Source organism: Acomys minous (genome assembly GCF_964271855.1).
Source record: "Acomys minous genome assembly, chromosome: 3".
Lineage (NCBI taxonomy): Eukaryota > Metazoa > Chordata > Mammalia > Rodentia > Muridae > Acomys > Acomys minous.
This window is the reverse complement of record NC_140485.1, coordinates 130,896,178-130,967,829: the sequence shown is the minus strand read 5'-3', so window position 1 is coordinate 130,967,829 and position 71,652 is coordinate 130,896,178. Positions and strand designations below refer to the sequence as shown.

Sequence of the window (71,652 nt, the reverse complement as noted above, 5' to 3'; positions counted from 1 at the left end):
CCGCCCAAGCGTGGGGTTGCTAAGTGCGCATTTAACAGTAATCATCACAATGATCATCTGTTCTGAGAAATCTATTTCTTCTTTTTGCTTTTTCAAAGTTTTATGCATCCCAGGCTCTTTGAGGATGATCTAGGATTCCTGACCCTCTGACTTCCACCTTCTCAGACCACAGGTGCTGCCGCGTCTGATTTGTGCAGTACTGGGATGATCCGCAGTGCCTTGGGTCTGGTAGAGGGGCACCCTACCAACTGAATTGTATTCCTCAGGTTCCCACCTCCAACCTCCCCACTGCACCCCTTTTTTGCTTCCTCTTATTACAACCAACCTGGTAGGAATTAAAACATCTGTATATCTCAATCTCACTATCAGACTATTAGGGGAAAAAAATAGGCCCCAAGTAAGTGGAAAGTTCCTTCAGGGGTCTCCTGCTGGGAAAAGGAAAAGTGCCAGTCGGAGGGAAGAGTTCTAACAAGTAGTCAGACCACTGTGCAGGCAATAAAGAGTCATTCATGGCTGGAATAACACATTGACCATTGAAATTTGATCTCACTTCAGGCCCTCCAGGTGTACCTGGGGAGGAAACACTGGATATTTTGTGTCTCTTTCCAATGTGACGGCATTGAAGAAATAGCTCGCTTTCATCGCTCTCCTCACTCTTGCTCTCCTAGCTCTTTCAACTATTAATTTGGATTCCTCCCACGGACACTAGAACTTTTCCTTTATAGGTGTTTTCATGGAAGAAACAGACACAAGTTAAACAAACACGCAACAGTTATGGAGACCTCAGATATTCTAACAGTCAGTTTATGGATGACTCTGTGGACTTAACAACCTTCAGCTTACCCTGAACTCCACACAGTTGTCTCTCAACCTCAGCTCACCCAGGGAGGCGATGCGTCCCTTCCCACACTGTAATCCCTCTTCCCAGGTAGAGCAATGTGGCGCTCAAGTAAATGGCTGACCCTTGGTCTGGTTCCACCTAAAGAGAATAACTCAACCTGAGCCCAAGACTGCCAGCTGTGAGTTTATTTGGATTGTAGTATAGAAATGGTCACCCAACGTTTCACGGTTGCTGCATTGTTATGGGGAACTATTACATCTCCTTGTCTAGGAAGCTGTTTAAAGTAGCAGAATGGCATCTGTCTGGAATTATTAATTACACATGTGTGCTCAAAGCCAGGGAAATAAATAAGACAGGATGTCCACGTTTCTCACAGACGGTGCCCCTGGGGTCTTGCTTGTTGGCTTGACTATATTCATCTTGTCTAACGCAAAGAGGCTCTTCTCCATCACTAACTGGTTCAGTCAGGAACACCATTAAGAAATGGTGACAAAAAGCCATGGATTTGCTGGCCCGGCAGGGGGGCCTTGAAGTAGAGCTGCCCATTTCCACACCCCAGCTGTGTGCAGCCAAGGAAGCCACTTTCCCAGGAGGCCTGCCAAGGATGGTCAAAACTTCACCCCCCCTGAAATGTGCTTTCAGCACTCATTTCTGGCTGGCTGGAAGGAGGGAGGAGCCCTGTTCCCAGACAGCCAGCTTGTTCCTTCTTGAGAAAATACCAGCATGTTACTGTAAAGATAACTTTAGATGGTAGTAGGTAGGAAAAAATTTTTTCCAGAAGGGAAAATGTTCTGGAGGTGATGATACACGCCTACAGCCCTAGCACCTGGAATCTTGAGGCAAGAGGATAGTTTTTAGGTTAAGGGCAGCCTGGACTGTAGGCTTCGACCTTTTCCAAACCTACCTTTATTTGGGGTCCTTTAAGGCTTATTCCTCCCTTACAACCCACCTACCTTAGACAGGACAGAAAAGAGGTTAATGGGAAAAGGAGAAGTAGACCTTTTTGGACTCAGTGCCTGGGAGCGATTCCCCTGGTGTAGTCGGCAGAATTTCAGCAGACCAGCAATTCAACCAAAGTTGCTGCTGGACCCTGGAACAGCAGCCGGAACCAGGAGCCCTGAAGCGTTCTCTGGAGCGGTTCTCTTTAGGAACATCTTGAAGTGGAGCAATGAACAGGCAAACAATACTAAGACCCAAAAAGCCCCCGCCTCCTGTTTTGGCTCATATATATATATATCCTCTCAGAGTCTATACTAAGATGTGTTTCAGCTGGAAAAATCCAAGCCCCCGCATTAGGTGATTCATCTTGTAAACATCACCTGCTCTCTCACAGGTCTGTTCCCCATCCCACACTTGGGTTCAAAACAAAAACATGTTTACATCCACTACACTGGACCACGCAGAAAGACCCTGCCTCAAAACAAACAACAAACAAAAGAGGCAAAGCGGCTTCTTTATTGTAATAAAGGCCAAACAGGCCTTGGGATCCAACAGCCTTGCCTTAACCGATAGCTTCTACACTAGAAACTTCCTTTTCCAAGTGTTTAGCCTCTGTACATATGATCCCAGTCATAATTAAAAACAAAACTTAGATGCTTACTGAACTCCAAATTGGAAGAGGTCAGTCTAGTCTCAAAATGGAGGGCCTTGATCCAAAGGAACAAGAGACCTTGGGAAAGCTGTTTGTTGGTGGTCTGGGACTTGAAACTACAGGTGATAGCTTAAAAGAACATGCTGAGAAATGGGACACACGTACAAGCTATGTAGTAATGACAGACACCCCAAAACAAGGTGTTCTGGGGCTTCGGTGTTGTAACTTACTCTTGTGTTGAAAGATGGAAGCATCAATGTGTGCTAGACCACAGAAGATTGATCGACGTGTGGTGGAACTAAAGAGTCATTTCTGGAGGGGAATCTATAAAGCCTGCTGCTCATTTAGCAGTGAATAAAATGCTTGTGCTATTAAAGAAGATACAAAAGAACATAATTAGAGAGAATACTTTGAAAAGTATGGTGAGATTGAAACCACAGATGTTGTGGAAGATGGCGGAGTGAAAAAAAAAAGGGGGAGGATCTGCTTTTGTAACTTTTGATCATCGCGACACAGTTGATAAGATTGTTGTTTAGAAAAACCTTAGCATAACTATGTAGCGGAAAAGGCCCTTTCTAAACAGGAGATGCGGTCTGCTGGATCACAGAGGGGCTGTGGAGGTGGGTCTGGGTACCTTATAGATTGTGAAGAAAAGAGGTGGTGGAGATAAATGTGGTGGAAGAGGAGGCTATGGCGATAGAGATGGAGGCAGCAGAGGTGGTTATGGGGCGCTGATGGTGGATATAAAGGATTTGGAGATGATGGTGGCAACTATGATGGTGGTCCTGGTTAGGCTTATAGCGGAGGTCATGGTGGTTGTTTTAGTTACAATTTCTTGAGCATCTGAGAGTTCAAAACCTGCCTCCACAGTGACACACTTCCTCCAACAAAGCTACACTTCCTAAATCTGCCACTTCCTCTGGGCCTATGGGGGCCACTTTTGTTCAAACCACCACATTCCACTCCCTGACTCCTATAGGCTTGTAGCTATATCATAATGCAAAATGCATTTAGTCCAACTTCTATAGTCCCCATAGTCTATATCAGTCCAAAGTTTCTTCCGGGACTCATGGAAATATTTTAACTACAACCTCTGTAAAATGTAAAAGCAGACCATATACTTCCAATGTATAATGGCATGGGATATACATTACCCTTCCTAAAGGAAGAAAAGAGAACATCATGAAGAAATACTAGACCAAAGCGGGACCGAAAACCACCTGGGCAAACTCCGAACTCTGCATCTCCATGTCTGATGCCAAAGTCCTCTCAATATCCTCAACTCCTTTGATCAATATCAGTTAAGAAATCATGGTGGCACGCACGCAGACATGGTGTGGGAGAAGGAGCTGAGAGTTCTACATCTACTGCAGGCAGAAGAAGTGAAGGCCACACTAGGCCTAACTTGAGCATCTGAGACCTCAAAGCCCCACCCTGATGATGACACACTTCCTCCCCCAACAAGGCCACACCTCCTAATAGTGCTACATCCCATGGGCCTGTGTGGGCTATTTTTTACTCATCTCAACACAGTGGTGACCAGAATATGGAAATCAATATGGATTTAGTTGTAGAGAAGGATATGCTGGGTACAGTACAGGAGGAAATTTTGGTGAAGGTCACTACAATGGTGGTGGAAAATCCTGGTGGACAACAGCAGTCACATTGTGAACCTACACAGCAGGTGCAGTTTTGGTTGAGGAAGCTGGGGCAGTCACTATGTAGTATGTATCTCTGGTAGAAACGGTGGGTGCGGTGGCAGGTTTTAAAACAGCGTCAAAGAGATACAGGTTTTAGGGTTAAGAGCAAGGAGTCAGGCAAGCTGCGGGCCACTTTGAGACAGTCGTCCCAAGTGCATTAAAGGAGCTGAAGAAAAATCTGCCACAGAGCAGACCATCATCCATAGTCAGGAAAGTTCCTGCAGCTTAAACAGAAAACCTTTCTTATTCAGGGCCATCACAGTCACAGTTAGCAAAATCGTGCAGCTCCTGATTCATGCAATGTACTAACAATTACATTTTCATCCCCGAGGCCTTTTGTTCGGTATAGCTTTGTCTTTTTTTCCTTTTATTACATCAAATATATTGCCGTGTAAATTGTGGCAGTTGTACCAGGAATTTAAAATATAAATAATTTTTAACTTAAAAAAGAGAAAGAGTTGAGTTAAAAATTTCTTAACCTTTTAAGTTCCTGGTATGACTACCACAATTTACACGGCAATATATTTGATATAATAAAAAGGGAAACAAGAGAGGGAAGGGGGCGCCGGGCCGTAGTGGCGCACACCTTATATTCCCAGCACTTGGGAGACAGAGCCAGGCAGATGTCTGTGAGTTCGAGTCCAGCCTTGTCTTCAGAGTGTGTTCCAGGTCAGTCAAAACTACATAAAGAAACTCTGTCTCAAAAAACTGAGAGAGAGAGAGAGAGAGAGAGAGAGAGAGAGAGAGAGAGAGAGAGAGAGACCGCACCCACTTCCCAGACGTGAGAGGAGTCCCAGCCAAGTGCTTAGTGGTTTGCAACACAGTAAGCTGCATAGATGCTGGCCCACAGCAGGTTCAGTTCAGCAGTCTTGGCACATGTGTGATACTCTGAGAAAGTTCTGCCTCTTAGATAGGAAGAGGGAAGAGGGAATTGTATTTATCCTTAGACTAAATTCAGAAGCGCTCATTTACTAAGAACCATGAAGGAGGCCATGCTTCTAGCTTTTGTGGTGCCAGAAGGTACAGGTCAGGCTGTCTGGAGGAAAAAGGGCTTCTGTAATCTTACCCAGCCCCGGTCCCTGCATGCTAGGACACTGGGCTGCTGGGACAATGTTCCCTGACAGTTTGTGCAATAGTGACCTGTAGGAACCAGGCCCGACTGGGCTGCCTGCCTGTCTTGCTGTTTCATGTCCTGTTTCTAGCAGCTTCATGTCTATGTTTATTTTGGTTAGCTAGTCACGTTTCCTGCTCTGAGAACGCGCCCCTCCCCTCCTCGAGACTCTTCCTCCTGTGTGCAATCACCTCTTGAGGGATTTCACCTGGGAGGAGGAGTCCTGTTTTGCTCCCTATAAGAAGGCTCTTTGGAACTCTGGATGGAAAAAGAATAATAAATCGCTGCCATGGTTGTTGCTGCGGCTGCTGCTCTCTTAGCACGAAGGACCCACTGTGTTAGTGTGTGTGTGTTTGTGTGTGTGTGTGTGTGTGTGTGTGTGTGTGTGTGTGTGTGTGTGCATAAGTTAAATCCAGTCCCTTGCCCTTGACTCGGTACCGCGGTGGTGCAGGCGTCACAGTGGCCTGACAGTTCTGTGGTGACCAGCTGCTTCTGATTAGATCTGAGGCTGCTCCACAGGAGGGATTATTCCTGTAGGTTCGCAATGCTCTCAATTTTACAGAGAAGCTTCTTTTTGCAGTAGGTAGAAGGTGGCGCAAAGGCTGGGTGCTGGGGGCGCACGCCTTTCATCCCAGCACTCACGAGGCAGAGGCAGGCAGATTTCTGTGAGTTTGACGCCAGCCTGATCTGTGGAACAGGCTTTAGGATAGTCAGGGATACACAAAGAAACCCTGTCTTGGAAAAATAAAAGGTCAAAATGTTATTTTTGATGGAGGGGGGTGGGGTGGGTGGACAACTTTAACACAACAGGTGGGAGACAGAGGCAGAAAGATCTCTGTGAATGTGAGGCTAGCTTGGTCTACAGAGCAAGTTCTAGGCTAGCCAGGGCTACATAGAGAAACTTTGTTTTTAAAACACACACACACACACACACACACACACACACACACACACACCAAAAAAACAACAAAACAAAACAAAAAAAAACAAGAAAAGATAGTACTGAGACCAAAACTGGTCAAAGTGCTAAGTATAAATAACTCTGGGTGCTCAGCTCTGAATGAAGCCATCTTATCAACCTCCACCACCCTAGGCCCAGGGAACTTCACAGAGGACAGAGCAGCAGGAATGTAAGAGCTAGTGGATGGCGAGGAGATGTGCAAAATAGAGACTTCTGGACTCAGCATGGCTGCTACCGGCATCAACACGCAGCAGCGTTGACAGCCTGCACACGCTCAAACCAGTCAAATTCCAGCATGGGCGGGGAGGGCCCCACAAGATCCCACCCCCAACTGAGAGGCTTACCGGCAGTTGTTGCTGGCTGCAGAGGAAAGAATAACCATTCTCTTTTGGTAATGTGGCCACTCATGGGTAGCTCATGCCCCACTCGGTAGCCATACACCCATGTGCATGTGGGTAGCACGAGTTGGACCAGCAGGTTATTAATAGTAAAGGAAGGAAGGAAGGAAGGAAGGAAGGAAGGAAGTCAGTCAATGAGACTTGAAGGGGGTGGGTACAGGGGCACTAGGGGTTTGGAGGGAGGTAGACACAATGAATATGCATTGTATACATATATGATGCCTATGGGAACATTACACATTTCAAATCACAACACCTTTCCTTGGGCCTTTACTTTCAGCATGTTGATCCTCAAGATGTGTGTGTGTGTGTGTGTGTGTGTGTATGCATGCATACTTATATGTGTATATATGTATACATAAACTAAATATAAATATTTTATATTATATGTCAATTAAATAAAATATATTAACTAATAAAGATGTATAGTTATCTAATAATTAAATAAAATACAAATACATACATATATATGTATATGTGTGTGTGTATATATATATATATATTACATTCCCAACCAGGCGCCCCATGGAAATATCTGCCTTAAATCAGAGTGTAAAGATACAACAACCTAACACTTCTACCACCACCACCACCACCACCCCGGGCCGCTCTGAGATTCTCAGTTAAAGTAACTGTGTCTCTTGACAACCTAAACAGTAAGTAAGCTTTGCCTGATACTTTCGAAGCCTAACTAAACATTAAAAGGAGATGCAGTATGGCAGCATTGATGTTGTTCATGAGGCTCCTTGTTCCCTGACTAGATGAGGTGAGGGGGCTCCGGACACCCGAAGTGACCCCCCGGGGGGGGGGGGCTTCTAGGGCTATGGGTCTACTTTCCACATCATTTTCAACAGGTTCACCATAAAGTGTGTGGGTTGACTGAAATAGAAACCCAGTATTGGGTCACCTCCAAAGAAAATCAATGTAAATTAGAAACTTGAATGTAGCTATTCATCCTCCAGACTTGGGATATGAATGCATCATTAGTTAGAGCCAGAAAAAAAATGGTACTGCCTCAGACATGATGGCAGAGAGAAGCCCTTTCTGATAAGGAGCTACGGCAAGAACGTCGGTCCCAGGTACCAGCCCAGCTAGAGTACTGGGGTGAGACACAAGTGAGGGAAGAACGCATGGATGCAAGGCTGGAGCCAGAAGGCTTGGGCTCTGAGTCACCCTGTTCCTCCTCTGCCAGGCAGCACAGCCTAGGAAAGTTCTTTTAAGATTCCAGATTCCATTTCTACTCTGAGGCTCTCTCTAAAGTAGATTACACATAACACATCTCAGAACCATTGTGGAACTTACTTTGAGCCAATTCAGATGAAAATGTTGTAAAAGCCACAGGAAGAGTTTGTATGAGAAGAAATGAACATTTCCCTAGTACTTGTTTAAGCCTAGAAGACAAGAACTTTTTCACATGTGCTACCCAATGTAATAGACACTATTGCAAAGTATTCAGTAATGAATTGCTTTTGGGATTATTGTATTTTGTTTTAACTTTACTTTTTGGTTTTTTGAGACAGAGTCTCAAGCTGGATCCCAGTTACTATGCAACCCGGAACAATTTTCCTGGTCTTCGTGCCTCTGCCACCCTAGTGCTGGGATTACAGGCATACCCTATCACATCTGGATTTTTTAAGGTTATTGATTGAAGGGTTGCATCCTCCAAAGCTATCTTTCCTTGACTAACCAAATGACTACTTAAACCCAGTATCTGGGAAAGACACCACTGGAACTTTGGGCCTTTCATGGGTTGATCACCTACCCTAGAGCCAGGAGCCCAAAGTCGCATGACTAACTCAACTTTGGGTGATCATGACACAGTTCGTACTAATTGTGAGAGTTCTGGATTCATAACAGACTCTTTGAGAGGCAGAAGCAGGCAGATCTCTGAGAGTTGGAGGCCAGCCGGGTCTACAGAGTGAGTTCGTGGACAGCCAGAGCTACACGGTGAGACCTTGTCTCAAAAATATCAAAACAAAACCAACCAAACAACAACAACTTGACTATCACCAAACTCGCTATAAGTGGGATAAAACCCATAAAAGGCACCACAGAAGGACAAGTGGAGCTCCCATAATACAAATTTTCAAGTTTTATTTCCAAAAAGTAAGATTTGTCAGAAAGAGTCAAAGCAGATTTTACTCTAGTTTGTTTGTTTCCAAGCAAGAAAAAAAATTGGTTTTTTTCTTTTTTCTTTTTTTTTTTTGGAGGGGGGGCGGGGCAACCGTTGTTTTTCTTTAACCCTTTCTATCAACCCAATCAGACTGATAGCTCTGCATTGTCCAACATGCTGACTTCTTAATGCTATGTTTATAAGCGATAGATAGATAGATAGATAGATAGATAGATAGATAGATAGATAGACAGATAGATAAATAAATCAGGTTCCATTACAAAGTTCATTGGCAAGACATTTTCAGAAGCGTATTGCCATCAGAAAGGATGCCGCAGATGGGAACGGAGGACCTAGTTAGCTCTTCCTGTGAGTATAACTCAGGGTGACCATAAACTCATGCATCCAGAGTGCCAAGCACTTGGTCCCTGGAATCGGAGGCTCTCCTCTTCCCACTCTGCCCTCATTCCTATGAAACACAGTAGGATTACAGGCTTTCTCCTCCCCTCACTTGCTCTCCCATTTAGGAATCAAGAGGCAGTTTTATGACTGCTGTGTGCCATGTTCTGTACCCATGGAGCCTCCACCTCCTGCTGCTGCCTCCCCGACAGGCATCTCTTGCACGAACCAGTTGGTGTGGGCTTTTAACAATAAAATTCCAGTGAAATTGTGAACTACAAATAGAGTCGACAATGAAGTCCTAAAGTCTGCCACACTCCTCCTAGAAACAGAGCATCTGAGAATTCAAAACCTGCCCCTACAGTGACACACTTCCTCCAACAAGGCTCCACCTCCTAATACTGCCACCTCCTCTGGGCCTATGGGGGCCACTTTTATTCAAACCACCACACTCCACTCCCTGACTCCTATAGGCTTGTAGCTATATCATAATGCAAAATGCGTTTAGTCCAACTTCAGTAGTCCCCATAGTCTATATCAGTCCAAAGTTTCTTCCGGGACTCATGGAAATATTTTAACTACAACCCCTATAAAATGTAAAAGCAGACCACATACTTTCTGACTTCACCTGCCCTGGCCTTCCTACGCTATGTGAATAGTGACCCTTCCAGCAAGCACAGCATTCTCCCAGGAGTGCTCCCCGATGCCCACAGGCACCCCTACCCTATCTCAGCTGACTCCCTCCCACTAGAGGTTTCCCTCCTCTGAGTCAGGATGTGATTCATACCAGTAAGAGCGTCTCCAGGCACTCTTGTGGTTTCTGTTACGAATGCTCCAGGACGCCTCAGCTCACACATCCTGTGCTCTCTGAAGCATCTTACTTACTGTACCCTCAATAGCACAGATCTCAGCGTATTAGTTAGGGTTCTCTAGAAGAGCAGGCTGAGAGGAGGTTGATTCGTGTGGCTTAGGGGCTGTGGTCCAGCTAATCCAGCAATGGCTGTCTGCCAACAGAAAGTCCAAGAATCTAGTAGTTGTTCAGTCCATGAGGCTGGATGTCTCAGCTGGCCTTCAGTCTACACCCTGCTACAAAGAAGCAGACCCTGAATCCAGTGAACAGATGGCCTTGCTAGCGAGGGTGGCAAGAAACGGACAAAAGAGCAAACGCTGCCTTCTTCCCAGGTCCTTTGCATGGGCCACAACCAGAAGGTGCAGCCAGATTAGAGGTGGATCTTTCTAGATCAGGTGATTTGATTAAGAAAATTCCCTCACAGGCATACCTAGCCACTTGGGTCTTCGTGAAATCCAGGTATAGTCAAATTGACAGCGGATAACGGTATCATTCAGTGATAGTGTGTTGATTTGAACTGAATGGTAGACTAAGATTCCTGGTTTAGCCTACAAGCAGTTAACACTCTGTCAATAATAAAATCAACCCAATTAGAAAGGAGGACAGTAAAACAAATGATGCTCCTCAAAGGAATGGTGCTCTTCCACAGTGGTAACTTAGTCCATTTCACACCTATATAAGAGAATATGGGAAGATAGGCTTTAAAAAAATCCCCTCTGAGACAAAAATCTCACTATATAGCCCTGGATGGCCTGGAACTCACAGAGATCTGCCTGCACTTGCCATCCAAGTACTGGAATTAACAATATGTACTATGACAGCCAGAATTATTTGCTTATTTATTTACTTATCATGTGATAATGTATGTATATGGGGAGGGGGTCATGCTCCCTACCTGAGTGTCATAGGTCAAAGGGCAACTTGCTGGAGTTGAAGATTCTCTCTTCCCACCTAGGGATGAAACTGAAGTCGCCAGTCTTGGTGACACACACCTTTACCCACTGTGCCATCCCAGCAGCCCTAGAAAATGAGTAACTTATTTAAAGGGGAGATTTATTTCCTATAGTTCTATAGGGTAAGAAATCCAAGTTCAAAATGGTCCGTATGGTAGTGGACAGGAAGCTAACATGAATGCTAGGGAGAGCTTGAACTCACAGCCTCAAGCCTTTTCCGATCAGTGTGGATCCATTCATGAGGGCTCCGGGCTGATGTTGTGAATGCCTCTAAGTACCCTACCCACAACAGGCTGCACTGGGAACAGTCTCCTGTATATATGGAGCCGTGTTCACACTACAGCAGATGGTAGTGAAGGCAGGCCCTTTCCTGTCCAAATAAAGGAATAAAGGCAAGGCAGATTCTGCTGTCTCACCCTGTCTGCCACTCTCTGCTTCCCACCTAAGGTGGGTTTCCCAAGGGAAGGAGGTGTCACGTATATCTCAGACAATAAGACCCTTAAGATACACATCATTATCCTAAGCCCAAGCTGCTATTGGAACCACATCCATAAGTGAGGGATTTCCCTGTGCCGGCTAGGTGGGGCACACATCTGATTGGCAGAACCACTCATTCACTGCAGGCACTCACGTGAGATGGCCTTCTACAAGTCTTCAGACGCCGAATGATTAGAATCTCTTATCTGCTGTAGTTGGTGTGGGGTGACTGCTGAACATAACACACATGGCACCACCCACGTGGCACCACCCTTGTGTAATTCCTGGGTAGTAGTAGGAGATGATGCCATCAGCATCAGAGCAATCACTGAGGAGGTAGTGGTATCTTCAGCTGCCCCTGCTCTTAGCAGTGCCCTTGTCAGTTATAACAGTGTGCTGGCTATGTCAACTTGATGCAGGCTGGGGTAATTGGAGAGGAGGGGGGTTCTCAATTGAGAAAACACCTTTGTAAGATGGGGCTCTAGGCAAGCCTGTAGGGCATTTTCTGAACTGGTGTTTAGTGTGGGAAGGCGCAGGCCATTGTATGTGGGGGCCACTCTAAGCTGGTTTCTATAAACCTGGTCTTGGGTTCTATAAGCAAATAAACAAACAAACACAAGCATGTTGGGCAGGCCACTAAGCAGCACCCTGCCATGGCCTCTGCATCAGTTCCTGCCCTGACTTCCTTCTACGATGAACAGTGACATGGAAGCAGAAACCAAACAAACCCTTCCCTCCCCAATTTGCTTTTGCTCACAGAGTCTCATCACAGTATTAGTCACTCTATGAGAAGCAATAATCATAGATATTTGGAATTGTGGGGTTGATCAACTCATGTCCATCACATATAAGAGCGGGCATCATCAATAGAATTACTGGCCATGGAGCCTGGCATGTGGCACTGCCCAGTATGCGCCTGTAAAATGACTGAGCCCACGCTCTAGCCCAGCCCAGCCCTGTGATACAATAGATTCTAATCATATATGGAGTTCAAACCTCAACATGTTGTTTCCCAACCACATCCAGGAGGTACCATGGGTAACCTTTGAACTAGCTCTTCATAATCTCCCAGCTGCAAGAGGTGAACTTGCAACCCAGCCCATTTAGCTGTTGGGAGTCAGCCTCTCCTCCTAGCACAGGGGAAACCATGGCACAGGTTAGTTACATTAACCTCTAGTACACTCTGAGCTTGGTTTTAAAAGAAGTCCACACCTCCAAAGCATTATAGTGACACAACCTTAGCACAGGGTTCCCAAGCTGTGGGTCACAACCCCTTTGGCAAACCTTATATCCAAAAATATTTACATTATAACTCATAGCAGTAGAAGATTTGCAGTTATGAAGTGGCAACAAAAATAATTTTATGTTTGAGGGTCACTACAACATGAGGAACTAATTGTATTCCAGGGTCACAGCATTAGGACAGTTGAGAACCACTGGCCTACAGTGTGCTTAGCTGTCATCAGCTAAGGTCTCAGAGGCCAGTTAAACACTGTTCTCTCCTGGACTGTGGTAGTGGATGAGGAGCTAACCATCCCAATTGACCTTGAAAGCCAAGCCCAGGAGATAGTGTTTATGAGCCTTTCAAAGGGGAGGCTACCCCAGAAGAGAATGCTTCAGGACCCATCAAAATCTTTTCTGAGGTGGGCACAGCTTGCATAGTGCGCTGACTTTGTAAAGGGCACTCAGGGGTCACTCGTGTGAAGTTAGCTATGGGAGGAGTGAAAGAAATCACCAAGAGATGAGCTGGCTTTAGCTCATTGGTTCCTTCTCAAATTGTATTGTCTTCACAAGATGCTGGTCCACCACAAAGCTTCCAAGAGTGAGGCTCAATTATGGCCTCAACAGGACTGACTGGACCAGAGCCAGCTGGGTATGAAGAAATTACCTGCCCCCCCTTTCAATCCCCTTCATTTCAGGGATATTTGGCCGTTGCATAGCTGGGAGGAGGCCAAGGCTCTTAACAGTTTGTTAAGAAGATATAGAGAATCACGAGGCAAGGTGAGCTGGCACTTGAACACTTACTATTTTTAAATGTTGTTGCCCTCTTCACTCACGTATTTGTTCATTCTGCTATTCAAAAATTCCAGGATATCCCAAATCTCTCACCACACAGAGATAAAACACATGGCTGCTTCCCCTGTGGTATTTTCAGACCATCAAAGGGTATTTTCATCAACAATACAAACTCTGAAGGCTAGGAAAGCAATCTCATGTAGCCCACAGAACCACTCAGGAATGGGGCAGGGGGTGGTCTCTAAACTGGACACCCCTTGGGAAAGTTGACTGTCCTAGTTTGCTTCCTATTGCTGTGCACCTATGACCCAAAGCAATTTGGTGAGAAAAGGATTATTCAGTTCTTACACCTTGATCACAGTCCATCATCAAGAGATGTGGGGTAGGGACAGAGGCGGGAACCACCAAGGAGGAAAGCTGCTAAGTGATTTGCTCTTCATGCCTTGCTCAGTTTGCTTCCTTATACAACCCTGGGCCTTCTAGCAAGGGGTGGCATCACCCACAATGAGCTGGGCCCTCTCATACCAATAAATAATTAAGAAAATGCCCTATAGACATGCTCAGAGGAAAAATTCCTTAATTGATATTCCATCTTCCTGTATAAGTCTATAAATACGTCAAGTTGACATAAACTAACCAGCATGGTGACAAAAAAAAATGAGTCATAAGTGTGGGTGGTTGGAGAAGACTGTGTAGACAGACTAAACAAGAGAAAGCTTTAGTTTCTCAGCCATTAACAGGGAGAAGGTGTCCTGACGTCGTCCCAGCACCTTTCCTAAGAACACTGGGGAGCAAATGGTTAGTACAGCCTCTAACACTCATGTCCCACTCAGGTTGCTCACACTGGCAGGCCCAAGTTTCCTGATGGTGTTAGGTGGATTTTGGAATATTCCTTCCTGTTCTTTCCCATTCCCCCCTGGTAACCCAGAGAATGCACCTCTAGCATCCCGTAGTCAGAATAAGGAGGGAACCAGCAGCCAGAGAGGAGAGCAAAGCTCAGCCATTCAAATAGTGTGGTGGTTTGAATAGGTATGGCCCCATAGCCTCAACCTGCCCATAGGGAGTAGCACAAGGTATGGCCTTGTTGGAGGAAGTGTGTCACTGTGGGGGGCGGGCTTTGAGCTCTCAGAAGCTCAAGTCAGTTCACTTCCGGCTGCCAGCAGATCAGGGTGTAGAATGAATGCTCAGCTCTTTCCCCAGCACCATGTCGGCCTGTGTGCCGCCATGCTTCCCGCCATGATGATAATGAACTAAACTTCTGAGCTGTAAGCCAGCCCCAGTTAAATGTTTTCCTTTATAAAAGTTGCTTGGTCCTCCTCAGTCACAGACATAGGGGAGGGGAATAGGGTGAAAGCGGGAGGGAGGGAGGAACAGGAGGATAGAAGGGATGGAATAACAATTAGATGTAATATGATTAAATTAATAAAAAAATTTTTTTCAGTGAAAAAAAAAAGAAGTTGCTTGGTCATGGTGTCTCTCCACAGCCACAGAAGCCCTAACTAAGACAAGCAGCTTGGTAAACCTCAAACCACAGGCTGTGTTGATAAAAAACAGAAAAGTCCGAAAGCTTGAAATTAGATTTGTTTATCGTGTTGCCAGGCTTTCAGTCACCAAAGTGCTTTCAACTGTTGGATTCCAGTCTTGGACTCTACCCTCCTTCCTATCCATCACTTCAAGATTCTTCTCACAGTTGTTACCATGTTTGATCTTTCTAACAGCCTGCGAGGCAAGTGTGGTGGCTTTTCATAGATCCTCCTATTTTCAAATACATCTATCTGGGCTGATGAGATGGCTCAGCAGGTAAGGCAATTGCTCTACAAGCCTAACAAACTGAGTTCGATCCCAGGGACCCACATAAAGAGAGGCATGAACTGACCCCTACAGGCTTGTTCTTGGCCTCCACACACTTGCCATGGCATGCATATGTGTGCGCGTGCGTGCACAAACACACACACACACACACACACACACACACACACAAACCCGCACGCACACATACCTATGCCCAAAACAAGAGGCTAGGGTTTTTTGGATCTTGGTATTGTTTGGCTGTTCATTGCTCCACTTCGAGACACTCCTAGAGAGGACTGCTCCAGAGAATGCTTCGAGGCTCCAGGCTCTACCTGCTGTTCCAGGTTCCAGCACCGACTTTGTTGGAATTGCTGGTCTGCTGAAATCCTGGCACCTATGCCAGGGCAATCACTCCCAGGAACTGAATTTAACAAGGTCTACTTCTCCTGCTCCCACAAACCTCCTTTCTCTCCTATCTAGGGCAGGTAGGTTGGAAGAGAGGTAGAAGCATTTAAAGAACCCCAGATAAAGTAGGTTTGGAAAAGGTCAAGCCTACACTTCCTATTTTACAAGAAAAGTGAAGCTAAAACTGCATTTCTCAGACTCGTTTGCAATCAAACTCCTGAATAAGATTCAGATTCCATCAATCAAATGCAACAGAATTGGAGCAAGGCCAGGCATCTGTTGCCCTGGTTAGCACGCATGGTTATAGAGACATGTGACTACTAAGGAACCTTGGCACCCACACCAGCATGTGGTCACAGCTTTGAGGGTCCCAGTATCCATTAAGTGCAGATTCTCAGAGGCACAGTGTGAGTCCAGACCAGAGCAGCTGTGTCTTCTGGCTGTGGTGACTTCTTAACTATAGCGGTTTCCTACCCCTGTAACTGCTGCAGCAGTGGTTGGGAGGAATTATAAGATGGCAGAAGACACCCAGGTATCATCTGTTAGAGCTCCCAGGAAACAATCTGTGGAAATCTGAAAAACAGTTTCTAGGAGACGAGAATGGTGCCTGAGATTTTCTACTTTAATAAGAAAACAGGTGTGATGGTGGTGGTACAGGCCTTTTTTTGCAAGCACTTAGGAGGAAGAGGCCAGCAGGTCTTTATGAGTTCAAGGTCAGCTTGGTCTACTGAGTGAGTTCCAGGATAGCCAAGGCTGCACAGAGAAATCTTGCCTTGAGAGAAACAAACAAAAAGTGAAATAGGGAACTTGACAAGATAGGAAAAAACTAAACAACCAACCAACAACCAACCAAACAAACAAAAAACAACTAATTCAGAACTACGAGACTGGCTCATCTGAAGTATCACCCTGTCCACACTAAGAGGGAACACTTACTATAGACTGAAGGGAATAGAGAGGCTTCGAGAATCTTTACTCTACATTCAATAACAGACATTCTAAAGACTTGAAAGAAGTGCTGGACCCAAGACAGTAGTAGCATCCGAAGAGGGAGATTGATGCTAGGGAAACCCTCTCTCCTTGGTGCTGCGTGTTTAATATTTTCGCTCAGTAGAAGCCACATGCCAGCCATTACAAACCAGCTCACTGCATCATCAGCTAAGCAACCCAAGAGATGCTCTGCAAGCCACACTCTTGGGAAACTGAGGGCAGGTGTCATAGGACAGATGACACACCGAAACTGGCCACCTGCGTATTGATGGGCTATGAGAAAGAAACTTTGAATTGGGAGTATGCAGCATGCAGAGAGTTGGCCATCTTCTGGTTGGAACCAGAGTCTACAAAGGGACTTTTGCACAGGCTCTAAGAGGGTCTGTGGATGCTGGGAAGCACCCGTCCTGGGGGCTGGACCTGCATTTACAACCAGAATCCTTAAGGAACAACCAGAGATGTGAAAGCCTCTAAGACTCCTCCCATGAAGCCTGGTCCACATCCATGCACTGGACCAGCAGCTGTTATCCAGTCTTGCAAAAGAAGACCTAGGGGGAGAAGTTAAATGTCCACTGCGGAGGAATTCTTGGGCACCAGAGAAACTTCTAGAAGCCAGGCAAGGAACTCCAAGAGGCCTGAGACTGAACGCAGTAATCAGGCTCACCCAAGCTCTCTCCCTCCTTCATGTCTGTTTCTCCTTTAACACACAATGCCTAATTGACAGGCCCTGCTCTGTTCTCAACCTCTGTCATTTTTTTGTCCTCCCTTCTTACCCTTTGCATTTTCACTTTCCTCTTTTAAAAAAACAAAACAAACAAACAAACAAACAACAAAAAACACGGACACTGGCCTGGTTTGCCATCTCTCTGTACCTCAGACTCTTTAGAGATGAGACCAAAATCCTCACATGATCTAACTGTACGTCTTTACCCTTTTCTCCTCAGTCTACGTTTAGCCAATCCCACCCCCAAGTCTTGCCTCACAGGTACTGATCACTATCTCTTTCTTTTCAGCTCATAAACACAGTGAGTCACACACTGATAATGCGTAGGACTGCCAGTGTCTTTATTTCCTAAAATGAGGTCAACTGGACACGATTTGGAGTTCGGGGGGAAGGGAGTCATTTTTTCTTTTCTTCTTCCCACTATGCAGCCCTGGCTATCCTGGGATTTTCTGTGTAGATCAGGCTGGCCTTAAACTCACAAGAGAGCTCCCAACCTCGGCTTCCTATGTGCTGGGATTAGAGGTGTTTACCACCACACCCAAAAAGACAGTTGGGGAATGGTCTACATCAGGTTAGTCTGTGGAAATGTCTGTAAGAGGGTTGTTTTGCCTGCTAATTGATGTTGGAAACCAGTGTGAGCAGCAGCATCCTCTAGTCAGAGTATGCAGAGGTGATGTCACTAGCTGTTTTAACCTCCTGCCACTTTGACTTCCCTGGGATGGATCATAACTGAATTAAACCCCCTCCTCCCCTAAATTGTTTTTTTTTTGTCCAGATATTTTATCAGAATAACAGAAATGAAACTAGAACAAGAGGAGGCCATTTTTAGTTCTCTGTGTTTTCACAGTAGGCATAACCCTGGATAGTGACTGTCATTGCAGACAGTGCTCTGGTGTCAGGGGGAGGACTGGGGTTAGAAGTGAGGAAGAGGGAACTCACACAGTGTGAGGTAAGAATGTTCTGCAAGCCAGAACAGAACGGAAGGCAAGAGCATTCCTTTGAGATTAGGATCAGACAGGCAAGAGCATTAGGATCACCAACACAAAGAAATAAGAAGTATCTTGACCGTCATAAGAATGGGTGCCATTTCTAAAAAAGTAATTTTAAAACATTTACCATTGTGTGTGAGGAAAAAAAATACCTTATAGTACACAAAAATGTAAAAGAAGGGAAAACAAAATACTTAGTTAAATATAGGTCAAGTTAAATAATTATCACATGCCTGTTACTCAGGCAAAGTAATTTCATTTAAAAAGTACATTGTTAGCTTTTTGTCTTGTGCTCTTACACTCTCAAGTAGAAATCCAGTGTGTGTAAAAGGACTATCCAGTACATACCAGGCAAGAGAAGTATACTATTTGTCATTGTTACTTATTTATTAGTTAGGAGGAAGGGACATTTTTGCCAAAATGTTTTAGAAAAAAAAGATTTGAAATAAGCTTATTTCTAGTAGAAATCTCTCCTGGCTCTCTTCCTCTGCTGTTGCTAGGTCACATGGCATCTCCCAGCTAGAGTTGAACAGTCAGTTATGCCTTTTCCAAGCAGAAAAATGTTCCCATGGCAAGTAAACAGCCAGCCATCCCATGAGGTGACTCTGGTAATAAGCGTTTTCACTGCTCACTTGTGCTTTTAAAGGAACAACTCTCCTGACTCGTTGCATGTCTTCCTAAGGTGTCATTCTGCATATTTAGTGTCAAGATCAGCGACTTCCCCCGAAAGGCAAAGTATTACTATAATTCACACAGATTAGGCATATTAAGTATTCAAATCTATTTAAAATTATTCATTAAGCTTCTGCTAGAATCATAAAAATGTCTCATAACATCTGACTAGTTCAGCTGAGAGCAGTTGTTAAGGGGGGCTGTTCTGCGAAACCATTGTCTTTCTTTGGTTGTTGTTTTGTGTTTGTGGGGCCTGAGGTTGAACCCAGGCAATTTACATGCTGGACAAGTGCTTGCCTGCTCAACTGTAGCCTCAGATCAATTATTTTTAAATCCTAAAATTAATATGTATGTTCAATGCATGAAAGAGAGTAAGTGGTTTGTTTATTTACCATAATTACAATCTAGGGTCACATTCACTGACTCCATGAAATTTGTAAAAATACAGAAAGGATAAGGAATGCAAGGGAACTTGATGTGGTCCTGACATTCATTTTGCCTAAAATATAAAGCAGGATCACCATAAACACAGTTTCCCTTCTGTGTACCTAAAAATAGCACAGCTTGGAAATAGGAGTTTTTGCAGCATTCACAGAGATCCATCTGCCTCTGCCTCCCCAGTGCTGGGATTAAGGGAGTGTGCCACCATGCCAAGCTGACATTTAGTATTTCTAACTGTGTCGAAATAGGGCAGTACCTCACTATGTAGGCCGGTCTGGCTTTGAACTCAGGATTCTTCTGCCTTAGTCACCCCTTCCAGGGCTAGGATTATAAAAGTCTACCACCAGGCCGAGCTCTGTGTTTCTAATGATATTCCCTCCAACAATATATCCTTAAATATTGTCTGCATTTAATAATGCCAGTAATTTTGGGTTTTATAAAACATAGGACAAGAAGAGATACGTGGTAGCTGAATTAAAGAAAGAGTCATCGAGGCACACCCACTGCCAACTCTGAAGAGGGTGTGGTTACATTCTCCTCCCACTCGATGACTGGCAGCCAAGCGGAGAGGAAAACAAGGAACCAAGACCAAGACTTAACCATATGTCTTTGTCACTGCTCTGTTGCTGTGAAGAGACACCATGACCTCAGCAGCTCTTATGAAGGAAAGCACTTAACTGGACCTTGCTTACAGCTTCAGAGGTTTAGTCCATTATCACCATGGTGGGAAGCATGGCAGAACAAATACACGGGGTCCTAGAAAAAAGACCCGAGACATTCTCTATCCAAATCCACAGGCAGCAGGAAGAGAGAGCCACCGGGCCTGGCCTGGGCTTCTGAAACCTCAGAGGCCACCCCAGTGACACACTTTCTCCTAATCATTTCAACTAGTGCCTCTCCCTGGGGACTAGGCCTTTAAATCTATGACCCATGGGGGGGTCAATGTTCTTCAAATCACTACACCGCAGCTTTCTGGATTGCAGCCCCAATTTTTTTTTTGTTCGTGTTTGTGAAACCAGGGATTGAACCCAGACACCTGTGCATGCTGGACAAGTGCTCTGCCACTGAACTATAGCTTCAGTCTGTTTCTTTTTAAAGCCTAAACCTAGGTTCTCCCACAGCAAGAGCACAAAGGAGTCTTTCTAAAAAGGAAATAACTTCATATCTAATCAAGTCTTCTCTTGAATAGGAATTTGTATTAGTTCCCATTCACGGTCTTGGCACAGTAAAGCTAGCTGCCCATCCATGTTAAGTTTTTGTCAACTTGATGCAGCTGGAGTTGTCAGGGAGGAGGAACTTCATTTGAGAAAATGTGTCCATCAGATTGGCCTGGAGACAATCTATGGAGCATTTTCTTGATTAACGACTGGTATGGGAGGACCCAGTCTACTTTGGGCAGTGCCAGCCCTGGAATGATGGTCCTGTGTGGTGTAAGATAGCAGGCTAAGCAAGCCATGGGAGGCAAGCCAGGAAGCAGTATTCTTCCGTGGCCTCTGCTTCAGTTCCTGCCTCCGGGTTCCTGCCAGATGCTGAGCAAAGAACTGTGAGTTGTATGAAAGAGTTGAGAAATAAAAGAGAAACACATGGCCAGCGTGGGTGAAGATTTGACCCAGATGATGAACAGTAGCAAGTATATGGGGTTATGGATTGGAGGTAACTTGATAGAAATGATTAGAAGCAGATGGCATGGGATTGGGGCAGGGATTCCATACCTGCCCCACTATGGGAAGTAGTTTAGGGGATTAATATATCTGCCCTGCCCAGGTTAACTAAGGCTATTTTAAAATATAACATGTGCCTATTTCTGGATTGATTGCTAGCAGGTGAAATACTGATGTAATAATAACTATAGGCCTAATAATAAAAATTCTTAAGCCATACTGGTACTTTAACTGCAACAGGTATGTAAAGTTAAGAGCTACTATGACAAACTATTTAGGGTAATCACAACTTATGGCTTTATTACATGCTAGTTCAGTTTTCTAAATTAATCAGTCCATGTAAACAATCCAGATATGCTAAAAGAAAATAGATTATCTCATAAGCGACACTTATCTGCAGATTATGTCAAGACATCCAGTCTTATGTTTGTCAGACGTAGTTTACAACAGACAGCTAAAGACAGACAAGGATTCATCTCAGAAATACTGGCCCTCAAGCTTGTCAGAGATCTGATGAATATGGCATTAAATATATTTAAAGTAATTAAGACAGAGATTCCCACATCCTAGCAGTGGCTTCCTAAGGTCTCCGAGAAGATTTTTTTGGCATGGCAGAGGACTACAATGCTGGATTGTGGTATTCTAACCACTGGGAGAAACTGCCAAGTGCTACACCTGGTGCTAGGCCCAGCATGGACTGTGGACAACAAGCTGGAGATGTGGAGCGTTATTGTCTCATGTTGCTGAAAACAAGGTGAGGTCAGTCTCTCGTGTTCTTCTTCTACAGAGACAGCCTCTTGTCTTCCATGCCTGATGGCCAGACCGCCTCTGCCCACGATATCAGGAATCCACAGGAGCCTGGGTGAGACAAATGTCCAGGTGGCAAACTGGTTAGTCATCTCTGTCATTTTAATTGATATATAGATTCACCTAGGTTACAATTTTTTCTTCTCAGGTCTCTAATCACAATAATGACTGAGCTAATGGTAGCTTGAGAAGTAGAGAACAATTAAATCCATTGTTAGTTCATTAGTCAGTTCATTAGCTAGTTAAAACTACCGGATATTAGATATCTTCCCTTATTTAAAGAGATAGACAAGTTTGCCTGGCAAACAGGATTCATGTTAAAAGGTAAACAGATTTTAATGTAACTTTTTACTAATACTTCATTTAGATAACTGCTCCCAGTAATCATCTGCATGTGTCTTTTAATGAGTAACTGGAGAAGGAAAAAAAAATTTAAAGTTTATATAAGATCTGAGGATATGAAAGTTTAAGTTAGGAGGATCTAAAAATATTAGAAGGACTAAGAAAGTGTTTTATAAGTACTAGAAGATCTAAGAAAATATTTAAAAGTTGGTAATGAAAAGAAATTATTTAAGGGTCTAAGAAAGTATTTAAATGGTAAGTGCAAGTGGTAAAGGTTATAGGGTGTTGAGAAAAGTTTTAAGGTACATAAATACAAGTTGTAGAGCTACAAAAATGACTTAAGGCGTATAAAAATGAGATCAATAAGGTTCTGATAAGCTTGGGTAAGCACTGACTGCTTATTAATCAGTTACAAGCTCAAGATTTTAATTTTCCTTTGGTTGTCTTCCGAATATAGACTTAAGGGTATTTATCACTATGCTAAAAACAAGGCTACTGGAACTGAGAAAAAATTGTTCATGCTTTTACTGAGTCTCAAAGGTATGAGTCTACTGCTGCTGTCTTTTACAATTGTAATAATAATATGCTTCTTTTTGTAGGCTAAAATTCATATAAGCTTCAAGAGAAAGAAAAAGTCATAAAAACTGGATCTACCTACCACAGATCAAATGAACGCCAGATAAGTACACCTACCTGTTTCTGAAAATGGAGATTCTCCCTGGTCTTGGGATTCTTCACCTTCCCCAATTACTAAAAAAATTTTAATTCTGTTCCAACTTTATATTTGTCTCAGCACATTTTTTACCTGGCTAACAGACTCCATCCAGAGATCGACTGTAGACTACAAGCTGCTGAGATCTGGACCTGCTGGAAGCTAGTGTTAACCAGCTCCGCAGATATGACTGCTCCCTGTCTCTTCAACTAGATTGGCTAAACAGATGCTTCTGATAGGTGCCCCATTACCTAGCCTTTGACTGGCTTTTCAGCTTTCCTGGGTATCTGATAACAAATCCTAATGTCAGCTTGAAGAAGCTATAGAAGAAACTACAGCTTCCATTATCCCACCTGACAGGCTGAAGTGCTACATAAAGACAGAAAGACTCTGGCATAAGGGACAAATGGGCCTGTAGTTCTGTTTCTCCAAGTCATGATTTGTACCCCTTATATGACAGACTTTATGTTAGGTCTGTACAAAACCACGTTAATGATGGAAGGTTGGTTCAATCCTTCTCCTTGGTTGACTATCCTAATGTCTACTAACCTTCGGTCCCTGCAGTCTAAACTGCTTAATTACTTTTATTATACGGTACAAATTATGGTGCTAAGGCAAAAATATAAAGCTATAGGAGACTCTCAGATCATGTTAAACAATCTCTAAACCTGCTTCGAGGTTGAACAGTTACAAGAAGAAGAGAGGAATGAAGGAACCAGCCCCCCCTCCTCGAGAACCTCCATTAAGGTCTCCGTAAATTTCCCCTGCTGCAGGCTGTTTCAACTTCCCTTCCCCATCAGTAACTAGAATGTTAAAAACAGTTCCAAGAGAAACCACAGGCTGATAACCAACTGCGGTGAGCACTCCCTTTGCTGTCGGCTGGACTCTTCTAGGACTGCCTCATTTATTGGACTGATGCTTTTGATTAACCTAAATGCCTGGTGTTTCTGATATGGCTTGATATGTCCGTGTATCCTTGATTTAATTTGAAAAACCTTAAGAATGGAGTCTAAAGCTTCCAGGATCCCAAGAAGAATTTCTGTTCAGCCCTCTGGCTCTTTAATGCTAGGATGGTGTCTGAAAGCAGAGGAACTAGTTTAAATGATTCCTATCATTTTAGAGACTCTCCTCCCTTTAGACCAGATTCTGACGATCAGTCTACATCAGCATCTGCATCACCATTTCAGTCTACAAGGTATAGTGAACCTGAGATCACTCAGGGAGCGCAATCAAGATCACAAAACCAGCAACGAGATCAGGTTTCAAAAAGACCTATACTTTCTTATACAAATTGTACATCCACCTCAGCTGGGAGAAATATTGGAAGTGGTTTAAATACAGTATCCTATCCAATTCTTCTCAGAGGCATAGTCAAGGTCCCAGATCTTCATCAATGGTACTTGGTTCATTTGGAACAGACTTAACAGGAGAAAGGAGAAATTTGGAGAGGAGAACAGATCCTCCATTAGCCGTCTTATGAATTATAACCACCCAAGTGGTGATTTCACAACTCTATCATATGGTCAAGAAAGAGTTCATTCTTCCTATTCACAGGAAGACCTGTTATGCCCAAATTTTGAGAGACTCCCCAAACAGACCACCCAAGAGCAGAGTCCAAATGCAATTGCAAGGAAGCCTTTATTGCAGGTTCAAACCTGGGACACACCTCCTATGCACTGACTCAGCAGATGCAGGGAAGTGGCTCCAAATCTCAATTGAAAGGGGTTTTTATAGGTTTTAGACAAAGAAATGGGTTTTACGGTACAGCCAATTGGATGGCATTTGGGCAGAAAAGCTACACGCAGGGAGTTACAAGCCTTGGCCATTTTGTGGTTGGGTAATAGGTGTAGGGGCAAGTTGGCCTATAGAAAAGATTGGTTGAAGCAGTTGTGGGGGCTTTAGGAACTTTGGCCTGGTTTCTCCTAATCGTTTGTTGCTATGTGCCAGACTTACCTGCTGGTCAGCTTGACTAGCAGAGAGTCTATTTGGACTTTCCCAAGGTGAGCTGATTGTGTTGCTAGGGAATATTTTTCTGTTTGGACTAGTTTATGGTTTTCCTGGAATCTGAGTTCAGCCCTCGGCCAGGTTAAATACAAAATGGAGTTTCCTTTTCAAAATGGAGTTTGTCTGGTCCTTACAGACCAAAAGATAACTCAGTGAGCACTTCACGGTTGAATTCATCATCTACCAGCCATCAACTGCAACAAATAGTTCACACTGCATTTTCTTACCTTTCAAGTGGAGATGAAACCATGGTTATAAGCAATTCAGAAAGGGTTGGTTCATCTCAGAAACTGTTTCAACAATCTCCTGACAGTGAAGGTAGCCGTACAACTAGGACATTGCTACCACAGGTAGCTCCTAGCGTGTCATCTACGTTTTTTTTTTTCTCACAAAGATCTAGTCAGAATTCCTTGCATACAAGATTACTGAATTCTGAAAATTATATTTCTCCAAGAACCTTGACTTCCCAGTCTTGCAGAGTAAGGGAACATCATCTTCTGAAGCCGATGAATGATGGCAGGGCATCTGAAATTTCTCAGGAATTTAGATTTCTAAGGCAAAGATGGGGTTTGTCATCTCTTAGCCAAAATCAGAGCTCTGAACCAGAGGCAGAAAATTTTAACCACAAATCAGAAGGTAGAAGAAATACAGGACGTGGCCGTCTTCCACACTTAGAAATAGATGCACGCCTTTGTTCTCTAGAAGGAGGCGAGAGGGAAGAGATGAGTCTTCAAGAATGTCTCCGTCAGATGCACCACCTAGACCTCACGTGTTCAGAAGAGAATCAAACGAAGTAGCTCACCTTGAAGCTGAGAGTGACCCCCTTGGGGCTGCCGCCAATAGACCACAAGCACCCGGAGCATCCCGCAGTGCTTCTGCACCCCGGGCGTCCCGCAGTGCTTCTGCACCCGGAGCATCCCGCAGTGCTTCTGCACCCGGAGCATCCCACAGTGCTTCTGCAGGTGGCCCCGCACCAGATTGGCCTCAGGGTGCAAGAAATACAGGATTCACAGGGATTCTTCCTCGCTCCTTACCCCAGTTTGCAGTCCCGCCAGCACTTGGAAGTAACCTGACCAACAATGTCATGATTACTGTAGATGGGTATTCCTTTAGCCTGGAATTCAGCTGATGGGAAAATTGAGAAAACTAAAAGTGCACCTTCAAGAGACCCAGAAAAGCTGCAGAAAATCAAAGAAAGCCTCCTTTTAGAGGACTCTTGAGGAAGAAGAAGGGGACTCATGTAGAGTCTGTCAGATGGCAGCTGCGTTATCATCTGATTTGCTGATGGAGCCATGCTGTAACCACCTGTGAACTCTGTAAAGAGAAGCTGCAGCTTAACCTGGAGGATTTTGATATTCATGAACTACCTAAAGCTCATGCAAATGCGCAGAGTAGGAGCTTATCAGCTCTGCTCTCTACCTAGTTGTCTTACTGAACTTGTGTGAGCAAAGCTTTTCCAATATGATGGAAAATACAATTGAACCAAGCACTCACGTCCGATTTATGAACCTTGCAAGAACTCTTCAGGCACATAACAGAAGATGGCGAAACTTCAGAGGATGATTCTGAAGAAGGTGGAGACCATAACAGAACATTTGATATTGCATAACTGCATATAAGACAAGTGGATGATCTGTGAACATGTTTATTAAAACTGGTGACTAAGTATGAGTACTTTTGTGGGGGAATGCCTATTAAATAAATTGTCTATATATAAAATGAATATGTATATATTCATGTATAAATGTAAATATATATTCATTCTCAAGTGTTGTTGAATTGAAATTCTTTAGCTGGACTTTTTAACCCTGGCCAGCAAATCTCATGTTTATAATATATAAACAAAATCATTTTTTCTTTTAAGTGAGTAGGAAAGCATTACCCTTGTTTTAAGTATCTAAGCAATGCTCATCAATGTATTACAATAGTCATATTTATGGAAAAATGTTTGTGTATTAGTTTCTTGCCAGTGAAAAAGTCAGACAAAATGTGCTTTTGAAATAAAATGAAAATGGCACCTAATTAGTTTTCCTTTTTAAATGCCTTAAGTTATAGCCACATTTTGATAATCATTTACTTCCAGTGTTTAAAATTTTTTTTAAGAATGGGAAGTTTGAAGAGCATTATTATATTAGGTTTCCAAATTTAATTTGAATTCTAAATTCACTTAGCAATTTTTAAGAAAAAAGTATGTAAAAGATGTAGAAATGATGGATAACTTTTGTATTGATTTGCAAAAATGCAGATTATATTTGATAGACCATGATATGTAGGTATTTCTTTCAGGAGTATTACCACTGTAAATTAAATCAGAATTGCCAGTCAAATGATATTTGGTTAGAAATTATTGAAAGTCTCAAGTTAAGAGAATATTTTTTTAAAGCCCACAGTCAAAGTTTAGAACACTGGTTTTCCATGTATTTTTTAGTGTTGTCACTTCTTTATTAGAAAAATATAAAATAACCTGTTTGGAGCCTGGTCATTTTTAGCCGATTCTTGCTAATTCTGAGCATTTATTTGATGATTGTTAATATTTCTCACTACCCTTGCAAAACAGATGAATTACTTATTCAACGTGAATGAGTTTGCACTATGGTCATGAGTTGTGTAAACTCCCATAATGTTCTCCACTGTCAACACCCTTAGGATATACATTTACACTTTCAGGTGGTTGCAGATGTGTCCAACGTTGTAGCAACAAACAACTTTTGCAAAACCTAAATATAAACCATTTAATTTCTCAGATGTGAATGAACAGTTTGCTTACACTTTGTTTCAATGTAAAATCTTGACTTGAAATAAAGTGATACTGATTGGGAAAAAAAAAAAAAGCCACAGTCCTATCTCAGGTCTTGACTCCCCTCCCAGGCCCTTTTTCTTTTGACCTTCTTCTTCAAGATCTCGTTTAACTAGCTCCAAACTCTGCTCCAGCCTTTTGCTCATTCTGAAATTCTTCTCTGTGCTGAAGTTAAGAATCTCGCTTAACCGGGGCCGAGCTCCCTAAAGGCTGAGGGACTCCTGAGGACCTCGGGTACAGTAGTAACACTGTGTCCACCAGTGGCAAGGGCTTGCCAGTCCAAGCTAATGAGGCTGGTGAGTCAGGCGGGACCCTGGGAAAACAAGAACAGGGCGGAAAGTTGAATTAGCCCTAAAGGAGCACCAGCTGGGAGCAGGGTGGGCCTCTGGGCCCTCTGGGTTTTTCTTCTGGCTGCCAAACTCACCCCAGCCTTCTCCGATGGCCATGACTCAGCCCCAGAGATTATTTTTAGTGAGTGTGGACTGTAGATAGAGCTTTCAGAACTTTAAGCATTTTCGCTGCAATTGTGGTATTTTAAAACCTACCCTACTCAATTCCCACTCGGCTAAAGGTGACTCTTCCCTAGTGGAATGAATAGGAGCGATAGGATTATGCAAAGGTCCCCACCGTAAGTGATTAAAGTAATTAGTCTGGTTCGGTGATATCACTTGTCTCTCTTCTGAAGGTGAATTATGACATTTTGCTAAGGAGCTGCACACCCTGAGGAAGAACACAAAAAAAATTCCATTCATTGCTCCGCCCGGATGGGAGGGGCCACAGGCTATAAGTGACTTCAGTGGGAGGGGCCAGCTTTATTCTTCTCCTCCTGCTTCTGTTAATGAAGGTTCCCCAGGGCAGGTAAGTTCTGGGAAGGAACCTCCGAGGTCCTGGGAGGACCTGGGCACACAGTCGCATCCTCTGTGCGCTGCAGGAGTTGCATAGAAAAGAACCATCGAGGTAGGCAAGAAAGGGGCCAAAGCCCCAGGGACTCTGGAGGGACACACAGACTCCACAAAGAGTTCTAGGAAAAGATAGGGCTAAAGACAGAGAAAGCGGGCACAGCAAAGTGGAAAAAGCTCGAATTCACAGCCACGTTTCTGGAGAAACTGAGGTCAACGCACTAATTACTTAGGCTACCTCTCCTCTCTTGAAAGCGGCAAGCCTGCTGTCCCCTCGGTTTTTGGAATGTGGAGCCAGAAGCGTGCCCTGGACTTCTTGGTATTCTGCTGGGCTGTCCGTGCCCCCACAGGTGAGCTCCTGGGATCTGACTGGGGAATGAGGGACAGAGAGGGGCAGACATAGGCCATAGTGACTAGGAGAGGTGGTCCTCCCAGTGGGACACTCCTTGCCTTCCTCGGCCACCTACCACTTCTTCCGGCTACTTCTGGGTGTCAAGGCCACACCCTTCCAGGACTTGTAGAGGAGTTGAAGAGTAACAGAAATTAGTTACTGCAGAGTGGGAGACAAGGGCTAGAAGAAATGGGAGGTCAAGGTGGCAGATAGAAATCACAGAGTGCTGTGGCGTGATGGGCACACGGTGTTCTCTCTCTAGGAAGCCAGCACAGTCTCCTGTACCCAGGCTTTGTGCCCTCTATAAACTATCTTCCTCAGTCTCCTACAATCCCTGGGCTCTTTGCTTTTGAACTTTACCAGCACATCAGAAGACCCAGGGCCTTGTCATCCATATCCACACGCTGCCCCTTTGTTTGTCAGGTTTGAGGCAGATTTCAGTCTGTCATGTTGAACTGGAAATCGCTGAGGAAACAGCCGTTGGCTGTCAATGTAAACAGTCACACAGGGGTTGGGAGGAATGCTCTACCGCAGCCAGCTTGGCCGATGCTGCTGTGTTTACTTTACTAAACATATGGACCAGTGTCCATTCTGTTCAACTCCTGCCTGGTTTCATATCTGTGGTTATGACAAAATGCCATAGCCCAAAACAACCTGGAGCGCAAGGCTTGACTTGGCGTACCATTCCAGGTTATGCTTCATTATTAAAGATAGTCAAGTAGGAACTTAAATCATCACATTTATAGTCAAGATCAGAGAGAGAGAGAGAGATAAAAGTACCCATGTTGCTCTCTTACTTGCTTAGGTCAGTTTGTCTTATGGAGTTCAGCATTCCCTACTTGGGAATGGTGCTGCCGGGGGGAAGGTGGGGCGGGGGGTGTTTTCACATCCAGTAGCTTCACTTAGACAGCCTTCCACAAACACGGCCACAGGTCAACCCAATAGAAATAATCCCCCTTGAGACTCCCCTCCCAGGTGATTTAAGGTTGTGTCAAGTAGAGTCATGTCACAGAGTTCATGGGATCTGAATTCTTCTTCTCTTGTACCTAGTCTTTCTCTTCCCACAGAACAAGGACTGCTGATACTAACAGTCCTGCTGGGTTTTAGTCTCAGCACTAGGGAGGCAGAGGCAGGTGGATCACTGTGAGTTTGAGGCCAGCCTGGTCTACAAAGCAAGTCCAGGATAGCCAAGGCTACAAAGAGAGACCCTGTCTCAAAATCTGAAACAACATACAAAGATATTTGCAGTCTAAAGTAAGGAATAGTTCGAAACTGCCTGTGAACTGATGATCATCAGTGGGCCTTCCCTCCTGCCGCGCATGTCTGTGTGTGGCCTTTAACGCTGCACTGGGATGACCGGTCCAGCCTTTAAATACAATAGAGGTGTTGAAATACCACGTCCTAATTTTGTGTGTGGAGGGGTGGAGGGTGGAAAAATAATTTGGGAAGACATGCCATGGAGGAAACTGACCCCTTGAGAAAGCTCTACCTGAAATCTCTTTGCACTGTTGGTTGTCTAGAAAGGCAGGGAGACAGGATATAAAAATGCCTGTTGTACATTTTAATTGAGAGTAAACTGTGTTAGTATGAAACGAGACTAAATTTAACTGAGCCTCTCTGTGTATCAATTTCTCTACATAACCACACAGACTAAAAACAGGTACAAGGTAAATTTTCATAGTCACAATTTAATTATATCTTAAATTCCCTTCACTGTCAATTTCACTACTGACATTCTCAACCTGTCATTTGTAACAGAATAATATCAGAAGATTTTTTATGATTAATTAATACCACTGTATTTTTAAAAGTATATTTACTTTTTCTTACGAGGGGTAAAAATTTGGAACAGATTATAAAAATTGTGTTGTCCTGAATAATACTTAGATGTCTATATATAAATGCTTACTTTAAAAAAAAAACTATCAGGATGGTATTGTCCAGCTACGCTCTCATATGTATCTTGAAGATCTTCTTAAATCAGCACTTGCAATCACTTTTCATAAACATCACATTACATGTCATCCTATAACTGTGTCCCAATACGCAGTCTGTCCTGTGTGGTTCTCCTCCTCCCTGGGAGGCTGTTGGCCACCAGCCCACAAAGGTAGGAGGAGCAGAAGGTGAGACTCAGAGCTTGGGAGGCCATGAGCAAGACAGAGAATGACCACTCTGGGAACCACTTCATGGAGATAGTTCAACTTTAATTGAAGAGAACAAAGGCCAGATACCCCTTGAGGAGTGAATGGGGGCCTCCCAGGATGGACTTATGTAATCAGTTGGAACTAGGCACTTTAAGGATGTTTGATATGCATTTGGCAGCATGCTCCTCTCATATGAATGTGAACATAGTACTTAATTATCCTATAGGTGCAAGGAGGGGAGAGCTAGCAAGGGGCTGTGTCAAGGGACATATATCAAATGTGGTTAGGGGCATCTGTGTCTAAAGACAGTCTCTAGATGGAGTCAGGCAAAAAGCCAGAGGCCCTGCTGGGGAGAGGGAGTCCCGCACCTAAGGCGAGCTCAGAATGGCTCTGAGCTCTGTCTTAGTGAGGCTTCTATGCAGTGGGTTCCTTAATCCTTCTCTAGCCATTCTATAACCTAGACACATACATCACACGCACACACACTCACACACCACATGTATGCACATCCACCATATGTATTCACACACAAATTACATATATGCCCACACATATCCCATATATAAACAATCACACATCCCATACATGCACACAAACACACACAATACATACACACACATCTTATATATGCACACATACACCACATATAGGCACACATGCCATACATGCACAGAAACACACACCACATACACACACACACACACACACACACACACACACACACACACACACACACACGGTATGATATGTAATAAAAGATCTGACAACTGCCAGGCAGTGGTATCAAATGCTTTTAATCCCTGCACTCAGGATGCAGAGGAATGTGGATTTCTGAGTTCAAGGACAGCCTGGTCTATATAGTAAGCTCAAGGACAGCCAAGGCCACACTGAGAAAACCTGTCTTGAAGAAACAAAAACAAATACAAATACAAAAAACAAATAAACAACAACAAAAACCGTGAGAGTTTAAACTAGTAATCAGCATTAAAGTAAAGAACCCATACTTACCAGTGGCCATTTATCAAAAATAATTCGAAGTCCTTGGCAAACTGAAGCCAATAAAACTGATGTAGATTGTGAATTCATTAGTATTCAGTAAATACTGATATTATAGAGGACACAAACATCTCCACCTACTTCTGACATAGCACGCTAACGGCAGGATTCCACTTGTTAGAGGAATCAAATGAGTAAACAGGCATTTGGCAAAGAAACTGGAAAAACACAAAATTTTTCCAATAAAACTAAACTATTTGGTGGTGTAAATAAAGGTCATCAACCCTGCCAAAGTCTTGTGAACAGACACCAAGCTTGATCTATTGGCCATGACCTACCTCACACCACAGTGTGAACTTCCTTCCCCACTGTCTCACCCACAAAACGCCTTTTACCTTCTAGTCCACCCAGTGGCAGTCTGTGTTCATGCCTGAAGACTCCTCAGCTAGTCAGGGACTGGAACACCTGACAATGGACCTGGGTGGGGACCTATGGAAGCTTCTGCCCTTGCTCCCAGGCCCCTGTAGTCTACCTCCTGGGTAGGTGCATCAGGTAATGGTGTCCATGAGGCAGGAGCGGGCTCTTTTGTTCTGTAGATTGTAGACACTAAATTTGTTTCAATTTGTCCTCTCTCTCTTTGTCTCTCTCTCTCTCTCTCTCTCTCTCTCTCTCTCTCTCTCTCTCTCTCTCTCTCTCTCTCCATCAAATACTTAATTCTATATTTGGTGTGACAGCAGCAGAAGGCAATAAACTGCTGAATTAGACAGCAGGTTTGTCCTTTAAGCCAGATTAGGGTATAGTCCATGTACCAGTGTTGGTGCCCATCTCCCAGAATGTCTTCAAAATTCCTATGAAGGATGCAGGTTTTCCAGGCAGCAGTGACTTCTATGCTGCCTGTGACTGCTGGGTCAGCTGGAAATGACAGGAGGAGGTCCTGGGTTCAAGGCCTCTTGTTCTCTCCATTGTTGTCCATGGATTCCTTCTGTCCCAAGGAACATAGGGGACACTCCTGAAGCCTGAGGTGCTTGCAGAGGGAGAAGTGGCAGCTGACTTGAGAAGAGACCCCAGGCACTTCCTCTAGATGAGATAAGATTTCCACTACTCTCCTGAGAACAGGAGATGCTCTGTCAGACAAGAGTCTTGTCTCTCCCTGCTAGGGAGCTCTCAGCACACAGTGATTTGCTGTGACCCTGCAGCAATGTGTCACTTCTGGATACTTTGTCTGACTGCGGCCTGTCCACCTAACCACCTAGAGGGAAAGTGCTCACCTCATGAGTCTCCCTGAGGCCTGATGCTCTTTCTGATAGCCCAGGACCTGAGGTCACTCTCTCCCAGGGCCCAGCACCATGCCAGGAGCCACTTTGAAATGTAGTGCATTTTCCCTACCGCAGGAAAGCATGGCAGCAGGCAGGCATGGTGCCTGGAGCAGCGACTTGAAAGTCCACATATTTTGAATTTAGCTTTGTTTGGTTTAGTTTGGTCTGGTTTTGAGACAAGTTCTCACTATATAGTTCCAGTTGTCCTAGTGTCCACTCTGTAGAACAGGCTGGTCTCAGGCTCACAAAGATATGCCTGCCTCTGCCTCTTACGTGTTGGGATTACAGCCATGTGATACCATGCCCAGCTAAGAGCCCACATCTTAAACCTGAACAAAGGTCCAGAGATGAAGAAATGAGAACGGCTTTCAAAGCCACACCCTCAGTGATGTACTTCCTCAAGGGAGGCCACACCTAGTAAACCTATCCAAACAGCTGTGACCAACGAGGGACTAAGTATTCAGGCACCTGAGCCTATGGAGGACCACCTCATTTAAACCACCACAGCAGACATCCACAGTAGCATCTGGCGGTTCACTCCTGAGTGACAGGGCAGGGATGGAGGAGACAGAGAGAAGCACTGCACTTGCTGAGGAGATGAGTGGTCCTTCCTTGTTGGGAACTCGTCTGTGGGTCTGTCTTTGAGGAGTTTACTTTTAAAGGTTTTTTAGATTTCTATTAATGCATATGAGTGTTTGACTGCATGTATGTATGTGCACCACATATGTGCCTAATGACCTTGGAGCCCAAAAAAGGGCATCAGACCCCCTAGAAGTGAAGATACAGGCAATGATGAACCACCATGTGTGGTTGCTGAGAACCAAACCTGGATCTTCTGCAAGAGCCACAAGAGCCTGCACTCACTGTGCCGCCTCTCTCATCCTAATGGTTCAGTTTAAATACTGGGCACAGGAGCCTGGGGCTTTCATGGGACAGAAGCTTTCAGCTTCTTGGTCATCTGTTTTGTCTTTAATTATTATATCCAGCCACATCTGGTTTGACTAAACATCTATCTATATTTAGGATCATCCCTGAGCATCTCACAAGATGACACCCTTCTCTCTGGGCATGCTGAACCTGCTTCTCCACAAAAGTGTTCCAGCATCCCACAGAACTGCATGGACTCTCTACCCTCCCCCGGAAATGTTTGCTGTTCCTTCTACCCCAGTACGTGCATATCTCAGATTTTTCATCACCGCTCTTCTATTACAGGACATAATATCCTAGAGCTTCTGCATCTTGTAGTGTGGGTCATCCTTTGAGCGGTTCCAGGAAGCCACCCTGGAACACTGCATTATGTCCAGGGGACCTGACATTGGCTGTTCTAGTTTCATTCTGTTGCTGGGATAAAACATTCAGGCCAAATGCAACGGAAGGGAGAAACTGATGTATTAGACTTCTACTGCTACGTCATAGTCTGCCACTGCGGGGAGCCAGGACAGGAAGTCAGAGGCAGCCTAATTGCTGTTCCACACAGTATTACATATGACCAAGGACCTTGCTTCACCTGCACCTAAGCAGGAGAGGCTTAGCAGTAACCATGGAGGATGCTACTTGCTGTCTGGCTCACTAGCTCAGGCATAGCTAGATTTCTTATCCAGCCAGAGACCAGCTGCCTAGGGAATGGTAATGCCCACAGTAGGCTAGGTATTCTTACACCATTAACTCTCAAAACAGTCCCTCAATAGAGACTTCCTTCTTAGGTAACTCTAGGCTGTGTGAAACTGACAGTTACCACTAACCAGCAGCAGTTTCAAGTCTATGATCTGAGCGTACAGACCAGTAAAAACTGTCTCTCTCCATGAAACCTGTGTTCCAGCCTAACCCTGCTCCACTATGGCCCAGCATCCTCATACACTGTGGCCCAGCATCCTCACACACTATGGCCCAGCATCCTTCCACACTATGGCCCAGCATCCTCACACACTATGGCCCAGCATCCTCACACACTATGGCCCAGCATCCTCACACACTATGGCCCAGCATCCTCCCACACTATGGCCCAGCATCCTCACACACTATGGCCCAGCATCCTCACACACTATGGCCCAGCATCCTCCCACACTATGGCCCAGCATCCTCACACACTATGGCCCAGCATCCTCACACACTGTGGCCCAGCATCCTCACACACTATGGCCCAGCATTCTCACACACTATGGCCCAGCATCCTCACACACTATGGCCTAGCATCCTCACACACTATGGCCCAGCATCCTCATACACCATCCTGCCTCCACACAGTCTACATGGACAGCTTCTGGAGATTTTACAGAATGGATAGATCCAGAAAAAAAGATCCTGAACTTTTCCTGCCGTAATTGACAGGGCCTACCCCTAGCAAGGGCACGTGATAACAGATGAAAGAATTGTCCTGGTAGAGAGCAAGGGTTGGGCACACCTTGACCTGCACCTTCCAGTAGGAAAGAATGGCTCTCTCTCCCCTAACCTCACTGCATGTTTCCTTCACAGAGGCTGTCTCTCTTTGCTGCAGCTTCACTATTGGCAGGTCAGAACAGCAGAAGAATGAAGTCCAAGATGATGCCACTGATGTTCTGGGGAAGGGAATGAATACCACAAATATCTATGAAGAGTATGGTGACACTCTGAGAGATCTACTTGACCTGTTCAAAGAGCACACTTACACGATGCAGGAGTCTAAAGTAATTAAAGGTAAGTTTCAAATGGCCCCATAGGGCTGGGGATGTAGCATGCATGAGGCCCAAGGTTCAACCCCCCCACTGCTACAAAATGATTAAAAGAACATATCAGATGATCCCTTGAAGGAAAGAACAGGATTTGTGACAAGTTAGGGACATTCAACGTTTTCATGAAGAAAAAAAAAAAAAGAATCAGTGGTTATCCCACATAAGACATCCATTTGCAAGAGCAAAATGTGGTGGGTAGGGCAAGGTCAGAGGAAGGGAAGGGATGGGGGCAGGTAGGCAGACAGGATGTATCCAGGCCAGTGACTAATCTCTTTCCAATGGGCACAGATCCCTTCACTCTGAAGGCCATGATGTATTGCGAGTATACAAAAGATGGACATTTCAGCGCATCCTGGAACATTGCCCTGAATGGATCACAAATGGCCCACTTAGATTCAAACATTGGAAAGTGGACTGGTACCGGTTCTAGATTCAGTGGGATGGAAAACAGGGGTGTAACTGCCTCTTTAATCAAGACCTCAATGGGCGACTGCAGGACCTGGCTTGATGAACTCAAATTGGACTGGGAGAAAAAGCCTGAGCCTACAGGTAACTGGGAAGAGGGTGAGAAAGCTCTCTGCAGATGAAGTGTGTGTGTGTGTGTGTGTGTGTGTGTGTGTGTGTGTGTGTGTGTGTGTGTGTGGTGGGGGGGCAGATTTTATCACCATGAGTCTCCCATTAGTGGCCATTGTCCCTATCAGTCATCTCCTTTCTCCCCATCTCCTATCTTGTTAACTGTGTTTACACTGGTCGCTCCCCGTGGTTCTCTCTGGCTGTCACAGTCTGGGCATCCTTCTATTTCCTGGCCTGTCCTCATTCTAGAATCACTGTCCCCTTTCTTCTCACCAAGCTCCTTCTTCTTCCCTGCCATGACCTCCCATGTCAGCTCCTCTCCTGCCAGCGGGAAAGAGGAGGTCCCATCATCACCCTGCCTCCCCTACCATAGCTCCATAACTGTTTTGGGGACCAGGGCATCCCCACTCCCTTCTTCCTCAGGACCCTTACAAATAGTTGTTCATAGCAGAGCGGGTGGAAATCTGTGTGCTCCTGAGTTACCCAAGGACCCAGAATCTAAGGTGAGATCTCCTCAGATTTGAGGTCTGGTCAAAGACTCAACTTGTGTTTCCACTCCAGCCTGGCAGCCCACTACTGCAGCTGTGACCCAGCCTCAGTCCATGGCATTCATGCCCAACCCGTCTGTCCTGCTGATCTTCGCCTGCTTTCTTCTCGCATGTTTTCTGAGGTGGCCCCTTGGCATGGACAGACACTAAGGACACTGTTGGAAGAGGAATAAAGGACAGATGGACAAGGGATGCTGAAGAGGAGTGAATTCCTGGAGACCTGGTCTTGTCCCTCAGTTACTCTCCACTGGGCTCAGAGAAGCTTCTCTTTGCACTTTTGGAATCTGTATTGGAAGGAAGAATGAGTTCACAAGTGTTCCCTCTGACCTCCACATGGGCACTTTTGCACAAATGTATTAGCACTCACACATACACATGATACACACACACACACACACACACACACACACACACACACACACAGAGTGATAAAAAATAAAAACAATAATAAAATAAGGCTCCAAAAGCAGAGTATAATGTATAAAATTCATGACTGAAAAACTTTTTAATTTTTTTTTTTTTGAAGCAGTGTCTCACTTTGTAGGTGAGGCTGGCCTCAAACTCACAGATTGACCTGCCTCTGTCTCCTGAGTGCTGGGACCAAAGATGAGTGCCACCCTCACCCTCATAGTGTCACTCACAGTTGATCCTCCTGCCTCTGACTCTCCAGCATTAGGCTTAACTGTGTGTGCCACCATGCCATTGAATTTTAAGCTCTAGTTGTGTGCTAGTAAAGTATTAGAGCTTTAAAAATTACTATTTCATCCAAGTTAACTTGATAAACTTAGTGGCCTTGAGCAGACTGGCACTATTAAAGTGCCTGAGGCATCACTACAGGAAACCTGTTACAGCCAGTCACAGGAAATGGAAACCGAGGTGCTAGACTCATGTGTCGTCTGAGTCTATCCCTGGAAGCCCAATTGAGACACAGAGTCCAGAGTCAATGCAAATGCAAAGGTAGTTAATTCTAAGTAGGGTGAGACAAGAGCAGGAAATTCCAGGGGCAGGGTCGAGATGGAGACTAGTGGAGAATTTTTAACTCGCTCCTCTCAGTTTGCTGTTACTTTGTTTCCTCTCATTATCAGTCTACAATTTTTAACTTGGTTGCTGGGCTGACTACTCTGTTGTCATGATGGCTGAGTTCAGGCCACCTGGAGTCTTATATTTCCTTAGCTAATAGAACTCCATTTCCTCAGCTACACTATTTCCTTAGCCAATAATAAAACACTATTTCCTTAGCTAATAATATCACTGCTGAGTTCAGGCCATCTAGAATCTTACAGAGGACTAGTTGTTTAGTAAAAGTCACTGGTAACTATAACAGGGGCCCCCAGACCTTAGGACAGCTGACTCCATGATGGAAGTGCCACTCAGGCTGTAAAACTCAGCACATCTGCAGGACCACCTGCCAAAATGAAAACAAAGGCCTAATCCATCAAGGTCCACAGTGCTGGGAAAATCTCTAAATGCACTAACCTTGCTTTTTGGCTTCTGTAGCTCTGCTTCTGGCTAACTGTCTGTGCTTAACTGAATTATGTCAACCCAGAACATGTTTTTTTGTGCCTAAAACCTCTCCCTGAGAAAGGCCCCGTGCTACACTGGGATCTTGAGGACCCAGAATAGTTATCAGATAATAAAGAGTCTCCATTGGCTTAAACACCATGTGTGGTGGGGGAGGGGGATAGAGGAAAGGAAGAAGGGGAAACTTTGGTCAGGATGTAAATTAATTAAAGAATTCTTTTTAAATGACCATGTAGTCTTCTCTGGTGAATGCTCCAGAACAGGAGTGTCCATCCTCCATTTTCCTCACTACAGCTGCCTGATTGCTGACTTGGTGTCTTTAAAATGTCACCTGTCAGCCCTTAGTGCCACTGTGACTTGATGTGCCAAGGTAGGTTGGTACTCTTTGGGGGCCCCCCTTTCTCTGAGAAGAAGAAGGGGGGAGGGGGGAGGATAGGACTGAGAGGACAGAACAGAGGGGGCTGGGATCAGGCTGTGAAGCAATTAAACAAACGAACAAATGGGGCAAAGCCATCTTCCTATTCAGATATTTTTACACTTTCTTCATGTGATTGCTTTACACACGTTCAGGTTTATGCAAATGTCTGATGGTCTACATTATATGATTCTTATCTGAAAATTTCGGAGTATTCTTTTGTAATTAGTTTTCTTCACAAGCTTTGTTGGCGATGCCTCTATTCTATTTATGACTGAATAGTTGTAGTGCTCTCTTTGTTCTTAGTCAATAGGTATAAAGATCTAGCAAGTTCACGAAACTTTGAAAAGTTTAGTGTAGGGAGGGGAGAATGAGTAGGGAGGGATATTGTAGGGGGGCTGGGCCGCTGGGGCAAGAATTAGAACTACAGGGAGCAGGAAGGGGAGGGCAGGGTGGTGGGGAGGGGATCTGCAGGAGCAAATGAGTTCAGGGTTCCGATGGAGGGGGACCCCAGGAAGGGGGGGTCCGCTTGAGAGGGACACTGGTGGTGTGGCTGAAGCTAAGGGACTCGGGGCAGAAACTTAGGAGTGGAATTGAACATTGCCTGGGCCAGGGACTGGCCTTAAGTTGCACAATTCCCATTCTAGCTGCAGGCTGCAGCGCCACCTACTGGAGATAAAGACTTTTGAGAATTCTATAGTTCACCCTTGAAAACACTCCCCGCCCCTCCCCCCCCAAACAGGGTCTCAATATGTACACCAGGCTGGACTTGAACTCACAGAGATCCTCCAGCATTAGACGTAAAGGTCTGTGCAACCATGCCTGACTCTCATTGGGTTTTAAGCTCTAATGGTGTGCTAGTAAAGTACGGGAGCTTCCAAATTGACTATTTCGCCCTAATTAATTTGTACAACTTAGTGGCGTTAAGCAGACTGGCACTATTAAAGTGTCTGAGGCATCACTACAGGACACCTGCAACAACTAAACACAAGAAAAGGAAACTGAGGAGTAGTTGTTTAGTAGAAGTCACTGGTAACTACAACAGGGCCCCCAGACCTTAGCACAGCTGACTCCATGATGCCATGATGGAAGTGCCACTCAGGCTGTAAAACTCAGCACAACTGCAGGACCACCTGCCAAAATGAAAACAAAGGCCTAATCCATCAAGGTCCATAGTGCTGCAAAAGTCTCTAAATGCACTAGCCTTGCTTTTTGGCTTCTGTGGCTTTGCTTCTGTCTAACTGTCCGTGTTTAACTGAACTATGTCAACCCAGAACATGGTTTTTGGTGCTTAAAACCTTTCCCTGAGAAAGACTCCATGCTACACTGGGATCCTAAGCACCTAGGGTAGTCACCAGCTAATAAACACTCTCTATTGGCTTAAAGCCATGTGGGAACAGTCTTGTCTGGTGGATCTCCCAAAGCCGTAATGCCCACCCTCCTTTTTCCTTACTGGAAGCTGTCTTTTTGCTGAATTGGTGTCTTTAATATATCACATTTCCATTCAGATGCTTTTAAACTTTCTTCATGTTGTTGGAAAAAAGCAAAAGAAATTAGTTCTAAAGTCTGCCATTTTGTTTTCAAACTCCATTTACTTGTAGGGGGGGAAACTAAATTCAAGGTCCCAGGTCCTAGGGGAGCTAGGGACTTCCCAATCGTTGGACAGTTTCTGTTGGGAGGAGACAGTTGTCTCAAGGACAACTTCTCCATCTTGCTGGTGCGGTTAAACTAAGTTCACATTCCCTTGCCAGGAACCAACTCTTATCTTGACTGATAGAAAAACAACAATAACTTGGTGCAGGTGTTTATGATTTTCAGGCTTAAATACTCTGTGATATTCTGGCTGGGTGTTGCAGTTCAGTTCCCTAGTCTATTCTGCAGCCCTGACTGATCAGTAGCAGCCTGATTACAATAAGTTTTATCATTTGCATTGAGCTGGTGTTTGAGTTATGTTGGATTTAAGCAGATCTCATAATAATGTGATTGCTTTACAGATATTCAGATCGAACTAGGGTCATCCTTTCCCACTGATGCCAAATAAGGTACCCAGTTAGGGGAACTGCATCCAAAGGGAGGCATAAGAGTCAGAGATAGCCCCTGTTCCAGTTGCTAGGGGAATCCACATGAAGACCACTGCACATCTGCTACATATGTGCAAAAGGCCTAGTACCAGTCCAGTCATGGTCTTTGATTGGTGGTTCAGTCTCTGTGAGACCCCATGGGTCCAGGTTAATTAACTCTGTAGGTCTTGTTGAGGAGTCCTTGACCCTTCCTGTTCCCTCAATCATTTGCCCAACTCTTCCATAGGACTCCCTCTAGAAGCCTTTCAGAACTAATTTAATTGGGGTTCTTATACTTCTACATCCCTTCCACCAAGCCCCCAACACTAGGTAGGAGAGAAGGAAGGTCAGTGGGGAGAAAGGTCATAGACCTCTTTATTTCTTCTGGCTGTTTAGGGTCATCAGCTTCTTTGGAACAATACCAATCTCAGTTGTCAGAATATCCAGCAGGCCAGGTAACCAGCAGCCTTCCTCTTTCTCCATCCATCTTCTCAAAGTGTAGTTGAAATGTCCTCCTCTCTGTCGCAGCCTTTTCTCCTCTCCCTGGGCTCTAGTATTTATACCCTCTCCAAGTCCTCAGAATCCAGTTAACTACAGCTGTCAAAGACCATGCCCCTCTCCAAGCTGTGGACAAACTCAAGGCAACCCCATACCTCACACTTGGGATTAAAGCAAAAACATATTTACATAACATAACTGAGTTTTTAAAGTTGCCAAAACTTTCCTATGGAGGCCACTCATTTTCAGACCATCACATTTCACCCCCTGACCCCCATAGGCTTGTAGCCATATCATAATGCAAAAATGCATTCAGTCCAACTTCAGAAGCCCCTATTGACTATCACACTCTCAACCCCTTTTAAAGGCCCAAAATTGGGCTAGAGAGATGGCTCAGAGGTTAAGAGCACTGATTGCTCTTCCTGAGGTCCTGAGTTCAATTCCCAGCAACCACATGCTGGCTCACAACCATCTAATGTGATCTAATGCCTTTTTCTGGCTTACAGGTGTACATGCAGATAGAGATTCATATATGATAAATAAATAAATAAATAAATAAATACCCAAAGTTCAAAGTTTCTTTTGAGACTCAAGGCAAGACTCTTAACTGTTACCCCTGTGGGGCTCCAGGACCGTGGCTCCAGAGGAATTGGCATGGGACTAGTGAGATGGAGCATGTTCAAACCCCAGAAATCTTAAAAGTTGAAGTTTAAATCTCATCCTGAGAACAGAAGGTGTGGGGCGAATCTCTCTCCTTGTTTCCTTGCCTACCCCAGTAACAAGTGACAACCCCAAGGTGGCTACAGGTGATGAGTCACATAAGCTGTCATCTCTGATCCTCCCCATGCAAACAGGGCATTGATAGCACCTTAGATCCAACAATCAAACACTTTAACCCCCTTAAGCCCCTCCCACTGCCCGAGGTTTTATGAGTCCCTGATTCACGTGAAATAAACCAGTGAGCATCATCTACTTAGACAGGCTGATAACTCACTTTGGGAACAAAAGGCTCCTCTTCTCCCTGAAGAATTCATCACTGGAATCCTGGGCTTGACTGCAGGGTAGGCAGTTGCTACAAAACCACCACCCTCACTGCTTCTCCTAATCACCAGCGAGTCAGGCCAGATTGCTTCTGCCATCTTTTATGCCCCCATGCTTGCTGCAGTGCTGCTCTGCAGGATGCCATTCCTCACTTCCCCAGTCAGTCGCTGACTCATCCAAGTTAGGCCAGTGCCTGACACAGTCTCCAAGCCCTGAATTCCTCCTGCAGTCACAGGCCCCTGACAACAATGTCGTAATTCAGACAATATGCCATCCGTTGCCTCACCTAACAGGCTGAAATGTTACATCAAAAGGAACTCCCTGGCATAGGGGACAAATGGGTTCCTACAATGCCAACTGACACACCCAAAATGGGCCCTTAGTCCTACTCACCACGGTTATGCTTTATGCTCATTGCACACATGATAAACTTCATTTCATGCTTCATTCAAATTAAGAGCGTATTAACACAGTCAAACACGATATTAAAGATAGTATCCCTTATATAAAGGACAGGAGATATGACATTAAAGATTTGATTCAGGAACATAAGAACAGGGGGGGGATGAAGAGACCATGTTAAAAAGCTGTCAGACTCCATTTGTTAGAAACAACCTAACTCCAGCCCTAAGACCAACTCTGGGAAAATTCCTTAGAAAAGGTCAAGCTGACCACAAGACTGGATATGTTTATGACCAATAGACCTATCCTATGGTCTAATTAATCAGCAAAACTCCCCAACCATAAGCCCAGTTGCCTCCACTTTCAAGGTCAACTAGAACTGTTTGTTAGCAAAATAAATAAGTCAGAGCTGACCACCCTGTCTCACCACCTGCCCCCCTGTATGAACTTGTTGCAGTTTTCACCTTTAAATGTGCAATGCAACTTCCCCTTAAGGATGCGGTTCAGATCCCAAACTGGCTGCTTACCCGAGCTCAGAAAATAACAATTTCATTTTAAGTTTCTTTCTCTGAAGTGAGTTTTCTTGGCTTTCACCCAGAACCCAACAAAGTCCTAGCTAGAGTAATTGCCCAAGAAAAATAAATGATATGGTTCTAGACTGGAAATGAAGGGGTTAAAGAGTCCCTACTTGCATATGGCATGAGAGTATACTTAGAAAACACTGAAGAGTCTAGCAAAGTGAAATTAGGGGTAATAAATCAAGTGTAAAGTTGTAAAATCAGCAAAGAAAAACCATATATATATATAGAGAGAGAGAGAGAGAGAATGCAAAATATGCTCTGAAAATTAAATTAAGAGAACCGCTTCATTGTCAGTAGCATCAAAAAGAATTAAATACTTACAAATAATGAGACAAAGGAGTAAAAGTCTAGGTATGGAAAACTGCCCACAGAACAAAGAAATTGAAGGAGACACATCTGGTGTTCGCTGTTTGGAAGAAATAGTGTTATAATGTTCATACTAATTGTTATCATTTAAAATATATAGAGATGCAACTGATCTGATATGGAGAGATTTGTTGAGGAAAGGGAAGGGGAGAAGAGTTAGGGCCATGAGGGTAGAGAGAGACAGAGACAGAGAGACAGTGGGAGAGAGAGAGAAATGGAGGGAGGGGATGGCATGCCCAGACTCAGAGAGGGGGAGAGAAACCGAGGCAGACAGAATGCAAGAGAGAGAGGTGGCAGGTTCATCCCTTTATATCTGGTGTGCAGCTGAAGCACACCTGGCACACACCTGGCAACTGCAAGTGATGACATCAGGTTGCTAGGCAACCTAGAGGCAGGCTACTGGATTACCTGTGAACAAACACTAATCAAAGTGACTTATAGACTAGAGCTAATCGCTATTAAATTCCTAAAAGTATTCTCCACAGAGCGGAAAACCCAAGTTCATACAGAAATGTCAAAGCCTTCAAGGAGTCTAGGTGTTTCTTAATTTTCAGATTTATGTATTTTACTGTATGTTTATGAGTGTTTTGCTCATATGTCTGTGCACCATGGTGTTGTGGATGGTTGTGAGCCAACAGCTGGACACACAGACAAAATAGTACATAAGCAAGTATATGAAAACAGTTGTGAGCACTTGAGCAAGAATCTCAAAGGGCAGAGAAGGTGAATCACTGTGTCCCCGTAGGAGTGACATCCCTATTTCAGCCTAAGCCCCTGGGAGAGACAGATGATTTGAGGTCCCCGCAGGGAGTTCCCAAGTCACTGTGTGAGGAAAGTGCACTCCATAGGTAGGGGTGGGGTGGGGGGGGTCAAGTCTCAGACTCAATAATTGGTGTCATTAACTGTGTCCCATCCCACACAGGCCAGCCCTGAGCATCTCATTATTTACTTGGAGTAACCAACGAGTTGGGTGACATCACTGAATCTTTACCCGAAGTTAACCTCTGTCCTATATATATGCTCACCTGACACCCCTCCCCCTCCCCCCACACACAGCAGTACCTTCACAAACACACAATACACCTGCAAAAGCATACCCTCCCCCCCCCCAAAAAAGTAACAGCATATTCAGCAATTTGCTCCCAAGGTCATGATGTAACAGTGGTGGACAAATACATGGGCCTGATCTGAGAGGAGTGGGCAAATGTGTGCCAATGATTTTGAAAGTCACCAAAGAGAAACTCCTAAGGGAAAAGAAATTTCTTGGGAAATGGCTCCAGAATGAGTTCAAGGATATTTAGGATTCAGAGCTGGGCAGAGCTGGGGTTCCCTGGTCAGACATGATAGCCAACTTAGAGAGCTGAAACTATGAAAGACCCTGTGTCCTAAAGCAAGGTGGATATAGTTATACGTGGATCCACACACAAAGTTAATCTCTGTCCCGTAAGTACACACACACACATGTACACACACACACACACACACACACACACACACACACACACACACACCTTTACAGACATACAATACAGCTTCAAAAACACTTTTAAAAGGTGGTTCACATTTTCTATCAAGGATCTGGACATTTCTTCTGCAGAGGTCTAAGACAGAAAGAAAAAAGTTCATTCATTTTTATCCCATGTGTATGAGTGTTTTGTCTGTGTGTTTGTGTGTCTGTGCCATGTTTGTGCAGTGCCCATGGAGGCCAGAAGCCCGCATCAGATCCCCTGGAACCACAGTTACAGAAGGTAGCAAGCAGACTGGCATGGTGGCACAGGCCTTTAATCCCAGCACTGTGGAGGCAGAGGCAGCAGATCTCTGAGTTTGAAGCCAGCCTGGTCTATGGAGCTAGTTCCAGAACAGCCAGCGCTACACAGTGAAATCTTGCCTCAAAAACAAACAGACAAACAAAAGAAAAACCTTCCTTAGGAGGAGAGCTGCTATGTGACAGCAGGGAATCCAACCTGGGTCCTCCAAAAGAGCAGATGATTTTTCTCTCAACCACTGAGTCATCCCTTTAGGCCCTGGAAACAGCTTCTATTGAAAGAAGATTTTGATTGCAAAACTTTCAACAGGGACTTAGGTTCCGGTGACACGGAGCCTTCCTTTCCCACTAGATAGTCATTGTCTTCAGTGGGGAGAAAATACAAGGAAGGAAATTGGGGTGGGAAGGGGGCGGGGCTAGGAGCAGTGGGGAAGGGCCAGGGCAGCAAGCAGCTGGAAATCAGAGAACTTGAGCAGCACCAGGAGGTGATGGGGAAAGGGACCAGGAGGGGCAAATGAGTCTTGTGTGGAGAAGGAAAGAGATAGGGGAAGCTAGAAAGCTCAGGCTGGAGCTCTGAGGGAGACCAAGGGCGTGTGTGACGCTAGAGCAGAGGCAGGGGAACCTGCAAGAGCAAAAAATGACTCAGAGGCACCTACTTTGGTGAGGGCAGGGCAGAAGGCCTAGAAGTGAGGCCCAGCATGCTGTGCGCCTGGACACGTCAGCGTCACCGGGGCGGGAATCTGGACTGGGCGGGTACAAATTTCTCTGATTCTGGCGGCAATCCACAGAGGATCCAGCTGACGGCTCTGATTTATTCTCTGTGTTTCCTGACTCTGTTGCCCAAGGACTTTGAAGGCGCAACTGCTGGTGAGTGAGATGAAGGGACCTAGGGGGTGTGGGAGCCCTGAACCACAATGTCCTGGCCACTCAGTCCACAGTTGTCGCCTCTGTGCGCCATGTGAGCCTGAGGGTGTCAGGGACCTTGGTCCTCTAGGGAGGACTACCAGGATCCGGAGGGATTTGTGGAGGAGACGTGTACAAAAAGGTGGATTAGGAACTGGCATGGCTGGAGTATGGAAGTGCCTGAGTTCACAGCCCAGGAGCCTAGAACCTTCGAGAATCTGTGTGCTGGATCCTCTGCTGGGCAGTCCTGAGGACTCCCTGATTCTCTCTGATTCTCGGAATCTCTTGCCCAGTAGGAAACCAGGTCTCAGGAAGGAACCATGACAGAAGGAGCAACCATCAAGCACAGCCCCTGGTATCTGAGGCTTTTAGTTATGCTGAGCTGTCTAGGGAACACCAAGTCGCTGGTTGGTGAGTTCCTGGGGCGGGGGGGGGGGGGGGGGGGGGCGCGAGGGTTGGGGCATGGAGGAATGACTTGGCTCTAAGCCAGGAAGTTCACAGTCCTAGCTTAACAGGAAGCCCCTGGCCTTTCCCTTCCCCTGGACCATCTCAGAGACAGATGCCAGGCTGTCCCCGGCTCTACCAGACCCAGACTTCAGGACATTGAAGAAGTTAGGGGAACTGTTATGGTGGAAGGACAGGGCAAGGCTAAATGAGTGAAAAGCTCATGGAGCAGAAGAGATGACCTGGTGACCCTGGTCCCCTCAGCACCTCTGGGGTCTGTAAGAAGCCTAGAACCCAGCCACCAGGACTGGATGTGCTGGGCAGAATGAAAGACTCCACCCGAAGGCTGTCTCTCATAGCTCGCTGGGCAGAATGAAAGGCTCCACCAGAAGGCTGTCTCTCACAGCTCCCCTGGCATGCTGTGCTCTGAAGACTGCCTTCCCTGGCATTCCTAGTAAGCCCTCCACCATTCTGGGACCACTGTGCCCTTGAGCTTTCTATCTGATCTTCTCATGGAACCTCTCCAGCAGATCACAATGGATGCTTCCTGGGACAAGGCAGCTACAACCACCCACACCCTTACTTTTTTTTTCTCCTTCCCTTCCATCTCCCTCTCCCCCTCTCCCCCTCTCCCCCTCTCTTCCTACCTCCCTCCCCAGCCACCCTCCCTCCTCCTTCCCCCTCCCTCCTCCCTTATCCCCATTCCTCCTTTCCTCCCTCCCCCTTCTCCCACCCCTTCCCACTCCATCTTCCTCCCTTCCCCCTCCCTTCTTACCCCTCCACCCCTCTCCCTCCATCCTATCTCCCCCCTCTCTCTCCTTCCCCTCCCTCCCCCTCCCCCCTTCCCCCTCCCTCTCCTATTTTCCCTTGTTCCCCCTTCCTCCTTCTCCCCCTCTCTCCTCCATTCCCCCATCCCCCTCCCCCTGCCACCCTTCCCTCCCTCCCCACTTCCCTCCTCCCCCTTCCCCCTTTCCCCCTCCTCCCTATCTCTCCTCCCTTCCCCTTCCTCCTCCATCCTTCCTCCCCACCTTCCCCTCCTTCCATCCCTCTCCCTCCCCTCCTCCTTCCCTCCTCTCCCTTGCCCCTCCTCCCAAGCCCCCTTCATTTCCCCCTGCCCCCTCCTCCCCTCTTTACCCTGCCGCCTCCGCCCCTCCTCCCTTCCTCCATCCCCTACCCTTCTCCTTTCCCCTCCCCATCCTCCTGTCCTCCCCTCTTCCCCTTCCCCCTTCCCTCCCTCCTCACCTCCTTCCCTCCCTCTTCTTTTCCCCCTCCTCCCCTTCCTCCTTCCCCCTCCTCTCCTCTCTCCTTTAACTCTCCCCATCCCATTCCCTTCCCCTTTCCTCCTTCCCCCTTCCCCTTCCTCCTTCCCCCTTCCCCTTCCTCTTCCCTCCCTCTCCCCTTCCTCCTCCTTATCCTCTCCCACCTTCTTCCCTCCCCTCCTCCTCCTCCTCCTCCTTCTTCTTCTTTCTCTCTCTCTCTCTCTCTCTCTCTCTCTCTCTCTCTCTCTCTCTCTCTGCCTTCTCTCCTTGGGTTGCTGCTTTGTTGTAAGGTAAGGCTTCACACTCTAGAATGTGAAACAATCTCTTCTCTCCCTTGGTCTACAAGTGCTGGGATTGCAGGTTTGGGTCACCAGGCTCAGCTTCCATGACTTTTCAACCCAGCCCACCCCTCCTTCCCCACTTTCTCATCTACAAAATGCCTTTTGCTGCTCATCTACCAGGTGGCAATCTGTGCTCATGCCTGAAGACACCTCAGCTAAGTCAGGGGCTGGAACACCTGGTTCTCTATGGAGGAACCTGGCAATGGACCTGGGTGGGGACCTATGGAAGCTTCTGTCCCTGCTCCCAGGCCCCTGTAGTCTACCTCCTGGGTAGGTGGATCAGATAATGGTGTCCATGAGGCAGGAGTGGGGTTTTGGTTCTGTAAATTGACAACACTCTTCCCCCCCCACAAAAAAAAGCTGGCAAGCTTCATCTTTTCTCTCTCTGCATCAAATACTCAATTCTGCATTTCCTGAGATAGCAGCAGAAGGCAACAAGCTGATGAATGAGACAGAAGATTTGTGATCTAAGCCAGATTAGAGTTTATTCTATGTGCTAGTGTTGGTGCCCATCTCCCGAGTGTCTTCAAAAGTCTTGTGACAGCTGCATGTTTCCCAACAGCAGTGGGTTTTATGCTGCCTCAACTCTGGGTCATCTAAATATGATAGGAGAAGGGCTTGGGTTCACAGCTTCATGCTCAATCCATTGGTCCAATTGATTCCTTGAATCCTATAGAACATAGGGGACACTCCTGAAGCCTGAGGTGCTCGCTGAGGGAGAAGTGGCAGCTGACTTGAAAACAGACCTCAATCACTTCCTCTAGATGAGATAAGATTCCCACAAGTTTCCAGGAACAGGAGATGCTCTGTCAGACAGATGTCCTTGTCTCCCTGCTAGGCAACTCTCAACACACAGTGACTTGCTGTGACCCTGCAGCAATATATCACTTCTGGATATCTTGTCTGACTGTGGCTTGTCCACCTAACCACCTAGAGGGAAAGTGCTCACCTCATGAGTATCCCTGAGGCCTGATACCCTTTCTGATAGGCCACAAAGTAAGGCTGCTGTTTCCCAGGGCCCACACCCTAAACCTCAAGCAAGATGCAGAGATGCAGATATGAGAATTAGCCCAGGGGTTTTGGTCAAAGCCACATCCTAGTGACATACTTCCTAAGCAAAGTCACACCTCCTAAACCTACCCAAACAGCTGCCACCAACTTAGGACCAACTACTCAAATACCTGAGCCTATGGAGGACCATCTCATTTAAATCACCAAAGCAGACATCCACAGTAGCGTCTGGGTGTTTACTCCTGAGTGACAGGGCAGGGATAAAGGAGACAGAGGGAACCACTGCACTTGCTGAGGAGATGAGTGGTCCTTCCTTGTTGGGACATGGTCTGTGGGTCTGATTTTGAGGCAGTTTGCTTTTAATTTTTTTTAGATATATTTTTATTTTATGTGCTTAAGATCTTGACTGACTTATGTACCTGTAACATCCATATCTATTCTTGGTGTCCTGGGAAACTAAAACAAGACATAGAATCCTCTAAAGCTGGAGTTACAGGCAATGTTGAGCTACCATGTGGTTGCTAGGAATGAACCTCAATTTTCTGCAAGTGCAAGAGGTACTCTTAATGTTGTGCCATCTCTCTGGCCCCAGTGATTCAGTTTTACACAATGAGCACAGGAGCCTTGGGGTGGCCGCTTTCAGACCTCCGTTCATCTGTTTTGCCTTTAGTTATTAAAGTCCAGCCCCATCTGGGTTGGCAACCATCTATCTGCTTTAGGATCTCTGTGTTCTATTCCTCATGGCCCCTTAAACAGTCAGGCCCCAGGCTGTGTCTTCCTTAGTCCTCACTAGACCACGGTCCTTCATGCTATTGCCTGCTGACAATCAGTCCTGATGGGAGTTTTCTGTGCCATGTTTGTTGGGATTCAGGAATACAGTCCCCTAGCACCACCCCAGCCTTGAGCTGTCATCATCCCTGAGCTCCCAACAGTGCTGGTGCCCTTCTCCTTGGCCATACTCAGGATGTGTCCCAACATGGCTGCTCCTGCATCCCACAGAGCAGCAGGGACTCTGCACATTTCCCAGAACTGTTTGCTGTTCCATCCACTCTGGCACATGAGCTTCTCTGGGCTTTCTCATCACCCCTCTTCTACTCCCAGACTTGACCATCCTAGGTTTTCCTTGTCTCAGAGGGTGGGCCATCCTCTGAGTGGTTCCAGGAAGCCACCACAGGCACGCTGCATTACGTCTGGGGACCTAACATTGTGCGGTTCTACTTTCGTTCTGCTGCTGTGATAAAAACACTCAGGCCAAAAGCAACTGAAAGGAGAAAGAAATTGTCTTTGTCAGTGCTCTGCTGCTGTGAAAAGACACCATGACCATGGCACCTCTTCTCAAAGTAAACATTTAATTGAAGCTTGAGGATGGTTCTAGAGGTTTAGTTCATTATCCTCATGGTGGGGAGCAGGGTGGTACACAGGCAGACATGCTAGCTGACAGTTCTACATCTGGATCCAAACCCAGCAAGAAATAAGAGGCTCTGGGCTTGGAGTGGGCTCTTGGAAACCTCAAAGTCCATCCCTGATGATGCAATCCCGCCAATAAGACCACAGCTAGTCCAAATAGGCCACACTCCTAATCCCTCTCAGCTACTGGCATGCCCTAATGATCAAGCATTCAAACATTTGAGCTTATGTGGGCATTCTGATTCAAACAACCACCATGCACTCCCTGCCCCCAGCAGGCTTGTAGAAATGTAAAAATGCATTCAGTCCAACTTCAGAAATCCCCATATTGTATCACAGTCACAACCCCATTTGAGAGTCCAAAGTTCAAAGTCCCTTTTGAGACTCAGGGCATCCTCTTAGCCGGAACCTCCTGTAAAATTAAAATTCAATAGCAGATCACATACTTCCAACATTCTGTGGCACAGAATATGCATTGCCATTCTGAAAGGGAGGGAAGGGAGCACAGTGAGGAAACAGTGCACTGAAGCAAGATGAAAACCTGAAGGAGAGATAAACCTGTTTTTGTTAGGATCCCAAGTGTGGGATGGGGAACGATCTTGTGAGAGAACAGGTGATGTTAATCCACTAGAACACAAACCGCCTTGTGCAGGAGCTTGATTGTTGCCAGCTGAAAAGATTTGTGAACAGACTCTGGGAGGAGATACATAAATGAGCCCCAAACTGGAGGTAGGGCCTTTGGAGACTTGGCATAGTTTTGGCTGTTCATTGCTCCACTTAGAGACGCTCCTAGAGAGAACAGCGTAAGGGAAGGCTTCAGGACTCTGGCTCCTGCTGAGGTTCCAGGTTCTGGTTACTCCAGGTTCCAGCTGAAGAAATCCTCCTGATTACACCAGGAGAATCATTCCTCGGAACTGATATCCTTATGGTTTTGTTATTGTATTCTTTAATCCTCTTTTCCTATTGTTTCAGTTAGTCGGATTATAAGTGACATATGCTCAGTTAAGTTCATATTAAAATATATTTGTTAAGAAAATTGAGCCTACAAAAATCAGCAGCTCAAACCCCAAACTCTGCATCCCCCATATGTGACGTCATAGTGCTCTTCAGCTCCCTAAACCCTGTCAGCTCTGCTGACTGCAGCACACTTCCCTCCCTTTGGCTGGTTCTGTGCCCCACACCCTGTTATCAGCTCTCCTTGGCAGGTTTCCCATGACTCTGGCATCTCCAAAATCATGGAATCTCCAATGAAATCCAGGCTCCACCTTCATAACGTCAAACAAGGGCATCTATGAGCCTCCATGTAGGGACACCCCTGACATACGCCTGACTTCAGCAGCTTTACGTAGCCCAGAGAGAAGACCTGTCTTGTATCCTTGACTCTAAAGCCAGAACTACGTGGACAAAGCTGCCAAGGTTTTCTGCTTGGTGAGGCTGTGACATGCCTGGCTTGTTCAAATACAAATCAAATTTCTCATTTTGATAGTTTCCTTCATTACTTAACCATTTCTTTCATTCTTTCTGACACTAAAAGTACTTGTGAGACATGTACTCTGGTGCCTCATATTTGACCATGTCCCCTGGAGGGGGAGACCTGGTCGCACTCAGAGGAAAGGTAGCAGGTTACCAAGAAGAGACTTGATACACTATGAGCATATAAAGGGGGAGGAAGTCCCCCTCAGGCACAGTCATCGGGGATGGGAGTAAGGGGAAAATGGGAGGAGGGAAGAATGGGAGATTACAAGGGATGGGATAACCATTGAGATGTACCAAGAATAAATTAATTTTAAATAACTGAAAAAAAAAGGAAAATCTTGAAGAAAAAAAAGTACTTGTGAGATAAATCTACCTGGTGACACTATGTGCACTTGAGGAGTCCTACCAACATAAGAGAGTCAAAGATGGCACAAAAATAAGGATCCAGAGCTGGTGGACCTCTTGAATGGATGACCTTTTGCCCTTCAGATGGATTCTGAGTGTTAAAAAACTATGAGTCTATGGACTCTGCTCCCATGTTGGACCTCACCTGCATATTTCTCTCACGGGTCCAGATCTCAGTTGCAACGTCAGTGTCAAGCATCGTACGACAGCTGGGAAGTGCGTGGTGAATGGATACCTTCTCCTTCAGATTGATAATGAAAGTCAAGACACACTTCTGCATCAACTCATGAAGGGGAAAAATGCCACCAAGGCATGCAGAGATTTGCCCTCCAAAATGAAAAACATTTTAGAAGAGTCTTCCAAGATCACTGGTAAGTATGGGACCGAATGTAAAGCTAGAGGCTATCAATAAGAACCAGGAAGAGCTGAGCAAATGTAGGGAGGGGGCTGTGGGTGCAGCTTCATAAAAGGACTGAATATTGACCCAACCTGCTAGGACATGTTGAGCCAAGGAGGAAAGAAGAACACTGGTCACTAAGTGTGCTAAGTGGTCACTAAGATGATGACTATTCTGTGTGCCATTTGCAGGAGAGAACACAATAAATGTCACCATGCATTCTCAATATAATCAAGGAGAACTCATTGATCCCCGTTGGGCCATCGCCATTGATGGGCAGCCTCCTATTTACTTTTATCCAAGTAACAAGACCTGGAGATGGAGTCACCCTGATGCCAGCAGTACCGTGAAGCAGTGGGAGGCTAACAGCGACCTAACACAAGATCTCTCGACACTCTCCAATGGAGATTTCAGAAAGTGTCTCAGGGTATTGCCAACACACTTGACAGAAAAGCCAAGTAAGTAGTTAGGTAGATCACCACAAGGAAACGTCCACAGGTGGGAAGGGCATGGCCGTTCTCTTGAAAAGTCTGGTGACTTCCCTATGTGGATGTCAACATGTAGCAGAAAATTAGATAGACGGAGGGAGTGATTTCATGGTGGTCTTCCTGTCTGTGGAGCCAGTGAAGACCACAAGGTATTATTTTCTCCACCTAACCTCTCAGTCTTTCTCAGTTGCTATTAACCAGTGTCCTAGGCTCTACATGGCCTTCTAATGAGCCCTAAGTCTGTATACATCACTGTCAGCTTCCAGCTTTTTCTTCTTCTGCTATAGCTGCCCTTCCACCAGCTCCAGCATTATTTTGAAGTCTTCACTATCTTTCTTTCACACAACCAAACACCACCAATTGTGCCAACATCCAGAAACTTCTAACCACAGTAAAAATGCTGTTTGATGGTTCAATAGACATTTACTTTCAACTCTGTAAGGACATCTTACACACACACATCCTATTCATCTCTCTACCCAGGATCTGGTAAAATAGTTCTCACACAGGAGTTCCTTGTGCTGCCTAGAGAGGGAGAAGTTGCTGGTGGAGATGTGCTTTTAGCTTTATCTGAATTGTTTATGATTCTTAAAGGTTCAACAATAAAGACCTTGGATGGCACTCAGGTGACATCTGCCACCCAAACTGCATCTGCCACCAGGTATCTAAACACTACTGCTGTAGTGCTCCTGTGTCTAGTAGGAGGAATAATCATCACTGGAGTGCTCATCTAAATTGGTGTTAACAGATGCCGAAGGAAAAAGGTAAGTAGCAGGCTGGGTTCTCACTCATGTTCTTGGGAGGATTAATCTGGTAAGGACATAAAAGAGGGGTGCCAACAGTCTCCCCAAAGCCACTGCCCATTGTAGAGGCTATCTGTCCCCTAGCATGATGCTCCTTCTTAGTTGTGAGCCCACAATCCACAGTGATGTGGAGATGACTGTTGTTGGGCACAGTAGACTAGCAGGGTCAGCATAGCTACAGTCAGAGGAGGATGGGACAGGAAGTCATCCTGAGGTGACAGAGAGTCCAAGGACCAGGGATCCAAACAAGGGACAAGGAAAATTAAATGAGGTATTCCCTCCTCACAACCCAACAGAAGGTTCCCCAAGACTGTGATTTACGCCTGTCTGCTTTCTGAGGATGACAGGATGCAGCTCGATAATTCTCCTTAACGTCACAGGTGCTGCCCATCCCCTGCTGTGTCTGCCTAGACCATGAAAAGCAACAGTGTGAGATCAATCCTTGATTGCAAACAGGCTTTGTTTTCTTTCAGTTTTGTTTGATATGTGTGTGTGCGTTATATACATGTGTGCACTTCCTATGCATCTGTGTACACAATAGAGATGAAATGAAACCTACCATATTCCCTGTGAAACCATGTCTGTCCGAACCAGCTCTAGTTTGGCAGCCCTTAAGCTCCAATGATACCCCTCTTTTTACCTCATGTATGGATGAAATGTCAGGCACACCCAGCCATGCCCAGCTCTTAACTGGGAGGTTGGAAATTGAAATTCAGATCCTCATTCTCATATAGCAAGTGTCTCCCCACCTGATCCATATTCCCAACCACCCAAAATGAATTCTGTTCATAGTCTGGCTACATGCCCAATCCATGCCCAATCCATGACTTCTGCTCAGACACAAGAGTGTCCATAAACTGAAAGAAACAAACTTCCTTATGCCTCACTTGTAGGACCTGCTGCATAGGCTTTACCCATATCCTTGTCTTGTGTCTTCTTAGTGGTTCTGAACAATTGTAAGGGACATGTGTGAACAATCAGGACTCCCCATTGGTTTTGATTTTTTTTTTGTAACCCACTGAGTGCAATTAGTGCTTCCACCATATGCATGTAGATGTGGACCCAGCAGTAGCCACACTCCCAAAGAGAAATGACCCTCAATCCCCAGCAGCCATCAGCTGCCAATTGCTCCTCAGCTAATGTGGGGTCTCCTGACATCTCCCACACTCATAATGAAATTCCTACTGGCCTGACCTTGTGCAGGTAACTACAGCTGCGCTGAGTTCAAAGTATAATGTCCACTTCATGTCCAGGGGACATGTCACAGCACCCCTCCCCCCCCTCTGGCTCTCACATTCTGTCATCTCTCTCTATTGACTTGCTACCTGAGCATGGAGCTGAGCTAATATCCATGTCCCACTCAGGGCTCAGCACAACAGCCACTTTATCTCAGCACTGTGATCAGGCCTGAGTCTTGAATTAGCTGCTGCCGAGTGCAGGAAAGAGGCCCTTCTGACCAAGGTAGAAAGCATCAAAAGGCCGAGGGTGTCAATGTAAATATCTAGAAGCATTTTGACAGTCAGATAGGACAGCAATAGTAGGTTGCCCACTAGGACCTATGTCAGCTGCGCCATGGGTGTTTAGAGGTTTACAGAACCAGGCATGAATCCCCTCTTGTGGATCAGGTCTTAGAGTCAACCAGGAAGAAATAGTCACACCGCCACCCCTTCCCTTCTATAACAGCCATGGTGTTTCTTGTTTAAGGTTTTCATTGCAGATACTAGAATCCTTAGCTACAATGGTCTTAGAATTTATGTTAAAAGTCTGAGGTCGGGGATGGTGCGATGGCTCAGCAGGTCAAATCATTTCCTGGGAAAGACTAACTACCTAGCTTCACTCAGGACATGCAAATACACAATGAACAGAAAGAACTGACTCAAAAGTTGTCCTCTGTACACACACACACACACACACACACACACACACACACACACACACACAATCGCCCACATACAAAATAAAATAAGATACAAATAAAACTACCATGTGACCCAGCTATGCAATTCCAGGGTATACATCTGACAGTCTGTGCATCAACGTTCACATGGAATATTCTTAATTAAAGTCTACACATTTTCTGGCATCATATTAAATGGGCACTCTCCTGTCATGTCAGCACTTGATAGATGGAAGCAGGAAGATTGGGAAATAAAGTCATCTTTGGGAACATAGTGAGTTCGAGGTCAGAGTGGCTTGCCCAGACCCTGCCACAGTACGACAACACGGGAAGAACAATTCCGGCATGCGTTTGTGCACAGACACAAAACTCAGCGAATAACAGTAGCAAATCTTATACCTAGGGCCAAGTCTGCACAGTAGTAGCTCCTGGCTTAGGACAGCCCTTAAGACAAAGTGATCACACTGAGGAGACTATTTGAGGAGTTAGCACTGTGGAACAGACCTGTAGTCCCAGCACTCAGGAGACTGAGGCAGAAGGATCACAAGTTCAAGGTCAGCCTGGGCTGCACAGTCCGATCTTGTCAAAAGAACAACAACAAACAAGCAAACAAGCAAACCAAAATCCACTCATTTAACTTGGTCACTCTATGTAGCCACAATTCAGTGCATGTGGAACTATGATCCCAATGTCACTGTCCTCTGCAGTTGAGGTCACCTGTGTTTATGCAGAGCTCTCGCCTCCATCATTGTTAGCTTCTGTGATACACAATCTAGAGGTCAGAACACAGAATTGGGGTGAATGGTCCTATGTTCTAACTACTTTAATGTGGTCTAACATTTTTCCTGTCAGTTTGGTGTGGTTAAAAATTACATCCAATATCAGTAGACATATTAGATATTAAAGTTATGTGATGGTTTTAGGATAATTTCATTGCATAAAGAAATCTACATCTATCTCCGTGTATATTTGCTCAGACCTCCTATTCCAGTGCGTGGAAAGCTGGGGCAGGAGGACGGCCACAGGGTTGAAGGCTGTTGTGGGTCATTTCCTAAGCTCAAGGCCAGCTCGGGGGATGAAGAGAATCCCTGTCTCAAACCATAAAGGAGCTTGGAGCAGCAGAAGATCTAGAAGGAAACGAGAGGGAAAAGGGCTGAGCCACCTAGTTCTGTGGCCTGTAATGTGGGGGTGTCTGGGAAATGAAGGGGAGTGGGGTGCTGTAGCTGGATGCCCAGGAGCCCACTCTAATCCACACCCCTTTTTATCAGCAGGAGCTCCTGATGATCCTTTGGCTCTGTAGTCTGACCTGCAGTCCTCGTCGTCATTAGCGGTGCTGGGTGACTCTGGAACATCGCCTGTGGCTTCTTTGGCAAAGGATGCAAACGCATTTCTGATGGTATCTCTGAAATCTGTGCTGTGACTTGGGACCAGACCGGTGGGAAAACCCTGAGACCGATGGCACCAGAGCCTCACGCACCAGGGCATCAAAGTGCAGGAGGCTGTTGCCATCAGGGACCACTTCCTGCTTTGTTCCTTCTCCTTTCTCATCCTTCCATGACAGCTTTGTGGGCATCAAGCTGGGCCTGCTCTAAATTACTCCTCACTGTTCAAGACAGTGACTTTCCCCAGGCAACTCCATTTGGCTCCCTTTTGAGTGCACTGCAGGGTTGGATGACAGGACACCCCACTTTGCACACAGACACATACCTGCCCAGGACCATGCATGATACAAAGTTTAATACGTAACTTAATCCTAAAAGTACACCACCTCATCTATACTTATCAAAATAGGTTGGAAGCAGTGAGCACATGTGCGAATCAAAACCATATCAGAGATGCAGGACTGAGGATTTCTCTCACCCTCACCTGGACTCTGAAAAGGTCACCCCAGCCCCTCACTGGTTATGGCCCTCACAAACTTGGCGTCTGGTTGTGTCAGGGAACCTGCAGGCAGAGAACGCCTGCCATCCTAAGGCCTCAGCTCCATCCACACTGCTAGTGCCTCCTCCTTGAATCCCCGCTGGCCGTTCATCTGCTGCTCCATGCCAATGCGCTTCTGCACCTCACGGGCTGGACCCTGTGGTCCTGCACCTCACCCCTGCGGCTGCACGCTGTCCTGTGCTTGTGCAGCCTGCAGCCCTGCAGCTGTGAGCTTCCTTCACAGCTCATCTAAGGCTGCAGTGAGCCTCTCTGTGTGTCCATTGTCCCTCTGTCTCTGCCTCCAGTCTGGTCTCTTTACACTCTAATGACAAGGCCTTCACTCTTTTGAAGCCATACTGTGATCTAAGCGTATATGATATCTATATAGTGTACAATGTGTGATCTGAGAGGTAGTAATTCAGGCTGGACTAAAAGTGCTGTCTAGGCTAGGGGCCAATTCAAAGGTCATTGGACATGCTTGGAAATTACATCGAGTGACTTGGGTGGAGATTATAAATTAATACTCACCTGTGTGAGCGCTAATTTCCTGGCATTGCTCACAAGATTTTACTCATAATTTTAGAAATCTAATGAGTAAACAATCCAGTGGTAAAAAAAATTGGAAATACATAAATTTTTTCAGACAAATGAAATGTCTGGTGCAAGAAATAAAATTCAGAGTCCATACCAAATACTGGCCAGCAGAGACTAAGCCTGCTCCACCGGCCAATGCCTGCCTCGCAGCACAGTGTCATCTCCTACTACTTAGGGTGACATCTGGCCTAGGTCTTAGGTGCAGGGGAGCCTTCCATCCAGCCCTTTTAGGAGTGGGTTAGCAAAAGTAAATAACAAAGCAAAAAAGAAAACAGTGAGCAAACCTCAGATCACACATGTATGATTATTTAAATATAGGACGGATGTAAAATTATACTATACTAAGAATTTCTACTGTAGGAAAGAATCCAAGAAAAGCGTCAGCTTAGGTAAGAAAGGTGAGTGACAGACTACAGAAAAGATAAAGCCTAGACACTGCTGCCTCTGTTGATCCACAGGGCACACAGAGCCCGAGGCTAGGAACAGGTGACAATAACAGTAAAATTCCTGAAAGACACTGTCATGCCACGAACTACAAGGGGTCCATGACCTATAGGCACAGAGATGTTACATTCCACAGAATGAAATGATAAAAATAGTTTAGCGAGGAACAAGGGACAAAGGGCTAGCTCAGTCATATTATGCTTTGGTTGGTTGTTGTTGGTCTTGTCCCCCACAAGCATGAGGACCTGAGCTCTGTCCTCACTGTGTTGACACATGCTCACAATCTCAGTGTCCAGAACAGAGAGAGAGAGAAAGGGGAGGGGGAGTGCATCTCTGGGGCTTCCTCACCATCCAGACTACTAGAATTGGTGAATTCCAGTAGAGACTAGTGCAAAGCACAGTGTGCATAGCACCCCGAGGGATGACATCCAAAGGTATGCTTTAGTCTCCCTGAACAAGCACACACACATGTGTATATACACACACGAAAAAGTCAGGTACTGTGGACCAAAACACAGTTAGTGACTTCTGAAGACACAATACTCCTGTAAGCGAATGGGGTTTCTGATACTAGTTACGAGATATTACCTAGCCTTTACTTTTGGGCCATTTTTATGTTCGTATTCGAATACCTGAGAGGGGGACAGCTCATATCTTCTGGGATAATGAGTCTCTCATTAGTGCTGTTGTTCAACCACTGGCCTGAGGGGCCAGCATTATGTAGGAGTCCCCCCTACTTATATGAACTATCGCGACAAACCGAGGCAGACTCCAAGCCTGATTATTTACAGAGCATAGTTTGCTTTTATTTTCGAGGGAGGGATTCTTTGAATCTGCATTTCTGCCCTCACAGATCAGCAGATCATTCGCGGACAGATGATGTAGATGGCTTCGTTTGGGAAGGGCTCTCTTTATTGCTGAGAATTGGGGTGCTGAGAGCCCTGGCTGGGGTTGCTGAGCTGTCATGGGATGATAGACCATAACACTTAACAGGGGATTGACCTACATTTTGGAGAAGGGGAAGGTGGTTGTTACTTGAGGTTGAAGGCCAGTCTGTGACGTCACTCAGAGGTCAAGAGGTCCTCAGTGCTGACAAATAGGCGCTGGTGCACAAGATAGTGATGGGCCGCTCTGCCACAGTTCTAGCTCCATCTTCATGGCTTCTAATCTAGAAGGTAAAGATCACACTGGAAGACTAAGTGAGACTGGCCAAAGGCACCACAGAATTAAAACAAAAAAAACAAGTTGCGAGCAGGAATAAAGAGTTGTAGGTCACAGCGATTAAAGTGTGACACCGCCCTTTGGAGGTTTCAGGACAGGCAGAAAGTATGACAATAGTGACTGAGGAGGATAAGAAATCCCAGAAATGTAGAAGTTAGCGGTTCCTAACTTGACGCAAGGACCTCAGATTATAGTTACTCATTAGAGTCTGGGGGTGTTTGATGCTATATTGCACCAAACTTTCACGGAAATAATAAACTAAAATATCCAGGTGACTCCCAGGAATGAGATGGTTGAGCCTTTGCGGGAGGGATTTGGAAGACGTCATAGGAGCTGGCCCAGACATCTCCCATGGCCTTGCATCCTGTGGAATAAATTTAGGGTAAACTTACAGCCATGGCTTTATAACTGGACCTTATCCTGACAATGTGGGGTCAGAGTTTGAGCTGTCCTTATGGTTGTATTCAGTGACAGCCTTGATCATCTGTCCAATTATAAACTGAGACACAGGAGTCTCTGCATCTCCTAAGAGGCTAGTGTGGAGGGAAAGCCTCCTGTACATGCTTCAGAGGGCTTGACAGGCTCAGAGCTGGGAATATTCAGGATTTATTAGAATGTAGAGAGCTTTAGGAACTTCTCCCAGCTGAACCAGTTATATGTTTTTGTTGGGTATTTTAGACCATGTAGATAACCAGCAACATCTATTGTTGTTGGCAGTTGTACCTTAAGGGATTACTTTTAGTGATACTGAAGAGTGTCAGGGGCCTATTTTCTTTAGTTTTCCTCCAATGGTCATCATCTGGACAAAGGGCATCTTTCTGTCAGATGACCCAAAGCTCAAGCTCTGGGGTCCCCATGGCCTCTCTGAAGCTGTGAGGTTCTGCTAGTGCTGTCCCATTGTCCTCTACACTGGGACATGGCCACCTGGAGGTGAAGTGAAAATATTACCTGTCAGTCCAGCCCTTGATCCTCAAGGCTTTGGGCCTCCAGTCATGGCTGTTGAAAACTCAGGAAGTTACACTAGACTTGAAAAACAAATAGCGGGTTTAATCTGTTAACATAACTTTCATGAGTGACCAGCTCACAACACATGATACCTATGAATGTGGCTAAATTAAGTTCTGGGACTTCCTTAATATGGTGTGAGTCAGTATTGCAAATATTTTTTGGTAACTGGATTGTATGGTCCTTAAGCATGAATTATGGAAATAACTTTGTGTCACAACATCTAGACACTTCTGATGAGTAAATATTAACAAAACAAATTTTACATCAATTTTGATTCTGGTAATAATCCATTTTTACCAAGTTAAAATCATAACAAACTCAGAAGAAATTACAAGCAATTATCTTGACAAAGCATAAACAAGAAAAGCAAGCCTTTTTTTAAAAACCCAAATCCTTCTTACCCATAAGCACATACTTTCCATCAGAAATGAGTCTCTTTGCCTATACACAGGCATTTCCATTTTTTTCTTAGCTGTTTTCTTCCTTTGCTAAGTTTCTGGTGTAAGTTAGGCTTCTTGTTTTCCTGGGAGGTATAAAACCCTGAACACAGCAAACCTCTCCATATTTTGTCTTTTATAAAACAGGTATAGAGGCTCAGTATTATCAACTTTTGCAATGTCGTTGACTAACGTACCTTTTTTGTGCCTAGTTTCAATATCTTTGTTACACTGTTTGTATAATGCTGATATTTTCTTTATGTTTCACATTTTTAAAGTGACCCAGTGTGTTAGATTTGTTTGTATCTTATGAAATAAATGAAATTTGAACTAAGCTTGCATATTCCCTTGCTTATCAGACAATTTAAGTCAAATCCTTTAAAAGAACATCATCATGGAAACACACCACATAACATCTATCTGAAGGTGGAGAACAAATACATCAAAGCAAAGACACAGACAAACAGCTGGGTCAGGCCACAAAACAACACAAACACTGTTGCATGTGTGACCAGAAGTTCCCCCCAAAAGAAGTGCACCCACAAAACCAATTGACTAAGTAGAGCTTTAGTGATGTGCGGTGATGGTGTGCCATGCCACAGGCACCAATACATACTGTCTTGGGCCATATTTATCCCCCTAGGACCCATTTATTGCCTATTTTCATATGTAACTTTACATTTTTGTGACAATTAAATGTCTTTAGAATGCATGAACAGACCCTGTACGTTTTCCCAACCAGGAACCTCACAGCTCTGAGAGGAAGCCTCCTCAACAGAAACAATGCAGCTCCCAGGGAAGGGTTGCTCCTAAACCCCAGGAACTGAGGAGCCTTGGAACCTAAACCATTTTCATTTCTCCTTCTTCTTCTTCTTCTTCTTCTTCTTCTTCTTCTTCTTCTTCTTCTTCTTCTTCTTCCTCCTCCTCCTCCTCCTCCTCCTCCTCCTCCTCTTCCTCTTCCTCTTCCTCTTCCTCTTCCTCTTCCTCTTCTTCTTCTTCTTCTTCTTCTTCTTCTTCTTCTTCTCTTCTTCTTCTGTAAGACTGAGACCTCCAGAGAGATCTCTAGTCTATACCCGGAGTCCCCAGAGAGAAACAGAGTCCAATGTCGATGCAATACACACAGGAATTTTATTGAATCGATGCACATCAAGGTCTGACAAGCTTTTTCAAGCTGCCGACCCCTGAAAGCAGGTGCAAGTGCTTTTCTTTATCCTTTTTGTAAAAGCAGAATTTAGCAGGCTAGCTAGGAGGGGTAAGTACATTCCAGGGGTAGGGGTAGTGGAATATTTTTAGATACAGCTGGACCCTCAGCATAGGCTGGCTGGCCTTGAGTCAAGCTGGATCCTACAAGAGGCCAAACAGCTACAGAACACACATAATGATTTGATATTGATACCTTGGTTCAATATCAATATTGCTTCCTGGCCCCTCCACTTCTTCCTCCTCCTCCTCCTCCTCCTCCTCCTTCTCTTCCTCCTCCTCCTCCTCTTCCTCCTCCTCCTCCTCTTCCTTCTCTTCCCCTCCTCCTCCTCTTCCTTCTCCTCCTCCTCCTCCTCTTCCTTCTCTTCCCCTCCTCCTCCTCTTCCTTCTCCTCCTCCTCCTCCTCCTCCTCCTCCTCCTCCTCCTCCTCCTCTTCTTCTTCTTCTTCTTCTTCTTCTTCTTCTTCTTCTTCTTCTTCCCTGTTTCTACCAGTGAAAGAATCACAGCAGGAAGTAAATCACTTAGATTTATTGGAGGGATGAATCCCAGAGACATCAGAGAACTGGGCAGACACAGCCTTTACATAGGGTTTCTTAGTGGGTGGAGATTTCTGTCCCACCCAGCAGGACCAGTAATTACAGGGTCGAGAGGGAGCCATACCTGAGGGGTGGAACGAGAAAGAGAGAGCCAAGTAGCATTCCTATCAAGGTCTGTTTATTGAATCAAAAGCAAAAGCTTATATGGGGTGGAGGCAGGGGCTAAGCAGCAGGGGTGGGGGCCCAAGAATGCCTCCAGATGATCCCAGCAGGGGAACATCCTGTGGTTCATCTCAGAACAATTCCTATCTTATCTTAGCTAACTATCTCTCCTCCCCAGCTAACCTGCTAAATAGCATCTGCAGAGGTTGAAAGGAGGAAGTTATGCAGAGGCTGAAAGGAGGAAGTTAGCTTTGGAATGGGGCATCAGTATTTTGTCATTAGACTCTTTTAGCCTTGAATGACCCTGGGTTGGCTCCAGGACAGATTTCTGGGGCAGGGATTTCCAGAGTGTGGATTGGTGGATGTAGGGGAGATAACTATGTGTTTGTTTTAATCCCAAGTGTGGGATGGAAAACAGACTTGTGAGAGAGCAGGTGATGTTTATCCACTTAGAGGTCAAAGCACTTAATGGGGGGAGAGGGGGCGTGGGCCTTGGTTGTTGCCAGCTGAAAAACATCCTGGTACAGACTCTGAGAGGATATATGCCCAAAACAGGGGATGGGGCCTTTTGAGGACTTGGTATTGTTTGACTGTTCATCGTTCCACTTCGAGACAGAGAACCACTCCAGGGAAGGCTTCAAGGCTTTGGGCTCTGGCTGAGGCTCCAGGTTCCAGTTGCTCCAGGTTCCAGCAGCAACCTTGGTGCAATTGCTGGTCTGCTGAAATCCTGCTGACTATGCCAGGAGAATCATTCCTAGGAATTGATACCCAGAAAGTTTCATTCTTGTTTTCCTTAATTTCCTTTCCCTCTTGTTTAGGATAGTCAGGTTGTAAGGGAGGTAGGCTTGTTTAATAAGTTCATAATAAAGCAATTGTTAAGGTAATTGAGCCTGTATGTGGGATTTCAAGCCTGAGTTGGGGGATGATCAGGGATTGGTGGGTTTTCATCCAGACTTCTCATACCAAATTAGCATAACCTGGGATGAGTCCTACAGAGGGGCTGGAGATGGCAGTTACAGAGGTCTGAAGGGCAAGAGATTCTGGAGCTTTCTATGTTAGAAGTCAGGCTAATTTTCTGCCTCGAGGCATGAAAAGTTAACAATGTGTCCAAAAATTTTACAGAGTCCATTGTGAAGGCAGTAGGCTGAGGCTGGAAAGGTTGTCGTCATCATCTCCCATGGTGTTGGCCGCAGGCTTTCTGAGGCAGGAAAGGTGTCTGCTCTTCTGTTTTCATTGAGTGTTCGGATGAAGCAGGAATGGTCACCGTAGACTGCTCTCATGGAGGCTGAGGCAGGATTAGACACTATGAACAGCTCCTCCAGATGCACTGACAGGAGCTGCCACCATTTTCTCTCTGCATCTTCACAACCCCAAGGTGGGAAGCAGGTTTGGCAGTGAGCCACTTAAAATTGTAGTGGACAGCTGCTCAAGGGCTACATTGCTCTTGGGACTGGTGATAGTGTTAGGCACCCTGGAGTGAAGAACGTGGGGGTGGGGTGGGCAGTGGGCTCCCCACAGCTTGGTGAAGGTGTTCTGTAACACTGTTGGGGGGCAGTGGATAACAGCAGGCCACTGAGGTGGCAGCAGCACTGTAGAAATCCCTACATGAATGTGTGTGAGTGTGTGAAAGAGTTTGTGTGAGTGTGTCTTGGCAGCTTCAGAGGCTGTGGTGGCAGTGCCTTCAGCGGAAGTGGCAGCTCAAATCTGGGCAGTGGCCAGGGTGGCCGTAATCTGGCATGGTTGCTGAGGCAGTGGTGACAGCCTAGATCTTGGAGGCAGAAGTGGTGGTGGCCTTTGATCTAGCCACCTCCCCTCCAGAGGCAGAATCCCCACAACCACCTTATGAAAACAATATAATCCCTAACAACAATCTACAAACATTTGTCCATATACCCTCAGGAAAGTAGAGTCTTCAACAACCTTCATCAAGAAAACTTTATAATAGAGACCACTATAGAAAACCACATCCAATCATATGCAGAATTGTGGAGTCCAATCCCAGTGGACATACCAACAAATCACTCCCACACCTAAGGCTCTGAGGACATTGCAGACCAAGGGGTGGGAAGACTGTAAGCCAGAGGATCAGGGACTTTGCTGTGAGTAACATTGGAAGCCACACCAATGACGTCACACCATCCAGACTGCCTAAATGTGAACTGAACAAGGAGGATGCCAATGACCTTACAAACTGCTGCAGTGGGCGGAGCACAGACACAAAGAAGAACAGGCAAATGAGTAAACCTTGGAGCAGGTAATGTGGCCCTTCCCAGGGAAGAGCACATCAATTGTTCGTTCAGTGTCAAATGGTAGTTTACATATGAATGACATTATATAGATTCAAAAAGTTCCTCTTGGGAATATATATGTATATATAAATACATATAAGCATGCAATAACAATTGATGGGGGAAAAGAATATGAATTTGAAAGGGAGCAGGGATGGGTATATGGGAAAGTTTTGAGGGAGGAAAGGCAAGGAGTAAATTGTAATTAAAATACGATCTTAAAAATGAGCAGATTATTGCTCTTTTTAGCTTTCCTGAACACCAAGGGAGATAATAAGGGTTTGTAGAGATAATGCTTAATTTTGAGAGCTTCTCTCATGTCCTGAGTATTATTGGAATGGAAATGCGACTTTTGTCCAACTGTTGGGACTAAGAGAGGCCAGAGCAAGAAATAATGTGTTCTGTGAAGACAGTGGTGCCCTCTCAGACCCTGTGTATTTCGGTAGCTATTTCAACCTCTTATATGGGGCCATGTGAATACTGGGGCACCTACCACCAATCATTCTGATATAAATGCTGCCCATCCTCTTACCCATCCTAACTGGGACTTGACTATGGCTGAAGGTCCCCTCATCACTTCAGACCGGGTGGTTGGGTATATCTGAGAAGACATCATAAGGACAATCTCAAGCCCAGGTGGAAAGGACACTACCTTATACTGTTCACCACCCTGATTGCCCTATGGCTGGATGGAAATGCAACCTGGGTCCACTGTACCCACGTCCAACTCATGCATCCTTGCACTGAAGAAGAGGCCTTCCAGGAACCAAAGCACCCCCAAATGGAAGGCTTCAAAACACCCAGACAACCCCTCAAACTCAATTTGCAATGATGCTAGCAATGGCATTCACCATGTGTACCATTACAGCTAGCCCCCACTAGCTGTTGTGTAATAACTAATCCAGAGACAGGGTACCAGTCATGCCTTGCCCTACATACTGGGCTCCAGGGGACGCCATGGTTTCCTGATCTCACGTTTGATCTTTGTCAGTCAGCCAACAATTCTTTTCCAGATACTCAACAGACACTCAAAAACTCATATCCCAGGTACCGATGGAAACCCTCCTATGTTTGCCCAGGGGAAAGAGAACAAATCAGTGTGGGGGACCTGAAGTTTATTACTGTGCTTCATGAGGGTGTGAGACCACAGTAGTGACTTCAAAGACCATTCAGGGTGCCAAATGATTAAAAAAAAAAAAAAGACTTCATCAAACTCGATAGTAGGGATGACTCCTCCAGGGTAACCATCCAGTTTACAGACATGGCGAAGGAGGCCTTCAGATGGGAAATGGGAAAAATCTTGGGGCCTCTGTTTACATGTCATTGGGCAATAGCATCAGGTCCAATATTCAGTCCTTCCCTGGCACAGCCACTATAGGCCCTAATTTGGTTCTAATCCAGAGTCAGGTCCTGAGAAGGCCATCCATATTATCAAAACCTGAGGGCACACATCCAACTCAATTATCTACCAATCCCTCCCTGGATCTTACTACCTTAAGCTTCAGAGACAGGCCTGTAAAGGATCCCTTATGGAATTTGATGACACAAACTTTTAAAACTTTAACTGCTACCCAGCCCGATGTAACAGAGTCATGCTGATTTTGTCATGATGTTAAACCCCCTTACTAGGAATGAGTTGCTCTGCTAGGCAATTGTACTGAGAGTGCCTCTGCTGCTGCCTGCTGATGGAGACAAGAAAATGCCCACTTAACCCTGCACTCAGTAACTGGGCAAGGCATCTGTGTGTGTTTAGTCCTCCCTGAATATGGTACTTATGCAACAGAATAGATCAAGTTGGTGTGAATCAATATGCTATTCCCCGTGATAATGCTTGGTGGCCTACGAGAGTTATCCCTCTGTGCACAGGCAAATCCTTAGCCACTCAAAGGACTTTTCTGGGCTAGCACAGCTCATTACATGGAGGATTTACCATTCTAATGAGAACCTACTTGGCCAACTAGATCTGATTCGGCTGAAAAGAGAGTTGCAACTGTTATAACATTGCCTCTATTGTTGGCCTTGTAGGCTGCCAGTGCAAGCACAGGGGCATCTCCCCTTGTTTTACAACATCAAAAGTATAATAGTCTCAGAGCAGCCATTGCCTCAGATAAGAAAACATAGAAAAATCTCTCACTCTTTTACAAAAATCCTTGCCTTCCATTGCAGAAGTTATTCTTGAGAACAGGATAGGGCTGGCTCTCTTGTTTTTTACAGCAGAGTGGACTCTATGCAGCTCTCAAGGAAGAAAGATCCTTCTACTTAGACCATTCCGGCCCAATTAAAGGCCCCATGGCTAAAGTTAGGGAGGGACTGGCAAAACGAAAAAGGGAATGAGAACTGGCCAAGGTATGGTTTGAGTCATCATTAAATTCCTCTCCATGGTTGACTACTTCGTTATCCAAGCTTTTGGGTCCTTTGGTCACTCTGCTCCTCCTCACCTTTGAGACCTGTATTCTAAATGAAAGACTAGGTATCATCCAACTAATGGTTAATGAAGTCCATTATCAAGCCCCTATAAAACGTGTACCTCAACAGTTATAAAATGCAAAGAACATAGAAAGCCAGGATTGAGCTTCTCTAGTCACTAGAAGAGGGGGAAATGTGAGGACCAAACAAACTCCATTTTGAAAAAGAGACTCCATTTTGAGTTAAACCTGAGCAAGGGCAGAACGCAGATTCCAGGTGTTAGAATCTGGTTGGGAGAGACTATTCCGAGAAGCCCCCAAATGAGCGACACAGAGACTGGGTAGAAGCCCCCAAATGAGCGACACAGTGACTGGGTTGATGCAAAAGCAAGAGCTTTATTAGTCCAATGAGTTGGAGTCATCCTGCACCGTGAGAAAAGGCAACCCCGAATCTCAGAAGCAGAGGGTTTTTAATATGGTTTTCAAAGTAGCAAGTGACACTAAGCATTGGTAACAATTCTGTAATTGGCTAGCATAGTTGACCTTTAAAATCATTGGTGGGTTTAGTTAGGAATGTATTTTGAGTTTGGGAATTTCTGCCTTGGCAGATGTCCGGGGCTTACTAACATTTTTGTGGTTTTCCTCGAAACTATTTTATTGCTCATGTTCCTGGAATGTGAGGTAAATAGAGCTCTTGAAAGGTTACAGATTGACCAATGGAAAATTACAGCCCAATTGTGCAGCGCCCACACTGCAATTACCCCAACGTATCAAGCAAGGGACTGAGGGTTGAAGAATACTCCAGATAGTGGGTCATCCATACTAAGAGAATGCCACTTAATGAGGAGGGGCCAAGGCCTTTTATACAGTACAGAGGCAGGTGGAAAAATACAAGACGATGTAGATGGGGAAGTCCCCAGGACAAGAGGAACCATGTAACCAAGGTAACCAGAGTGCAAAACAGGAACTTGTGGTCAGCTCAGCAAGGCACAATGTTCACAACAGGAAGTTGCCAGGACAGAATAACAATTGCATACTGGCCAGGGCATGGCCCCAGGGGGTCCAAGCCTAACAGTTCCAAACAGATCCCCCCTTTATATAAATTAAATGAGTTCCTGTCTTAGGCTGCCAGGACATTAGCCCTCTGCCTTACCCGTCCTTGGCAGGGCTGTCTCAAAACACAGTCACCCCATCTTAGGTTAGCAGGGCCCTCCATGGTCTTACCTGTCACTGGACACTCATTTATCAAGGCTAAACCAAATTTTGGGCAGTGGGATTATCCAATGCCAGGGACGCAAGGACCTGTTTGGTGTGGAACTATTGAATGGCCTGTTTTTTTTTTTTTTTTCATGTAGAAGCATTGGTCACCTTAGGTGGGGTAACACAACCATGATGACACATAGGATAACAAATAAGCATATGAACATCCCACAAAATATCAATTTGCCCTTGCAACCAGGCTGTCTGCTGATTAAGATTCTGAACAGCCAATTGAATCATAAAGTTCAATGAATTTTGAGTAGATAGGGCAATGGCCACTTCCTCAAAAAGTTTGTCCAAAGTCTAAATTCTGGGAGATGGTAATTCTAGCAGCTGTTGCAGTGGTGGCAGCTAACACGATGGCTCCGATATTGGTGGCAGTGATGTCAAAGTCTCTCTTCTCTCGAAAGAGGATCAAACCTGTATGCTCCTGTATACTCCACCAGAAATGGAACTACTCCAGGCACTCGTACTCGTGATCCTCCTGCCTCTGCCTCCTTCAGCAAATCCTATCGGCGTGCGCCACCACAACCGGCATCAAGATCGGGGGACAGTGCCCATACTGTCTCCTGAAGGTTGGTGGGCAGATGGATGAGAGACAGGACACACATAGCACCCAGGAACCCAAATGAGTACCTCATTGTCCTGTGGGAAAACACAAGCAGAGCCTTGGGCCACACCAATAAAGGATCCAGACCCTTCCATACACCAGTGGACAGATCTTTCCACTTCACCATTCCTTTATGTCTTGTAGGAGGTCTCCAATGCCTATCTGCAGCAGAAGCTCCACAGGCATCAATAGTTTAAATTTTTTAAATATATAATATATAGACTAATTGTGAATGCGGGGTAGTTTTTCCACTATATTCCCCCTTCTTAATCTTATATAAATAAGCTTTAAGTATGTGGTGTGCCCATTCTATAATAGCTTGGCCCTGCGGATTATGGGAAATGCCAGTCTTAGGTAAAATATCGTAGGAAGAGAGAAAGGATGCAAGCCCTGTGCTAGTGTAGGCTGGTTTATTATCAGTTTTTCATTGTTTGGGAGTCCCCATGTATGAGAAAGCCAGCAATAAATGTACCTTGACATCCTTAATTTTTTTTTGAATGGGCAGATGTGAAAAGGAGTCCAGAATATGTATCAATGGAAACATGTACAAACTAATTTACCAAAACTAGGAACATGAGTAACATCTATTTGCCAAATGTGATTAGGCATGAGTCCCTTAGGATTGACTCCAGAATGTAAAATAGAAAGGAATTCAGCACATGATGGGCAATCCTTTACTATTTGGATGGCTTGATTTCTAGATATTGCAGTATGGTGTCGCAAGGATTGAGCATTAAGATGAAACTTGGCATGAAGTTGGCTAGCTC

General features: G+C 45.3%; 2 protein-coding genes and 1 pseudogene across 4 annotated transcripts; all 3 read left to right on the top strand.

Annotated features, from left to right (window-relative positions):
• The first annotated feature begins 23,946 nt into the window (after positions 1 to 23,946).
• Positions 23,947 to 26,806, top strand: LOC311594076 (E3 ubiquitin-protein ligase MARCHF7-like; annotated as a pseudogene). Its single transcript has 2 exons — positions 23,947 to 24,506; positions 25,085 to 26,806. The product of its transcript is annotated as an E3 ubiquitin-protein ligase MARCHF7-like (transcript).
• A 1,740-nt stretch (positions 26,807 to 28,546) lies between these two features.
• On the top strand, positions 28,547 to 37,762 carry LOC311594259 (UL16-binding protein 1-like). Its single transcript, XM_084775848.1, has 6 exons — positions 28,547 to 28,603; positions 28,900 to 28,994; positions 34,515 to 34,658; positions 35,964 to 36,164; positions 36,488 to 36,748; positions 37,334 to 37,762. The coding sequence occupies exons 1-6, from the start codon at positions 28,584 to 28,586 to the stop codon at positions 37,468 to 37,470; spliced, it is 858 nt and encodes a 285-aa protein (XP_084631974.1). The 5' UTR covers positions 28,547 to 28,583; the 3' UTR covers positions 37,471 to 37,762.
• Positions 37,763 to 53,243: 15,481 nt separating this feature from the next.
• Positions 53,244 to 62,754, top strand: LOC311594255 (histocompatibility antigen 60b-like). Of its 2 annotated transcripts, none has more exons than XM_084775847.1 (4): positions 53,244 to 53,586; positions 53,804 to 54,070; positions 54,695 to 54,864; positions 58,072 to 62,754. In XM_084775847.1, exons 1-3 carry the CDS (start codon positions 53,502 to 53,504, stop codon positions 54,832 to 54,834), a joined length of 492 nt encoding a protein of 163 aa, XP_084631973.1. In that variant the 5' UTR covers positions 53,244 to 53,501; the 3' UTR covers positions 54,835 to 54,864; positions 58,072 to 62,754. The 2 variants fall into 2 exon arrangements, with proteins under 2 accessions (XP_084631973.1, XP_084631972.1); XM_084775846.1 differs by having other exon boundaries at positions 53,245 to 53,586; positions 58,069 to 62,754.
• The last annotated feature ends 8,898 nt before the right edge of the window (positions 62,755 to 71,652 follow it).

Bases quoted from the DNA above. Each gene is read 5' to 3' on its own strand.
- LOC311594259 (XM_084775848.1), top strand. From the start codon at position 28,584: ATGAAGGTTCCCCAGGGCAG. The intron at 36,165-36,487 runs GTAAGTTTCAAA...CAATGGGCACAG, and splicing joins GGAGTCTAAAGTAATTAAAG to ATCCCTTCACTCTGAAGGCC. The intron at 36,749-37,333 runs GTAACTGGGAAG...TTTCCACTCCAG, and splicing joins GAAAAAGCCTGAGCCTACAG to CCTGGCAGCCCACTACTGCA.
- LOC311594255 (XM_084775847.1), top strand. From the start codon at position 53,502: ATGAAGGGGAAAAATGCCACCAAGGCATGCAGAGATTTGCCCTCCAAA. The intron at 53,587-53,803 runs GTAAGTATGGGA...TGCCATTTGCAG, and splicing joins AGAGTCTTCCAAGATCACTG to GAGAGAACACAATAAATGTC. The intron at 54,071-54,694 runs GTAAGTAGTTAG...TGATTCTTAAAG, and splicing joins ACACTTGACAGAAAAGCCAA to GTTCAACAATAAAGACCTTG.